This window comes from Pezoporus flaviventris, unplaced genomic scaffold (assembly GCF_033815535.1).
Source record: "Pezoporus flaviventris isolate CSIRO_AGI_PZ_B2104156 unplaced genomic scaffold, CSIRO_AGI_Pfla_v1 ptg000015l, whole genome shotgun sequence".
Taxonomy (NCBI): domain Eukaryota; kingdom Metazoa; phylum Chordata; class Aves; order Psittaciformes; family Psittacidae; genus Pezoporus; species Pezoporus flaviventris.
The window spans coordinates 25979356-26049817 of NW_026892563.1; the positions used below are offsets into that span (position 1 = coordinate 25979356).

At 41.9% G+C, this 70462-nt stretch overlaps 3 protein-coding genes across 5 annotated transcripts in view; all 3 read left to right on the forward strand.

Annotated features, from left to right (window-relative positions):
• Positions 1 to 1988: 1988 nt before the first annotated feature.
• F5 (coagulation factor V) lies at positions 1989 to 34690 on the forward strand. Of its 2 annotated transcripts, none has more exons than XM_061453842.1 (25): positions 1989 to 2689; positions 5677 to 5768; positions 7117 to 7239; positions 8221 to 8433; positions 9522 to 9665; positions 11254 to 11475; positions 12216 to 12381; positions 14112 to 14289; positions 15292 to 15394; positions 16483 to 16694; positions 17313 to 17463; positions 17872 to 18084; positions 19829 to 21743; positions 22660 to 22837; positions 24098 to 24334; positions 24809 to 25019; positions 25766 to 25945; positions 26838 to 26954; positions 27409 to 27480; positions 28509 to 28603; positions 29926 to 30081; positions 30941 to 31085; positions 31227 to 31375; positions 32138 to 32320; positions 33145 to 34690. In XM_061453842.1, exons 1-25 carry the CDS (start codon positions 2529 to 2531, stop codon positions 33331 to 33333), a joined length of 5805 nt encoding a protein of 1934 aa, XP_061309826.1. In that variant the 5' UTR covers positions 1989 to 2528; the 3' UTR covers positions 33334 to 34690. The 2 variants fall into 2 exon arrangements, with proteins under 2 accessions (XP_061309826.1, XP_061309827.1); XM_061453843.1 differs by having other exon boundaries at positions 1991 to 2689; positions 22672 to 22837.
• A 10567-nt stretch (positions 34691 to 45257) lies between these two features.
• SLC19A2 (solute carrier family 19 member 2) lies at positions 45258 to 59224 on the forward strand. The gene is made up of 6 exons (XM_061453857.1): positions 45258 to 45480; positions 45581 to 46186; positions 49317 to 49548; positions 55365 to 55557; positions 56454 to 56595; positions 56791 to 59224. The coding sequence occupies exons 1-6, from the start codon at positions 45283 to 45285 to the stop codon at positions 56926 to 56928; spliced, it is 1509 nt and encodes a 502-aa protein (XP_061309841.1). The 5' UTR covers positions 45258 to 45282; the 3' UTR covers positions 56929 to 59224.
• Positions 59225 to 66077: 6853 nt separating this feature from the next.
• Positions 66078 to 70462, forward strand: part of CCDC181 (coiled-coil domain containing 181) — a 5764-nt gene continuing 1379 nt past the window's right edge. Inside the window, exons 1-3 of one of the 2 annotated variants that reach the window (XM_061453853.1) lie at positions 66078 to 66239; positions 66754 to 67710; positions 70140 to 70286. In XM_061453853.1, the coding sequence (XP_061309837.1) occupies positions 66093 to 66239; positions 66754 to 67710; positions 70140 to 70286 (1251 nt within the window). In that variant the 5' untranslated portion in view covers positions 66078 to 66092. Of the gene's footprint in view, positions 66240 to 66732; positions 67711 to 70139; positions 70287 to 70462 lie in introns of both variants that reach the window. The other variant, XM_061453852.1, reaches the window with a different exon arrangement.

Sequence of the window (70462 nt, forward strand, 5' to 3'; positions counted from 1 at the left end):
TAGACTTTCACCATGTCAGAGGATATGATTGCAGATATTGGAAATTAATGGTCAGATGGAAGGGAGCAAGGTCTTTGGATTATTAATAATATTTTTCAAAACACAATGAAACTTCCCATAGTTTAGAGGATTCAGTGTTGTGCAATAGCTTAAAGAAAAGAAGACAAAAAAGAAAAATAACAATACACATGCAAAAAAAACCCCCACAAACCCACAAAACACCACCAACAAAAAAAAACCCAACCACAAACAAAAAACACACCACTGCCCGCAGGCTGACCCAGATAAATTCAGGCAGCTCCATCTCATATTGTTCCTTCATTTCAGGAAGAGGACAAAATAAGGGAGTAGCCAATATTGGACTTCTTGTTCTTAATGCATTAAGGAAGGGTGATACATGCTAATCAGTATAGCTTTATGCAAAGTATGTCTAGTTTAATTTTATGCTCTTCTTTAAAACAGTCAGTATTATCAGCCGCACTTATGAAAGTAATTTCACTGATGTAATGTGTTTTGATTCATTTTACCATTTGAATGGTACTGTGTGATTCACCTACTAAGAAATCTCAAAAATTCAACCTTCAAATTCATCGATATGGATAAAAGAGAAGTAACTGATGTCAGCTTTGATGCTCACAGTCACAAAGCAGGGGGTTTCAGCAGGTATTCTGGGTATTAACTTTTATCCTGCAATATTTTAGCCTTTTATTACAGGGAAGAAGTAAGCATTAAAAACCTACCTATAATGGAAAATTCAAACACTTAGTTAATTCAACAGAATCACAGAAAAACTTTTCTCAAGTGTATTTTAATTTCATCTCCGCAGCCAGTCACATAGGAATACAAAAAGGTCTTCAGATCTATGGGAAGGAGCTTTAGGAACAGCATTGTAAATCCCACTGGGTAGAGGTTGGACACAAACACAAATCAATTTCTGTTCTGATAGAGATGTATGATATTTTCTGTATGCTTCTGTATGAATTTGAAGACCTGGAGATGAGACAAGCTAAATTAAAATTGAAGATGGTTTATGCTTAACAGAGTGGGCCAGGAACTTCAGCACCAGCTGCTTAATGTCAGTTGTGGATCAAAGGAAGGAATTGTCCATCTGCCCAGAGATTTCTTTCATGAAATCTAGACTATAGGCATTTTCACAGCATCTGTCAAATTCTGAAGCACCAGCATTGAAATAGATCCTGAGCCAGATTGGGACCACAGTAAAAAATAAGGCAAACATAAATTTTACTTTAAAATTATTGAGGTAGTTTATTAAGGATTATGGTGAGTTCTTTAAAACAATAATTAATTAGTAATGAAATACTGTTGGACTTTATTTACCTAAGATTTTCTCTTCAGTATCAGTGCATGCATTCTGGTCCAACTTAATTGTTGCTGGATTCTTGGGTTTACATCCATTTCATATATAATGTGTCAAAGTGGCTCATGGAAACAAGTGATTAACTCCATATACATACAAAAGGTGATAATTAAAGTTCAGTATGCTGCCTTGAATCTCCTCCATGATGTCTGTAGTCTTATGCTGTCCAAGTGATCACAATTGTTTATTGAAAAAGTTGTGAACTTTTATCCAGGAAGAAATACGTAGGGATATTTGCTTTTCCAGTAATCCCCGTGTACAGGAAACGCTCTCAACAATTTTCTTGTTGTTTTGACAAACTTCTCAGCACTGGCAAAACCAGGGAAACATTTTTGGTGATACAGCTGACACTGGTAATTAGCTCATCAAAAGGTATTTTCCTAATAATTTCTTTTTGGATAAATGTCAACAGATTCTAATCAAGACTACATTAGATGGATTCTCACTATGGGCAGGTCTTCAGGCTGACCTATTAGCTTCCACTGAGAAGCCTGTTCATTATCCATTACCTGAGGTACTTAAGAGTGTAGTGGGAACCAAACAAGCTGATGCCGTGTTTGAAAGAGTTACTTACTATTACAAGTATGCAGTATAAGGTGAGCTGAACTAGATTTAGTTCTACATCCATTTCTAGTCCTCACACCTAATCCCTCAATGTTTTGCTTTCTAAGTGGGAATCACTTATTAGGAGATGCAGCATCTAACTGGGAAATTTCCATCACTGCCAGCCATGCCAGGTTTCTGTTTTCTTGGAAGATAGAAAATATGCCCCTCTTCTTCCAAACTGTGCAAGTCAAACATCCTCTAATTGTAAGTGATTGCTTCTGCCTCTGATATCCTGCTGCTTCAGTAGACAATGACTCAACCACAGCCTGTAGTGGGGCTGAAGCTGCTTCTTCTTGGTGCTTGTCTCTCACTGAAGATTGTGTGGAGGAGGGGAAGGAAGGTAGTTTAAACAGTTTATCTCTACTGGATCCTGGTCAGTAAGGGAGAGGCAGAGGTGAAGAGCAATGACCTGAACATAGCAAATGCTGTTACCCTCTTGCATCACAAATATTTCATTTCTAAGGGGAAGTTAGAAGCAGCAACAGCAATAAAAGCAGTGGTTTCTGCCTTGTCTTCCAGACCAGCATCAACAGGCATCTGTACCATGACACTCCACTGCATGTGCCTTTTTCTCTTCCTTCTGCTTGGTTCATGGTGGCCAGACTCAGAGAAGCATGTGGTGGGAGCAGTGAAGGTCAGGGAGCACTATATAGCTGCTCAGATCACTAGCTGGAGCTACAAACCGGAACCTGAGGAAAAGTCCAGGTAACAAAATATAGGACAATGACAACGAAACTAGCCCTCTCTTGTGACTGAAAGTATTTTCTGCCATCTCCTGTGGGATTCTAGAGCCCAGGAGGACTTTAGAGCCTGATCTGTTGACTTCAGAGAAACTTGTGTGACTTTAAACAGCATTATTTGGGCTGGAGCCAGTGAAGTATTAAAAGCTCCTTTTTATTTTTCATTAGTGGATAGAATTGCTTTTATGTATTCAGAGCACTTTTGTAAAGTATCTTCCAGGGCTTGCTGTGTCATCTTTTTTGTGGGTTGATGTTTGTTTTGGGTTGTTCTGTTTTTTATTTTTTATGTAATTGTTTAGGCATATAGATTTTGACCAATGTTAAGTTGAGCCATGGTTTGATGAGATTTCGAGAGCTTTCAGACTTTAGAGTTTGCTGAAGGAATAAATACGTTCCACTGTGGATACTATCACTTTCACTTAAACCAGAGCCCAATGAACTTTGGAACTAGCTATGTTGTTTCTGAGTTGCTCAGTAGTTTTTGTGGAATGGCTATCCTGAGTTCTGCTGGTAAAGTGTGTAGGATCAGGCATTGCTGAACTTAAGTATTTTTTTCCAGACACCATTGCAGAATGTCCATATGCCAATCAAGCATATAAATATCTTACTTGTATTGCCACTATTATCATTAAGATTATAAACACTGCAAGTGCAATGCTACAGATGATGGAACGTGATGTAATTTAGAAATCTGTTTAAATTAGGCTTCATTTTTATGCTGTGGTCACTGTAGTCACCATACATAGCTTTTATTTGTCCATGAAGTGGCATGAAATGATACAAATTACTTGTTCTACTACACTGAAGAGTGTACTTGGGAACTATGGGATTTTTGTATATTAGTGGATGGCTTGTTCATTATGGTTCAGTTTGTGTTTTTTATTTTTATTTTTAATATGTATTGCATTTCTGGATGTTACAGAAAGAACATTTCCAATTCAGATTTAGACTTTCTATCTATTCTTTTTTCAACACTTAATTAAAATGAAGTTTCTGTGATTTCTAAAACTCCACTTGGAAGTTTAATACAAATTATAAAAGCATAATGTCAAACAGGCAAGACAGAAGAAAATATGATTTAATATGAAGCCAAATGCCATTTAAGTGTTGACCTGGGCACGTGAATTTAGGAGTTGGAACTTCATTCTCATCTGTACTGGATGCATCGATACAAGCATCAGCTGCTGTTTCATTAAACATCACATTGTGTATAGACTGTTGAAACTCTTGATTAGGGTTTTTCATACACAGTGCCTATTGAGATAGCTCTCTTAAGTATTGAGAGTAAGTCACATCCTAAATGGGTCTGATGAACTTTGTAGAACATACAGAAATTCAACTCAAAACCAACCACACAAAGGGAAAAAAAGCCAAAAACAAGCAACAAAAAAAAACAAACAACAACCCACCCTCAAACAAAGAACCCCAAGCCACAAAGCTGCTCGCTGCGGCAGTTGGCTATGTAACTTGCTCTGATTTCAGTAGTAGCTGAACATCTAAATACAGTGTAGAAATCTGGTACTTTGCTGCATTGGTTCTAAATAACTGAAGCTGAAAAGAAAATGGGTTCTTCCTGAACTATTTCCTTAATTTTCCAGTCATACAGGCTAGAAGAAGACACTTCTAGAGTCAGTTGTCTTACCTGTGTAAAGATTTGCTACCACATGCAAGTGGTATTTATAAGACGCTTAAGAGCAAAATGAAAATGTATTATCTGTGCTTGCAGCGTTGCTGCTGCTGTTCCCAAAAGTTATGTAATTAGACCTGCTTGTGTAGCCTGAGATTTCCAAAGTGTTAGTGTTAGCAAGCTACGCACTTTGTTCCTTCTAGCTATACAATTTGCGCTGATGATCAATTTCCTCTTCCACCCCATAGTCTTATGGCATGTTCTGTTGAACATTGCCACATTAGGGCAACAGTTGTCAATGAAGTTTGTGAATTGGGGCCTTCTTAAAGAGTGGAACTAAATTTCATCAGTGTCTTTAAAGAGAGGGGAATGAATTGGTACACGAGGTGATTCTGCCCGACTTCTGGTGTCAGTGTTGCAGAGGGATTTACAAAAAACCTCTATAAAAAGAGGTCTCCCCCTTATGGGCCCTGGATGTCACTGAAGCAAGTTCACTGTGTTATTTCTGCCCATCCTCTCTGTGCTTGAGCAGCCCATCAGCTCCCTACTATCAAATGTGCCTGAGGGGGCATTGCAAAAAAGCAAGTGGGATTACTGTTGGATTCAGTCATCATACATACTGTAAGAAATCAGCCAATAAATGAGAAAGGCTATTATCCCTCCAGCACTCTTCTCATCATAATTTCCATTCTAGTAGTACTGTGTGCTGTTTTCCTTCTGCTTGCCTAAATATTTTCTAGGGAAGTGGTGTATGGTCTGCTTGCAGTGTTTCTCAAGAAGCAATTTTCTGACTTGCTGTGAGATTTGTAGTTGTCAGGGAAGTTTTGTGCTTGCCTTCAAGGGCATTGCTGCAACAGGAACTTGCTGTTAATGCTGTTGTAGAATCTTTGTGGTGATTTTTAAAGTTCAGGCATGAGGATGAGTAAATAGAAATCCAATTTCTTTCACTGTGTTTTGGCAGATGCTTTTTAGGTAAAGATGTCATGGTCAAGACATCTTTGTGTCTTAAATGGACGAAACAAAGACATCTTCAGAATCAAAAGGACCTACAGAAACCATCAGCAAAATCAGGGGTAAAGTGTGCTAGGTACTGTAATCAAATGTCCATTGTGAAGTGGCTTACCTCGTTAACATCATAGATTGAGTAGAGTAAGAAAGAAAGGGGAAGACACTACAAAGAGTCGGACTGTGTACCTTGCCTTCAGCAAAACATGCAAGTGATTAAATTTGATTCCAGGATTTGTTTTCTGAGATAATCTATTAAACGGCAATGGGAGTCTTTGTCCTTTTAATTCCTTTTTTTTTTTTTAACTCTTTGGTTTCAGATTAGAACATTCAGATCCAGTGTTTAAGAAAATTTCTTACAGAGAATATGAAGTGGATTTTAAAAAAGAAAAGCCAGCAAAGAAATTTGCAGGTAAACAGGAAGGAAATGTCTGAGTATGTTTGTTGCTTGTTATAAAGCCGGTTACGAGCTTGTATTTTTGTGTTCACTGTTTTTCACATAAACCAAGTAGGCACAGGGGATGAGGTCACTGCAGTGCACCAGGCTTTCAAAGGACATAGAGAGGTTGGATTTTCAGAGGCTCAGTGCTATCTGCAAATTAATTGCATGATACAAAGTTGCTCCCTTTGTTTTCAGCACACATTTAGGCAGGTATGGCACAGTCACAGTGGTGACACTAGAAATTCCTACGGAGTGAGTGTAAGGCCTAAGGCTAAACATTTTCTGATGAGTTGTTGGAAAGGAAAACTGTAAGGTTGGGTGTGAAAGATGTCCCCTTGACTTTGCATCTGTTACTGCTTGAAGATACTTTAAGTGGTTGGAGGCAAGTTCTTCTACTTATGCCCTACATAAATATAGTACTTGTGTTCTGGTACTTATGCAGAGTACTTATATAGTGTTTCTGTGTTTGCTATTAATAGATAATATAACTTCAGATACTAGATGTTCAGATTTAGGTTTCAAAGTAAATGTGTGTGTATGTGTATGTGTGTGAGGCTGGTTACAAGTTACCCTGAAAGGCCTAATCTGTGATCTGATTCCGTCCAGTTTTGTTCTCGGGTGTTACCTGAAACTGCTTTTTTCTTTTCAGAGAAAGAAAGTTACTAAATGGTTTACAAGAAAAGAGGCAAATAAGATGAAGGTTGTTTTAGCGTATCTCTTCCATTGCTTATTTTTGCAACATGGGGATAAAAGACCCTCTCGAAGCCTTTAGCAGGCAATGCCTCAATAAATTTGCAGCATGGAATTTTTATTACTTTAGGTAACACGGGTTTTGAAAGATCTTTTTGTTCTGTGACCTCTGGCATTGAGACTGCTACTCAAATGTTCTTGAATGCCTTTCCCTGAATTCTTAAACTATAAAATGTCTGCCTTCTGAAACTGTTAGTTGTGTGTGAATGATTCCTAGAAATTCCCAGTGAAGCTCAACATGAGCCTTTTGATAAATTTGCTGTATCTGGAAATAATTTTTTTTCTTTTCTTTTTTTTTTTTTTTACATCTACCATTTTCCTGTGATTTCTAAGTGCTCTTTGCCAGATACACAATTTATAACATTCCTGACTGTAAGTCTGCAGGTTTTAAATCCCCACATGCCTTTTTAAGCGTAAATCTTCATTGCAGTGATGATACATTCTCTGCCAGTATTAATTTAGCAACTTGTACTTTGAGAGTTCATGTTCCCTCAGTGGGAGGAGAAAACTTTGAATTTCACTAAACACACTGTTTTGCTTACATTTTCTTTATCGTGAATAACTACAGGACTTCTGGGACCAACTCTGCATGCTGAAGTGGGAGATACTTTAGTAGTTCATCTTAAGAATATGGCTGACAAGCCGGTCAGTATTCATCCCCAAGGCATAGTGTACAGCAAAAATGCAGAAGGTAAATACTAGAAAAAAAATCTGTGTTTTGTTCATTTACATGCAGACTACTACATGAAATATTGAGAAGGGCCCAGACCAGTGTTTGAGGATATGTGTAACACAAGTGTCTGTTGATCCTGGATTAAAACTTCACACCTGTTGTTAGCTCCTTTCTTGTTCATCAGTGTAACACCAGAAATACGAGTTTCATCTGACATGCACAGTCTCCTGACCAACTGCCTGTGTTCACAGAATCGCAGAGTGGTTAAGGTTGGAAGGCACCTCTGGAGGTCATGTGGTCCAACCCCCATGTAACTGCAAAATACTCTTTTTCCGGACATGAAAACTCTTAAATACAGGTCTAAAAGAAAAAAACAAACCCACAACTTTTCCAAATCCCTTGCAATAGCTTACATCAGGGCATTATTGATAAAGGCAGGTAACAGTGCTGATCATGTTGTTCTGATACTCAGCATTTCATTCTCAGCTTTGTGGTGTTTTGCTCCTGAAACCCTCATGAAACTAGCAGAAAGAGATCATAAACTGTGACCAAATTGACTAGCACAGTGAGCTTTCACATACTTCTTAGATTGCCCTGCCCTGGGTGCTGAGCTGGAGCGCTGACCTACAGTTCACAAATTTATTAAAGGCTTTGTTGTGTTGGTACAAAAAAAAGTTTTGTAACATGGAGTTGAACAGAACATCTTATTGCAAGGGATCAGCAGTTCAGTTTGACTATCTTTATAATAAAAGGCACACTATAATGTGCCTTCTGCACCTAGGATTCTGTCTCACCTTTGTCATATTGCTGATTCGTTGGATATGGTAGGTATACATATGAGCCATTACTGCCACCTGGATGCTCAATGCACAAAAGGTCTGAGGCAGCAAGGCAATGCTAGTCTGCCCAATGGTTTTATGAACTGGTTGTCAGAGAATATTCCAGGTGCTTTAATTGCTCTTTGTCTTCATGCCACTCTACTGACTGTTTTCTTGGCAGGCTCCCTGTATGATGACCGAACATCATCTGTAGAAAAACGAGATGATGCTGTGCTTCCAGGCCAGGTCTACACATATGTGTGGGATATAACAGAAGAAGTTGGTCCAAGAGAATCTGACCTTCCTTGTCTTACTTATGCATATTATTCTCATGAGAACATGGCAATGGATTTTAACTCTGGTCTGATTGGGGCACTGCTTATCTGTAAGAAAGGTAATGAAATGCTTTAAGCCTACTATAAAGTAGCATAGTTTCATTTCTTAATAAGGTTGTATGATAATGGGGAAGATATATTATTTTCCTTTCCACATCTTTACATGCACTGTACAGTAAATGTTTTTTAACATCTTTCTTTTTGATGTTAAAGTTTTTAAATGCCAGCTTTCATGCAGATCCATCCTAGATTTATAGAATGGACAGAGAGTGCTACTGTTAGATACGTTTGCCTGACCTGGTCGCATTTTCACTTGCTTTACTGCTAAATACATGGCCTTAAATTTCTTGCCTTAGAGCCTCTCATAAATAAGAATGATTACATTAACGATAACTGCTTCCACTGCCAGTGTCTCTTCGCAAGCTCCCAAATTTTTAGTTCATGCAGTTCAGGACAACATCTATTTTAGTCCTGGACTGTGTATTGAAAGTAGCAAATGGAAGTTTTTGATGTGAGCAGTCTACAGAAAGAACCAGTAAAATGGCACTTGTTCTGTGTGGCATGTCCAGAATTAATTATAATTGTTGATAGAAATCACACCTGTATCACAAACTCAACTAGATGTTTCTTATAACTGATCTAGTTCAGCAGTATTTGTCAAAGTTTATGTAAACGTTGTTTGCTGAGTGGTTGGCTTTATTCATTTTAAAGGAGCTGATGACCTCAGTATAGCTTGAAAAGGTAGTGTTTGCTCTGTAGGTGACTGTGCCATCATCCTTCTCCTTGCCTCGCAGTCTCAAAAGACTGACCAGTATCTGATCGTGGACAGACAGCTGTTTTAACACTCCCATTCATTAAGGCAATCCCTACAACATATTGCCAGAATAGTCTTGAGACAATTCGCTGCATGGTGTTTAATCTCCTCTGAAATATTACAGACTTTTGATTTCATGATTACCCAATCCAAAAGTACGTTCAGAAATAAAATTACTTTATAAGCATCCTTAATGTCTTGTTTTGGTCAGGTACAGCCAGTGCATACTAACAGGTGAAGCAGGCTCATTAGATACGTATTGATGCAACTACATTGATATGTAAACTACTTTATTTAAGCTTCAAACCAAGACCTGTTGTTTCTTCATCATAGGAAGCCTAAATGAGGATGGGTCACAGAAACTTTTCGATAAGGAGTATGTACTCATGTTTGGTGTGTTTGATGAAAACAAGAGTTGGCAAAAATCAGCATCACTCAAGTACACAATTAATGGCTATACTGATGGAACATTACCAGGTACTATTCAGGCTAATGTGAAAGGAAACTAACATTGATGAAGACTAAGTATTACCTTTTGCTTTTTGTGCAAGGGAACAGGAATGTGGAGGCATGGATTACAGCCTTTTTTAGAACATGTCTGTAAGCATCGAAACCCTAGAAGAGAAACTGTGCTGCTGGAAGGAAGTCATTGCTGATAAGAACAACAAGATTACATCTAAGAAGAGTTCTGCACAAAGAACAGGGTTACTAACTATAAAAACATAAATACCTCCCTTTTTTACTCAGCTGATGGGGAAAGAGTGATGTGTTTAAGCGAACTGCTGGTTTTACAGCATTTAAAACATACTAGGTGAAGAACTTCCTGGAAGTGGAAAGTCAGTTACCTTGTGGGAAGACTAGGAAGGTTGTAATGGGCTACACCTGGGTCAGAGCAATCCCAGGAACAGCTACAGGTTGGGCAGAGAAGAGATTCAGAGCAGCCCTGCAGAGAAGGACTTGGGGGTGTTGGTTGATGAGAAAATGAACATGAGCCAGCTTCAGTGTGCACTCGCAGCCCAGAAAGCCAACCGTATCCTGGGATGCATCAAAAGAAGCGTGACCAGCAGGTCGAAGGAGGTGATCCTGCACCTCTCTTGTGAGACCTCACTTGGAGCATTGTGTGCAGTTTTGGTGTCCTCAACATAAAAAGGACATGGAACTGTTGGAACAAGTCCAGAGGAGGGCCATGAGGATGATCAGGGGACTGGAGCACCTCCCGTATGAAGACAGGCTGAGAAAGTTGTGTCTGTTCAGCCTGGAGAAGAGAAGGCTGCGTGGAGACCTCATAGCAGCCTTCCAGTATCTGAAGGGGGCCTATAGGGATGCTGGGGAGGGACTCTTCATTAGGGACTGTAGTGACAGGACAAGGGGTAATGGGTTAAAACTTAAATGGGAAGTTTAGACTGGATATAAGGAAGAAGTCCTTTCCTGTTAGGGTGGTGAAGCACTGGAATAGGTTGCCCAAGGAAGTTGTGAATGCTCCATCCCTGGCAGTGTTCAAGGCCAGGTTGGACAGAGCCTTGGGTAAGATGTTTTAGTGTGAGGTGTCCCTGCCCACGGCAGGGGAGTTGGAACTAGATGATCTTAAGGTCCTTTCCAACCCCAACTATTCTACTGATTCTATTCTTTCACTAGTGTCTTCCCCTAGTTCTCCCAAGCAGCTACTTTCACATCTCTATCCAGTCCATTGAGCAAATACAAAAGACTGTTTTAAGTCCCTTTCCTTCCTCTCCCCTTTCTCCTCCTCTTTTCTGTAAATAAGGACAGCTTTCCAAATAAATCAGCTTTCCAAAATAAACTTCTGGTGTTTTTCCTTCTTTCCCACCTCACTATAACTCAGGTTGTCATTTGCATATAGGATTTAAACACCTATCTTCCACTGACGTAGAGGATTTTGGTATCTGTTCCATTGGCAAGCTTCTGAAACTTCCTCTTGTTACAAACACTCAGGAGTCAGATATTTATTTTTTAATATTTTGAGCAAAGCCTCAGTATAGACCTAGTATGCATAGGAAACTTGCATGATTTGTCTGTGTTCTGAATCGTACTCTGGTGTCTCTTTCAGATTTGGAAGCTTGTGCATATGACAACGTTAGCTTGCATTTGATAGGAATGAGTTCCAAGCCAGAAATTTTCTCCGTTCATATCAATGGCCAGTCCATGGAGCAAAGACAACGACGAGTTTCTAATGTTAACCTACTGGGAGGAGCATCAACCACAGTAAACATGACAGTGACTGAGGAAGGAAGGTGGCTCATATCTTCTCTTGTCCAGAAGCACCTGCAAGGCAAGGGAACATCTATTTATGAGGCAACTGTGGAGTTGTCCTTCTCTTCTTTATGTCCCAAATGGCTTCTGCTGTTTTGCAATGGTACCATTACTGCGTTTCAGATGGTGATTATTTCGCTCAGAAACCACTGGAGACCAGGGCATTCTGTTGGAATGAAAAGTGCATAATGAACTAAAAGGCACTTTTATCTGCTGCTTTATTGCTGTGTGCAGATCACAGAGCAACAGTGAATCAGTACTCCTGTGTCTTAAGTCTCTCTGAGCTGTTATAAAATGATTAAGGAACCACCTGTTCCTGGGGAACAGCTGAGGGCCACTCAATGGGTTGAAAACGTTTTGCTGTTCATCATTTGAAAGTGGGTATCCCTCAGCAGTGACCAGAATTCTGTTTTAAAGCATGAGGGAAATGTCTCTTACAAGAGCTGGAAGGCATGTCTTGGGGGGGGGGAAACCCAAACAGGGTAGGAGGGAATAGCTTTCTCTCTGTTGAGCTGGTATTTTTAAAGAGGGCTAGTTGAGATAGTTTCTCTATTCCATTTGATTCCTATGGGATCCTTGGAAGGCTTACATCTTATATATAGTCTAAATGGATTCAGCCCTTTCAAGCCTGAAAAGATGGTAATCAGGTGAACAAACACATGCTGACAGCCTTACTTAGCTAAAGAAAAGAGAAATGAGTTGAAGTGGTAAGGGTTCATAAAATGGAAAATCACTGTGATACTGTTTCTTCCCAATCAGCTGGAATGCATGGTTACCTCACTGTAAGAGATTGTGGGGACAAAGAGGTGAAGAAGAGTCGTCTCTCCTATAAAGAACGTCTTATGGTCAACAGCTGGGAATATTTCATTGCTGCAGAAGAAGTTACTTGGGATTATGCCCCAAATATTCCAGACAGCCTTGACAGGTAAAATAGTACTTTTCTAACATATTACAGAATGTTAACATGAAATCACAGTATAATTCAGGTTGGACAGGGCCTCTGGGGACCCAACAGCAAAGTGGCACAGGGCCCATATTCAGTCAAGTTTTCATTGTCTCCAGTGGTGGGGACTCCTCAATTTCTCTGGGCACCTTTGTAACCTCAGAGTGAAAAAGTTTTTGATTTTACCTGATCAGACTTACAATGTTGTACATTGTGTCCATTGTGTCTTATCTCTTCACTATGCAACTCGGAGAAGAATCTGGTTCTGTTTTCTCTATAATCCCCTATTTGATAGTTGAAGATAAAAAGAAGATGCTCCATTAGCTGTGTCTTTGTACGACTGAATAAGCTGAGATTTTGCTCCTATGTCATCTGTTGTTGCTTCTCGATCACTTTGGTGGCCCTCCACCAGGCTCTCACCACACTGTCAATGGCTTTCTCTCCTGAAGAGCCCAAAAGTGGGCACCTTTTTTTGCCTCTAATGGGGAGCCCAAAAGAAGAAAATGACTTATGGAATGCCTTAAGTAGCATACAAGCCTGGTTCCTAAATTACTTTTAAATGTGAATTCTGCTGAAAGAAACAATCCTTAAGAGAAAGGCAAAGAGAGGGAGGGAATATTCCTGGAGAATTAAAGTTTTTTAAAGTTCAGTACAATAAATTGTTTAGGGAACAGAAGAAAGAGAGGTGTCTATAAATAATCTCTGCATGACACCTGTGTCAATGTAGTAAAAGTCATAATAAATAAGCATATTGGGCTATTTTGTTTGATGTGAGGAATTCTGTAACATACATGAGGTCATAGAATCATAGAATGGTTAGGGTTGGAAACATAATGCTGCCAGTGCACTGTAAGGTTAAATTTGCAATTTCACTTCCCCACTGCAAGAGCACTAGTAACTTTACAATCTGATGTTCATAAGAACTTTTAAGGATTTAAGCAGAACAAGACAAATTTCTTACCCTGTATGGAGTTACAGTTTCATATATCTCCATAGAATATAGCATTCACATAATACTTTAAGTATTCCTTCTTCTTTGGCATGATCTTTGCTCTTGGACTGCATAGAGCAAGCTTTTATATCTTTCCCTGCTAATTTCATGGCATTACTTAACCACCTCAGTGCTTCTTTGTTCAAAGTTAGTTTATCCCTGTTCAGTAGCTTTTTTTGAAATGCAAGTGACCAGAACAACTGTGTTACTCTGTGTTACTTCCTGGTAAATATCCTGGTTTTGCTATCAGCATTAACAATTCTTATGTTTTTAAACCTAAGTGTAGCACTGCTTATTGTATGGTGCTTGACTGGGATTAACATTAGCTGTTCCTGTCTCTCCTAGAGTCTTTACTCCTGTAAGCAAATTGTTTATTTTTTCTGTGCTCAACTATGCCATTTTTAAAGGAGAGCAGTGATTTCTGCTATCTAATCTTGAAAATGTAGCTGCTGCTTCAGTTTGTTTCTTTCTTGCATGTATGCCCAATTAAATGAAATGTAAACTCTGATACTAATTGACCCTGATACTAGAACAGAAATAATGTTCCAAGCTCCTTCTTACCTAGTTTAGGTTAGAATTTGGGGTAAAGAGCATTAGGTTAGTTTAGGGTTTGAGTTTTTTTTCACACAATGAGGTTTCTGCCAGTTGCTTGAGTACTAATTCTGTATTCCAGTAGATGTCACTACTCAAGTTTTGTTGATCATTTGTCTTTTTCTTTAAGACACTATAAAGCACAGCACTTGGACAACTTCTCAAATCTCATAGGTAAAAAGTACAAAAAGGCTATTTTTAGGCAATATACTGATGCCAGCTTCACTAAACGTCTGGAAAATCCTCGCCCCAAGGAAACTGGAATCTTGGGCCCTATTATCAGAGCTCAGCTCCATGACAACGTCAAAGTAAGTAAAAAATTCAGAGTTTATTTATACTACAGCATAATTTTCTGTTGGGCACAGATAGAAAAGACCTACTTTGATTTGTTTGGGGTTTTTTTTGTCAAAAAATATAGCTGATGTTACAAATATTGGCCCTGTTAAAAGGTATGATCACAAGTGGTGGTGTTTAGCTTAAATTTTTCAGCATTCCCTCTATAGGTTCCTAATGGTACTTCATTTTACAAAATAAACATACTTCATTAACACTCTTTGTAAAACATATTTATATGTTGGCATTGATCTAAATGGAAAAAATTTGAACATGAGCCCAAGCTTCATGGGCCTCTCATTCCTTATGTTGTTATTTTTTTCTGCCTGTTTTAGACAGTGGTACTCAGTTTTCATCCTTAAATGTTCTTTCGTGGAGTTATGAAATGAAACACCCTCTGTCACATCCACTTGTCTTTCTGTTGTCACTTAATGATGCATCGCAAAGTTTCATGACCTTTTATTGTTACCATGAATCTGTGACTGAATTTGAGTTTAGCATGTTTGGGGTTTTTTTTGTTTTTTTTTCCTGGTTTCATCAGGAATAGGCAGGACATTTTGCCTTTTCCACTCATATCCCTGTAGGTCTTGGAATCTGAGAAAAGATTAGCTTTTAAATCTGTTTCAATATGGGAGACAACAAATTTAAAGTTCGTAAGAACTTTAATCAGTGACTTCATATTCCCTGAGGTAATGTGTGTCTCGTAGCTGGAGAAATGAGTGTTCTTTTTAGATTTTCCAGAGACCAGGTTTAAGAAGCTGAACTTTACTCAATGGGCTCTACAAAACCCAGCATCAGGGTATCAACAGCATTTAGACTGTGGGTTTTATGTAATCAGACAATATTGAAGACATCCCTTTGCTTTTCCAGCACTTTCTGAGCTGAAATCAGGAAAATTCTGCTGTAGTTGAAGCTTTTGTCATGTATTCTGGCAAGGATTTGCTGAATACTAAATTCATTTTTGCCTGTCAATATAGGTTGTGTTCAAAAATAAGGCCAGTCGACCCTACAGCATTTACTTCCATGGTGTGACACTTTCAAAGAATGCAGAGGGAGCTAATTATCCTCTGGATCCTACAAGTAAGGAATTTGTGAATTACATTTCGCATACCATTAACTGTTGTGGAGGGTTTCATTGATTTGAAGAGAAGAGATTCAAAGGAGCCCTGCAGAGAAGGACTTGGGGTGCTGGTTGATGAGAAAATGAGCATGAGCAGGCAGTGTGCGCTTGCAGCCCAGAAAGCCAACTGTATCCTGGGCTGCATCAAAAGGAGCGTGAGCAGCAGGTCGAAGGAGGTGATCCTGCCCCTCTACTCTGCTCTTGTGAGACCTCACTTGGAGTATTGTGTGCAGTTCTGGTGTCCCCAACATAAAAAGGCCATGGAACTGTTGGAACAAGTCCAGAGGAGGGCCATGAGGATGATCAGGGGACTGGAGCACCTCCCATATGAAGACAGGCTGAGAAAGTTGTGTCTGTTCAGCCTGGAGAAGAGAAGGCTGCGTGGAGACCTCATAGCAGCCTTCCAGTATCTGAAGAAGGCCTATAGGGATGCTGGGGAGGGACTCTTCATTAGAGACTGTAGTGATAGGACAAGGGATAACGAGTTAAAACTTAAACAGGGGAAGTTTAGATTGGATATAAGAAGGAAATTCTTTCCTGTTAGGGTGGTGAGGCACTGGTATGGGTTGCCCAGGGAGGTTGTGAATGCTCCATCCCTGGCAGTGTTCAAGACCAGGTTGGACGAGGCCTTGGGTGATATGATTTAGCGTGAGGTGTCCCTGCCCATGGCAGGGGGGTTGGAACTTGATGATCTTAAGGTCCTTTCCAACCCTAATGATTCTATGATTCTATGCTGTGGCTAAGCATGCGTGTGACTAGGAGACCTCAGTTCTGTGCTCTGCCTCTGCTGACCTGTTGTTTTGTCTTATAGAGAAAACAAGTATTGTCTGCAAACTATAGACAAATACCCTTTTTTTGTGTCTTAGTTTTCTGTTCTTGTTTGTGATTTTTGGAGAGAGAGACAAAAGTTCATGCTGAACAGGAGTTACCTCAGAGGTAGCTTAAAAAGGTGTGACATCACCAATTTCATTAAAAGGTGCAGCCTGATGTTATATAAAGATCTGGCTCTAATTTTGTATCATTACTGTTCTTCCTTATTTTTCCTTAGGCAATGACACCCAGAGAAGAGGAGTTGAACCAGGGAATACATACATTTACGAATGGAAAATTGCTAAAACAGACCAACCCACTGCACAGGATGCACAATGTATTACAAGGCTGTATCATAGTGCTGTAGATATTGAGAGAGATATAGCCTCTGGACTGATTGGCCCACTTCTGATTTGTAAAAGTGAAGCACTGAATCAGAAGGGTGTGCAGGTAACATGTTTGGCAACCTCTTATAGATAGATTTTACTCTAGTAATAATGTTGGCCCTTCAGTGAGTTTGGGTTTGCTCCCCTTAGAGAACTGTCATGTAGAGAGCAATTACACCAACAGGATCCTAAAGAAATTACTTGAAGAAACAGTCCTCTAACTGTCCACAGCAGTAGAGGAATTATTTTCTGATTTTCTTAGCAAGAGCAGCATTTCAACAAAAGGTCAACCTGACTTGAAAGTCTGTTTCTAGACTTGATTATAAACTTTGCTGCTGCTATTATATCTTTGCACTGTAAAGATATTCAGATATGAGCGGTGTCTATCTGTAACAGATATAACTCAGACTGACAATCCCAGTGATCACTGAACCCAGAGCAACCCAAATAGCATGGGAAAGTTCTTGGAGAGTGGTTTTCTTTCCCATCCGTTGAAATCTTGTATGGCAAAGCATTGTGACCTTGAAGTCTTGACTCTATGCTTAGCCTTTGGATCACACTTACCACAATTGTAGTGAAGCTTATATTGCTTATATAGTAAGCAAGAAAGATGGTAGGATTGAGTCCGTACATGCCTCTGCTCATAAAATGCATTAACTGATGTGTCAATTTTCTTTTTCAGAAAAAGGCAGATGGGGAGCAGCAGGCAATATTTGCTGTGTTTAATGAAAATAAGAGCTGGTACATAGAGGATAACATCAAGGACTACTGCAGCAACCCCGCCAGCGTTAAAAGGGATGATCCCAAGTTCTATAACTCAAACATAATGCACAGTGAGTGGCATGTCAAGCTGAATATTGCGAAAGCTCATGTGAACATGAGCATTCAGTGATTGCTTGTTCTCAGGTGTAGTACAATCAGGGAATTCTCCAAAGTCATTGAACTTCTAACTATCCCAGGTGGCACTGTACAGAAATATGCAATATTTTAGGGACCAGGCTGGCTCTGGACCCTGAAACAAAGGCAAAGGTTATTTAACTTTCACATAGTACCCTGCTGCCTTAGAGATACTATTTCCAGAGCTAGAATAAACCATCAAGGCTGTTGTGGTTTCAGCCCTGTGTCAGTCTCTTTCCAGATGCAAATGTGAGTCCAGTTCAGTGGACTGACATGAAAGAACAGCAGGTTAGAAGTCTTATTCTGAAAATATTGAGACCATTTTTATTTCACTTTTCTTTTAGCAATAAATGGCTATGTGTCTGACAGCAGTGAAATCCTTGGATTTTGCCAAGATAGTGTGGTTCAGTGGCACTTCTCCAGTGTTGGCACTCATGATGAGCTTGTCTCTGTTCGCCTTTCTGGGCACTCTTTTTTGTATCAAGGGAAATATGAAGATGTGTTGAACCTTTTCCCAATGAGTGGAGAATCAGTCACAGTGGAAATGGACAATGTTGGTAAGTGGTAAACTACAGTGTTTGATGCCTTTTCTAAGACATTTTTTTAATCCCCTGTCTATAGGGACTTACCTAAATAGGAATGAAAACCTTTCAGGTAAACACAGTGCTGGAAAATGTTGAATCATTCCCAAAAGCAGTTGATGTGTATGGAGTTTTGTTGGCTACACAGATTTAGCACATAGCATAATTGTATTCTATACTGAGGTGTTTTTTGTAGAGGCTTTTTTCACTTCACAGCTAGTACTGGGGCTAACAGTGATCTTTTTAAGGCAATTCTAAGATTGTTCATGGAAACAATCAGTACCAACTCCACTGTGTGATGCCCATACTTGCCACATACTTGTCCATCCTGAATTAGGTAAAATAGGCCAAGACTGCCAAATTATGCTAATCATGATTGGACAAATAGAGTACCCCTCACCTTGTGGTCATTTAGCAGTAGCAAAGTCTGCCTGACTGAATCACATCACTGGCCTATTGGTATACATCGTCTCAGTGTCTAACTGGGATTAATACTGTATCTTGAAAAGGTGACACTAGAGCCCATGTAGTCTACACTTAAGGAGTTACCTGCAAAAGGACAGAGATTCATCCTCATTGAAGGCTATGAGTTAAATTCCACAGGGTTGAGGTATCTTTATCCTATTTAAAATATCCTTTTTTTCTTTTTTTTCTTTTGTATATTTAAATAATGAATTCTTTATATCCTCAAAGCATGTTTTTGGTGATCATACTGCATCAAGACCTTGTAAGTTATAAATGTATGTTAAGTGTTTTATGTTATTTAAGACTAAGGAATCATAAACGTTCCATCTGACTTACAGAAAATTATGAGGTCTACCTTTGCTTGATTTTTGGTATGCAATCTTTTCTTTCATCTAGGGCATGTTTCGTTTTATAAATTTGCTGTTGGAAGCTATGCGAGTCACTTCAAACCCTGATAAATACTGAAAAATCATATGGGACCTTTTTAATGAAAAAGGCTGTTTTTCTCAAGCTCTGTTAATTCTGTCTATTCAGTCATTTCTGCTAGTGCCAAAAGCAAGCTGTAATGAGCAAAGAATTTAATTTGATGCTGTTTAGGGAAACGGATTGTACTTTGTTCTCTGCAGACCCTAGTTTCAAATAGAGAACTTATCTTTTGACTAGGTTTTGAAGGAATTATTAAAACCTTTAAGTTAATCTAAGATGCCTGGGATTGGCATTTTAATGTTTTGTGTCCAGATTGAAAATTCAAATTACTTTATTCTTTTAAAGATCATTCTTTGTGCATTTAAAAGCTTTTAAAATACTGTGTTTGTCAACAGTGCCTCAGAACATATTTGTTCTGTTCAGAATGCTCTGTGTGGCAATGTATTCAACACTAAGGGCAGGGCAAAATGAACATTTTCACTCAGAAGATCCCACTCTTAGATCTAGATATAAACATAGGATCCTTTACGTTGTTTCTCTCTTTTTCACATGCATCTCTTTAATGGGTTATGTTTGAACTCAGATCCTAGGTACAGCTTAATCTGTGAAGCTCTCCAGCTCTTAGATGTATGTATTTATATGTGCTATTATTTATTTACATTTATTCCTTTTCATAGCAGTTAGAGCTAATGGAAATCTCAGTTGAGGATTAGGACTCTGCTATAGCAGGTGCTGTAGAAACAAACCCAGCAACTTGCTACTTACATGGTAGGCAATATCCTCTCATAACTACTTGTGTATTAGAAAACCACTTTTATTTCAATTGCAGGTACTTGGCTTTTAGCATCCTGGGGTAGCCCAGAGATGAGTAAAGGCATGAGGCTGAGATTCAGAGATGCCAGATGTGACAATGAGGAAGATGACATGTTTGATGTTATGGATTTCACTTACACCAAGACTGATAAAAAGGCTGTTTCCACCTCAGTTGAGGATGATGTGCAAGAAGAAGAAACTGATAAGGAAGATTTGGATTATCAGGATTACCTGGCTTCCTTTTACTCCATCCGAAGCTTAAGGAAAGCAACAGCCAATGAAGAAACCCAAAACCTTACAGCACTGGCCTGGGAGCAGTATGAAGGCACTGATGCCATGAGTTCTGAGGTGGCAGCTGGCTCAGGTCTGACAGCTCTATATAGTAGTGAATCCACAAGCACCTCTGAGTTCTCAGAAACTCTTATCACTCCTCTTCCCCTAATCGAGGCTGAAACATTCCAGTCAAATCACACATCAGTCAAAGCAGAAGAGGATTTATTTTTGGCTGGCACAAGTGATGGGAAGGCTGACTTGGTATTTGAGAATAGAAGCCAAAGCAATTATGAAATAGATCACAGTAATAACATGGCTGCAGATGAGCTCTCACTGAGCAATGGGGAAGGCCAAATGAATGTTGCAGAAGAGTTTCCAAGTGATGGGAATCACAGCAAATTTTTTTCAGAAAAGAATCAAGAAGACCGCACAGGAACAGAAAATTATAACATTAACAGTAAAAGGAAAAGGCGAAACTTGCTGGCCATCAAGTTTTACTCTGTCCAGAAGATGACTGCCCTTCTGAATCATGTACGAAATAAAAATGTCTCATTTTTTGACAAGACAAGTACACCTCATTCTGCGCATAATGCAGAGAACACATCTGAGATAGTGGGAGCTGGCCAACTTCCAAGTGATTATGATGATGAACTGGAAGAAGAAACCAAGGTGGAAAATGCCATGCAAGATGTTAACTTGACACTTGCTTTGGACCTCATTGTAGATGGGTCTAATGCATCCAACCTCTCTGAACCCAAGCTATCCAAAGATAAACAAGCAGACACTTCTTTAGGCAATATAAGGCCTAATTCCAGCCCTGCTTTAGTGAAGAACTTACTAGAAGCATCATTGCCCAGGTCTGGGAAATATTCATCTAAAACAACAAATGAGGAATGGAATTTGGTGTCTGCAAAGGGGAGTCTGGGATTTGAGGCAAATTTAGATAAATCTGTGGGTGGTAAGTTAAATCGTCATGGCAGGAATGTTACAGCATTCATAAGTAAGAAGCATATGAAGAAGTTTCAGGGGTTCTTGCATCTAACAGGAGAAAACCAGAAAGGGAGCCACATGCACCCAGCTCTGAAAGGAAGGGAGGAGAACAAGAATGATACTTTGAGTACCTCTGGAACCTTTATCAAGATCCGAAGGAAAAAAAAGGAATATCCAAAAGTGAACCACTTGATGAGCCCAAGGAGTAAAAAGCCCCCCCAGACCATCAATTCTATGGCAGAGTATGGCCGTACATTGTTTCTGGGCGAGACCAACCACACGACACTGCCATGTTGCACTAACACTACAGAGGCACCCAGTGAGGCCAACCATACACATCTGAGCAAAGCCAAGCACGAAGAGTCACAAAATTACACACTCACCCCACGGCAGTTTAAGCCATCGATCACGATTGGGCTTCCCCAAGAAAATGGAGAATACGAATATGTTATGGAAGGATATTACAGCGAGGAAACATCAGGTAGTGAATATGAGTATCATTATGTGACCTTTGATGACCCATACATGACAGACCCAAAAGTGAATATCAATGAACAACGTAACCCAGACAACATTGCTGAACATTACCTGCGTAGCAAAGGGAACGAGAGGAGATACTATATTGCAGCTGAAGAGGTCTGCTGGAACTATGCAGGATACAAGAAGAGGTTTGGCTAAATTATTTGCTTTTATTTTGCATGTCACCCTGATACATGCTAGCAGATTGTTGATTCGCATGCTGATATACTTAAGGGTAACATGATTCCCAGTTGCAGAAACATAAGACTTTTCCATGAGAGGCTGGGGCTCCCCTAGAATGTCATAGAGAGAGGTTACTATAATCAAGAGAAACACAATTAAGAACCCTTTTCTATGCTCAGAGCTCTAGATAGATCTCTCCAGTGAGGTTCATCCTCAGCCAATGTGAGTTGGATAGTTCCATCAAAATTAACAGAGCCCATGGCATATACTTTCTCAGTGTGCTGAAGAGCAGAAAAACAGCCTTTTTTTCCTACTAGATTACTTTGGTTAAGTTTTTGTTTTTTTTCAGAATTGATAATAGGGTGAGGTTTATAGGGAATGATAATACGTTTTATCAGAATAATAGCATTTTGGTGCTTCTGTTTAAGATCTGCAGTATGGTTAGAATGCCTAAAAGCTTACTTTTTCTTACCAGCTTTGTGTGGCAAAATGCAGATATAATCAAAGGTAAAATGTGTTCCTGTTAGCTTTCCAGAGAAGGTATGTCTGTGTGACAGTAGGGCATAGGTGGTAGGCTCTCTACACTCCAACCTAAGCCCTGATTCAGGTTGTTAAGGCTAGTTGTAAAAAAGGAAAACAGAGCTCAGGTGGGGTTTGAAAGATTAGAGGTTTTGGTCAGTGATAGCTGACCAAAGCTTCAAAGGATCTCCTGTACAACTGTAGAACTAGAATTGCTTAAACATTGCAAGTCACGATTTTCAGAATCATCTGGCATTTATTTGTGTGTTTATTCTTTATATTCTAAAATGTTCCTGCTGTATGAGTTCTCAGGTTTCATCAAAGCTAGTATTACTGATTCACTGTGTGGGTTTTTAATTGGAGATTTCCTTTCAGTACAATGATGAATGACAAACCCTGTAAAGATGGCACCACATATAAGGTGATTTTCCAAAGCTATACAGACAGTACCTTTACGACACTTCAGGATGAAGACGAGTATAATGAACACCTTGGCATCCTGGGGCCAGTTATCCGGACTGAAGTGGACGATGTTATCCTAGTAGGTCAATGTTTTGAACATGTGTGCAGCATAAGATTCTTGTGGTGATTATACGGTGTGACATAGAATGGGTCTAAAAATCCCACACATTTTTAAAAGATGATGGTTGGGGAAACAGTTTTCAAAGCTAGAAACACTAATGTGAACACAAAAACACAGTAGTGTGTTGCTTTGAAACACATCCTTGTTCTCTCCTCTCCATAGTAAATTCTGTTTTTTTTCTGTTTCCTAACAGTAGATACTGACTTATGAGTCTAATGTAAAATGAGATTTAAGTTCAATGTTAAAAAATTATTATTTTTTAAACCCAGATTGCACTGAACATATGAAAAGGGAGCTTCTTAATTTTTTAAAGAAATTAATAAATCTGTATTAAGGATTAATATATTTATCCAAAAGGTATGCTTTTCTCTGAAAAACTTTTGCTGTAGATGGGTTGGTTAGTTCTAATACAAACAACAAGGATAGAGAGGAACTGTATTGCTGGTGATAGAGTGGTATATTTGCATTAGGCAGCACCTTGCTGTAGAGCTTCCCTTCTCTTACCCCTTCTTCATTCAGTCTTCCAAAACAGATAGATGGGCTTAGATGGGGAGAGTAGATCTCTCTACTTTCTGCTTATTTCAGTAGGAGTAGTGCACAACAGGAACACATTGAGCTACATTTAAAAACATTTCTCTTAGAAGAAGGAGGCTATTTTAGCTTGGGAGCATCATTCTGTAAGGAGAGGTAAATATGTAATCTCCTTATCATCGTGCTTCTCTGGGACAAGTGAAATGCACTGATTTCAGTGGGAGTGATACATACAGAAGTCTGGTGTTACTATTTTGTACTGTCCTTTAGTGCAGCTGCAACAAAGCCCACAAGGTAGAAACTCTCCATCTCCCTGCTTGCTGTAATTAAGCATATCCACCTGTAAAGGGCAACAATGAAAGTCCTAAGAACCTAGACTCTGGAAGACAGGGAGTTAGATTTATGCTTTCTACTTTTTAATTGACTACCTCCATTGAAGAGGGTGGCTCTGCATGGAGACGTCAGATGCTATCCCTGCCAGCTTTGCTATGCACAATGTAACCTGTAATCACTTTACAAACCTTGACCATGGTTTAAGGTCATGGGAATCTATTGTGTGGGGACTTTGTTTTACACCTGCATTTGCTGAAGAGAATCTATTTCTTCCTTTCTTTGGTTTGTTGTTTTTTTTTGTTTGGTTTTTCTTTTTTTTGGTGTGTGGGGGGGTGTTTTTGGTTTTGTTTTTAGGTTCATTTTAAGAATCTGGCATCCAGACCATATTCTCTCCATGCTCATGGACTCTTCTATGAAAAGTCATCTGAGGGAAGCATTTATGACGATGAATCTCCTGCCTGGTTTAAGGAGGATGACCAAGTCCAGCCAAATAACAGCTATATATACGTATGGTATGCAAACAGGCGATCGGGACCTGTGCAGTCAGGAGCAGCTTGTCGGTCCTGGATCTACTACTCTGATTTAAATATGGTAAGGAAATCAAAATCGAAGTGGTAGTGTTGCTGGGGATGATCACAGAATCACAGAAACATTTGTGTTGGAAAGGATCACTGGAGAACATCTAGTCCCCCCACCCCCAACTCAAGCAGAGTCAGATAGAGTAGGTTTCCAAGACCACATCCAGTCAAGTTTTAAGTATCTCCAAGTGATACTGCTGTATAGCTGTAGAACACATTTTGGTTATCTGGCATTTTGGGCTTTATGTTCCCATCTGACATTTAATCTCTTATACTCAGTTAAAAGAGGATATAAGCTGTTGAAAAAATCAAATTGTGGAGCTTATTTGTAGATTGAGCCACAGGAAAGTAAAGATACAACACAACAACAATTCTGACCTCTGCTTTAAATTTTTAGGGTCTGATGCATTTCTACGGAATTCTGTGTTTTCTTGACATCTTTTGGGAAATCCACTCTTAGATCTTATATGAGTTCATTACCTTCTAGGAGAAAGATATTCACTCTGGTTTGATTGGGCCAATACTGGTTTGTCAAAAAGGAACCTTCAGTATGTCAAACAACAGCAAAACATCGACCCGAGACTTTTTCTTGCTTTTTATGGTCTTTGATGAAGAGAAAAGCTGGTACTTTGACAAACATTCTAGAAGTCCGTGTACTGAGAAGACCCAGGAAGGGCAGCAGTGCCACAAATTCTATGGTACTTATTTAATTTTGCCAAGTATTCAGTTTGTCGTGGTAGAAGGAAAGGTGTTGGGGGAGGTATCTCAGCTCACTGTGTCTTTGAACATGCATAAATCTTACATGTTAATTATGTGAATGGGGTCATTTTTGTTGTTGTTCTTCATTATACCCATAATAGTCATAGTCTCATATGTAAAGATTAGCATTGACTGGAAATTTGTTATTACAATGAAGAAAGGTCATACTAGACTGAAACTTCCAACAGAAAACTACTCTCTGGTACACACCTACATCTATCCCCCATATTTAAAAAGAAAAAAAGAAAACCAAAAGACCCTCTTTTTAGGAAGAAGTTAATGCCCTGAAACCTTTTTGCAATAAATTTAAAAATACTACCCTAATTTGACAAATCACATAGTTCTACTGAGGAATTTAAAGCAGCCATAAGACAGCTCTTCATATACCTCTCTGTGGATGCAGAGATTTCAGACATGTAGACTTGAATAAGTGGCTGACTGTTCAAGGCAACCATTTTTTTCTTTTGAAGGTCGGTAACAAAACTATGTTTCTGTCTTTGAAAATCTGATGTTTGTGTGCTGTAAGTGATCATGTTTGAAAAAGGCATGTTGAGAAGAGGAATCTGCCTTTTCCCAAATGCTTTACGTCATTAAATATTTTACTCATTTTGATAACTACATTCTAGCACTTTGAGACCTGTTTTGTGAGCAGTTTTCCTTATCAACAATGTTATTTGATTTTCAGCCATTAATGGGATTACCTACAATTTGCAAGGTTTGAGGATGTATGAAGGTGAACTGGTCCGATGGCATTTGCTGAATATGGGTGGGCCAAAAGACATTCATGTTGTTAATTTTCATGGACAGACCTTCATAGAACAAGGAAAGCCACAGCATCAGCTTGGTACATACATGCTCCTTCCAGGTAAGTATCAGAGCAGAATAAGTTCTAAGGGGTGATCATTGCAGCCTGTTGTCTTCATACCAGTATAAAGGTGGACAGAAGTTGCTGTTGAGCGCAGTAAGAAAGAGTTTGAGAGTGCTACTGGTTCATTTGCCTACAATGGTGAGAAGGAAAATCATCGCTTTGCACCTTGCTTAACAAGGAAATAAAGGTAACGTTGTACTTTAAAACTGGAAAGATGAATGAAGTTACAGGCAAAACTTAAGTGCTTGGACAAATGTTGTCTTTTCAGATGAGAAGGGATATATATGGAAAATGAATATACAAAAAGCAATGAGGGCACATACTGTGCTTTCTAAAAACTGCAGTAAATAGTCTAAACCATATCTGCTTTCTGCTCAATCCTTGGCACTCCTGGGATATGCAAAAAGTGAGGCGAGGGCCCATACATCTGATTCTCCCACATCTACTTTTGGCTTCTTTCATCCATCCTTTACATTGCTTGAAGAACTCAACACACTGGGGCAGCAGGAGTAAGAACTATAATCAGCACCAAATTAACATCCCTCCATTATGTAATAAACTTAATAGCACTGTCCATTACCTGGCTCAGCACTGAACTTAATGTGCAGGTACCTGCTGTTACGTACAGGCATCCAAGATTTTCTATTTTGCACCAGCAGCAAAGATTAGGTTTTGATCTGGTCACTTAATTCTAAACTCTGTCTCAGCTGTGACTTGCTTGCTAAGAAAGGAATTACTGAGATGCTGGTAGCTATTGCTCTCTGTAATGTGTAGCAGGTTATTTAATTTTTTTAAGTCACAGGATGATATTTGCTTTACAATCCAGCCTTGCTAACATCAACCTTATGATGCTAATGTTTCTGACATGTTTCTCTTCCATTTTTTCTAGGCTCATTTAGAACAATCGAAATGAAACCGCAGAGACCTGGCTGGTGGCTTTTAGACACTGAAGTGGGGGAATATCAGCAAGCAGGAATGCAGGCATCCTATTTGGTTATAGAAAAAGGTACTGAACTAAGGAGGTTTTTTGACTGGGGAGAGTCAAGCTATAAAGTCATCTCTACCCTTTCAGTATTACTAAAAATAAATCTGGGAGGTTGTTCTGCAAAAAAATAAAGCAGATTGTCTGTGCATTCAGGAGGGTGTGAATTGGTTACTGTAGATTTGTGGTAGAAGAAAAAATGTGTTTAACCTCTACCATAGTAGCTCTGAAGTATTTAGCATACAATGTTTATTCCTTTAGCATACTGGCTTTGAATTTGAGATCTCCCCTCAGTGACCAGTGGATTAATCTGTTGAGAGAAATTGCAGAGATGAATTTGGCCTTCTCTGGGAAGAGAGTGGTGATGTTACATTGTTACTAAGAATTGTTCTGAGTGATGTTGTTTGAGAAGATTCCACTAGACTGTATGTTGGAATTGCCCTCCTATTTAACAACAAACCTACTGTGCTCTCTTTAGAGTGCAAGATTCCAATGGGTCTAGCAAGTGGTGTCATACTCGATTCACAAATTGATGCTTCACATCATATAGGTGAGTTAATGCTTGAAAAGGTCTGGGCATGCTCCTGAATGTGCATAGCAAAGTATTGCAGTTCCAAATCCTTTTGGCATCTCATGATAAGTGTTACAAGATCAGTTCAGCAGTTAATCCACTGTCAGGTTTAAAAGCTCTCCAGTGCTATAAGCAGAGACTGAGAGCTGTCTGAAGTAGCCCCCATCGTTGTAATTTAACGGTGTCGCAGGTCTACTGTCAGTATCGCAAGCTTGAGAGCTGGGGAGTCCTCTGTCTATGGCCTGCTGGATGACCTGGAACAACCCCAGCTCTGTCTTTTTGTCCTTTGGCTTCCCTGTTTGAAAATGAACACCAAGTATTCAAAAAGCTTTTGGTATGAGGTGTGAAAGGACAAAGTATACTTGTTATGAAAGATTTGGGAACCTGGCATCCCTCCAGAGCAATGACAGCGTCTTTAATTTACCAAGTATTTTCCTGGTTGAGAAGTGGGATCATTTGGTAGAGAAACTGACAGAATTTTACATGGACAGGGGCAAATCAAGGTGTACAGGTTACACATACATGCAGGAACACACATCCTTTCCCTTGAAATAACAGATTATTTATTTTGGAAAATGTGGGGGTTTTTTGTGGTTTTTTTTTGTGTTTAATTTCTTCATTTCCTACCACAGTGTTATAAAGGCTTGAAAACTCTGTTGTCATATATATTCCATATCAGTTGTTAACATGGAAACCTCATTATGCAGGGAGGAGCTGTCCTGCATGAATGTAGAGTACATTGTGTCTGATACTACTGGTGGCCAGCACTTGATTAGCAGACTCTAGACCCCAGTTCCAAAGCAGCAGACAGTGCGCTACAAAAAACGCTGTTATTTTTCAAGTCATTCTGCCAATTATAAAACTTCACAGCTGACTTGGTTGGTTAGTTGGTTGATGGGTTGTTTTGCTTTCTCCCCCAAGACAGACTGGAAAAGAAGTGAAGCACGCGATAGCAGGTTGCAACCTTAATTTATTTACTCATCCTTTATTCCTGTTTTCTGTCTTAGACTATTGGGCACCAAAGTTAGCCCGATTAAACAATTCTGGAACATACAATGCTTGGAGCACTGTAGTGAAAAAAGAAGAACTTGCTTGGATCCAGGTATGGTTGGTTCAGCAAGTGCTTGACCGTAATCGAGTTGTGATTTTCCTACAACTTATTATAGAAGGTCAAGATGTTCTTGCTCTCTCTGAGAAGACTGCTGGGGAAAACTGAAAAGATCTAGCAAGTTTGAATGGTGATGCCATGAACTGTCTACCTCCCCTGGAGTAACACAGTCTCTACTGCTGTTGAAGTCATTGACTGGACTATCATAATTTAGACTGTAACCATTTTGTAGGCAAATTGAGTCATTCTTTCTACTACTTTTCCCGCCCTCTCTCTACCTGATAGTACATATTTATATGTATGTGTGTGTTGGGTGATCATTTAAAGTGCAATACACTCAAGCATTGCTTCAGATAACTTGGGGGGGGGAGTAGGGTTTCTTGGGGTTTTTTTTTGGTTGATCGGTTGAGATGCTTCTGTGTCCAACTTGACACAGCACAGTGTGGCTTCATAGGGAAATTAAGCTTATAATTATGGCTTCAAGCACCATATCATTGTCACGTCATTCCATAATTTTTTTTCCATCACAATCACTTTTGCAGCAGATAGCAAATTTGCACCCAAATTTAGGTGATTTCTTAGAAATCTCATTAGAATTGGGAGTTTGGAGAGGAGAAAGACTCAAACTAGTGTTGCAGTGTAAGGTAAACAGGTGGCTGTTGTGTTTGCCTTGCTAACATTTGATGTGCTAGCAAGTTAGTAGAGGTGAACTCGGGAGACCTGAGGTCTAACTGGAAATAATGCTGGGAGGAGAGAGAATTTGATTGGGGGCATGGTAGTGAGAAGCTGAGTTACTGCAGTAAAGTATGCAGAGATACGGAAGACATACCCCAGAGAATGAGTTTCACTGCTGACAGGCACACCCTGCTGATTTGTTGTTAAGTGCTTGGATGTGGTATCAGCAGCAATGGTAGCTTTTCTGCACTTCAGAATGTCTTTTATCAGCCTGGGTGTCCAAAACTAGAGGCAGCTCATGAGAATGCAAGTCTTTAATTTCTTTATACTCCTTTTGTCTATCTGTAAAATGAGGCTAAAAGAGTTCTGCCTGTCACAGGTATTTTTGAGGTGCCTTCGTGGTGCTGTGCTGAACAGTATAAACTGGCCTCCAAAATGAAATGCACACACAGATAAATACTCAAATTATATGAGAGTGAGACAGCATTGATTTGGAATTTGGCATCTGGTTGTTATTCCTCCTGAGAGTGTTAGTGTTGTGGATGTTAAAATGCAGGGCACAAAGCCAACGTGTATATGACAAAGAATGAAATGGATATTGCTTGCATTATTGGTTTTGAAACACTGTTTGCTGTTCCTAGGTGGACTTTCAAAGACAAGTTCTGTTAACTGGGATACAGACACAAGGAGCCAAGCAGTTTTTAAAGTCCTTGTATGTCCAGAAGTTCTTCATTGTTTACAGCAAAGACAAACGGAAGTGGAGCACTTTCAAAGGAGACAGCTCACCAGCACAAAAGGTCTGTATGTGCCACAGGGGTTGTGATAACCTAGATAGCATCACTGGGTGATACAGTGAGGTAACAGTTTAATTTTATGTTAAGAGATAGGAGAAAAAAAATTATGGCTTTCAGAGATGTAATAACACAGCTTGAAGCTGCAAAGGGCAATCTAATAAAATTCAGGCCAGAAGGCCTGTAAGGTGAGGAATCTCATAGACTAGTGTTTATTGTGGCCCTATGACCTTGACTGTGTAGAGTCTGGCTTTTTTACAAGTATCTCTCCGTACTTTTATTTCCTAAGTCCATGTCAGCTTTTTTGATGCAAGCAGGAAGCTGAACTAAAAATCAGGTCGTATGTCATTTGGGATTAGATCTTCCCTGTTGTCCCTCCCTTTCTGCTGTCACAACAGTGGAATGTTAAGCTGTCTGAATTGTCTGCAGAAGGCCTCTGTCATAAGTGTCATACCTTGAAAGAGGTTCATTTTATGCCCAGCTGCTCCAACCATGCTTATTAGAGCTCCCTTCGGTTTCTTCTCCCTGAAGTTTCTATGGTACAACTCTCAAACTGAAAACCTGTTCTCTCTTATCTCTCCCCTCATTACTTACATCTTACTACTGACTTATGTAGTACATAGAAATGGGTTGCTTATTTGAACTGAGGCTTTCAGGCACTTTCAAATATGCTAAGATAGAATCATGAAGTATTCCAAGTTGCCCTTCAACACAGGGCGCTCCATCACTGTGGATGGGGCTAACAGTGTAAAAGACTACTTTTGTATCAGGGCAGGCTTGCAGCATCCAAGGTTGTGATTGCACTAAATTAACTATGTATGGACTTTCTTCTTTTTTTATTTTTTTTTTAATTTTTCTTTAACAGATTTTTGAAGGTAATTCTGATGCCTATGGCGTGAAAGAGAACATCTTTGATCCCCCTATTATTGCTAGGTACATCAGAGTTTACCCAACTGAGGCCTACAACAGGCCTACTCTCCGCATGGAGCTTCTGGGCTGTGAAGTAGATGGTAAGAATGGGTCACATGCTTCCTTTCTGGCAATTTTTTTACCTAATATCTTAAATGAAGCTAAAATTGTGGGTGTTCTCAGTTCCAACGTTGTTGGTTAGGCAGTGGCTACTGAAGATAACATGGTGTTTCTCTTAACAGGTTGCTCTTTGCCACTTGGAATGGAAAACAGAGAGATCAAGAATACCCAGATAACAGCCTCGTCTGTTAAGACATCCTGGTTTAACACATGGGGGCCTTCACTTGCTCGGCTCAATCAGGAAGGAATGATGAATGCCTGGCGAGCAAAGGTAATGGTGAAAAACAGGGATGACAGCAAGACGGCTGCAGTTACTAAATTTGTACTGCCTGTGTGCTCATGTGCTTCCTGCACGTTGTGTCCAGTGCCAGGCATGTTAGGATTATTTCACAACCATCCCTTGGGAAGAAGCCCCTTCAACAATTCCAGTGGCAAATTTCCAGCAAGAGCAATGAAGTCATCTTTTCAGATGGATATTGTTCTCTGGGCCTCAGCCTGCAGCACTTCCCTGCAGAAACAGTCCTTTTAATGTCAGGATATGAATGCAACTTGAATATTTGGCTTGAAGGGATTAAAGAAACCTTTCTGGGTTCCATATAGGTAGTGCAGCTTAATGGATCCAGGGGCAGATGACCTTCAGTAAGGCATGTGAGCATCTGAGTCTTCAAAATGGAGCTGCATTTCCTTAGGAAGCACCTTGAATGCTTCACAAAGATTTGTTGTAAGATACCAGTTTTATAAGCATTTGGTATCATGTATTACATTTTAATACTGGAGATAAATCTGTGTTATTGTTTGTTATGTATTGGAAATTAATGTGGAAATCTTAAGACACCAAGACATTACCTGCAGTGAAGAATTTAATTGTATGGGCCACAAAGAATGGTTGTGACTTTTGCCTCAACTTTACTCTTGTGCACTTCTTTGATACAGTTTTTAAGCAGTTTTAACAATCTTTAAGCAGGATTTTTCATTTAGGCAAATACGGACATAGACATGTTTGCTAATAGACAACTCTTTTTATGAATTATAGTTGAACAACAACCAACAGTGGCTGCAAATTGATCTCCTCACAGTTAAGAAGATAACTGCAATCGCTACCCAGGGGGTCAAGTACATGGCTGCTGAAAACTTTGTGAAAACCTATATTATCCTATACAGCGACCAAGGCTCAGAGTGGAAATCCTATACGGATGGTTCAAGCTCAGTGGCAAAGGTATTTCTCAGCTCTGGCATCTGTATTATTGCTTGCATTTAGATGCTGAGCACAGTCAAGGCTCAAAGGCAGAGTACGCTAAAGAGCTGAAGAGAAATTCTCAGAAGCTTTTATAATGCTAGGGATCTGGGGTTACTGCAAATAATGTCATAATATCCATCTGATTTTAGTCATGGTAATTAATACTAGTAACAGGGAAGAATGCCAAATCTGTAGAGTATGAAGTCAACATTGTGATAAAAGGAACTAATATTATTTGTAAAGGAGGACATTTAATTTGAATGAACAGCAGATTTCCTGGGGCCTCTTTTCAGCTGTTTTATTTCTGCCTTGATTTTATAAATTAAATTCATGTTAGTGCGCAGTTTTGCTGTACAGAGCTGGACAGCTCCAGCTGTTGACAGAGCGGACACAGTACTACGTCGTTGCTCATATCACTGTACTCACTAACCTAACCCACAAGGGCTATTGACGGAGTAAAATAAGGGAAGATTGGTTTGTTTTAGTTCAGGCAAGTTAGAATGGAAAATGTGGTGTGGATGGAAACAGAGGCTGTTTAATTGATTCAGACTCAGATATTGCTGGTCTGAACTAAATTTCAACTAGCATTTTAGGAAGAGGCTGGATGTGGTTTCATGTAAAATCAGAAACGAGTTGGTCCATGTTCCCTGGATGGTTAATGCAACAGCTTGGAACCATTTTAAAATGAAAAAGCAGGTTTGGGTTTTGCTTTGATGTTTGTTTGGTTTTTTTTGGTTTGGTTTTGTTTTTTTTTCTTTTTTAAGTGCTGCCTTTTAACTAATTTTGTGTTTGTTAATCTTCAGGTTTTCTTGGGTAATGAAAACAGCAACGGGCATGTCAAGCATTTCTTTAACCCACCCATCCTATCCAGGTTTATCCGCATTGTTCCAAGAACGTGGTATAGTGGTATTGCCCTTCGTGTAGAACTCTATGGCTGCGATTTTGGTGGGGGTCTGACTGTGAAAAGGACTGACGGTTCTGGGAGCTCTTAACCCTTCAGGAATCATCATGCAGAATGAGGCTTTTTAAAACCCTTAAAGCAATCATACTGGATGTGTGCTTCTTCAAAGGACATTAATGTTTTGCCAGCAAGAATTATGAGAGATTTCTCTGGCAGAATTTTTGTTCCTACAAATACACACTTTGGAAAACCATTTCTTTTCTCTGGGAAGAAACAACAGTCCCTTCTCATTTGTATTATCATTTCTTCATTATAACGCGCTCTGTTTTACCTTTTGCTTAAAAGTTCTAAATCCCTAGGGATGGAGACTCTGGCCTTAATCCTGAGCCCTGATTAACTTCATTTTGTAATGCTTCTGCAGCAGAGAGGAGGAATAGAAAGCTTACAGCAGTTGGATGTTCTCTGTACATAGGGCTGAGAGAGAAAACTAGTGCAGATATGGAGCTGTGGTGCTGCATTCCAGCAATGTGTTGGTAAGAAATGATTGTAGAGGTGGCCTCACCTCCACATCTCTTTCATCTACACTGCCCCAACAGTAGAATGCATCCCAGCATTGAGGTGTGTGCAGGCCCTTGGAGAATATGGTTCACATTACTGATTTGTTTCTTGCATACCCAGGCACGCCTGAAATGCTGTGGATTTCATGTAATTCGTCTTTAGTGCCCTTGCAAGGGGAAGGGGAGACGGCGGTATCTTTCTTTCCTGGAAACAGGAAGGGAAGTGATTTAACCTGGCAGGTCATGGAATGACAACAGTAGAACCAGTGAGGATCCAGAGCTCCTGACACTGTCCCATGCAAACTTTTAGACCATGGGGTGGGGGAGCTCCCTCCAATAGGATACATTGAGAACTGTAGCTGCTCAGTGAGAATACCACCTGGTGGTGGCAGAGGAGGGTTGGATGAAGCTGGGTAATGGCAACACCTGCACCTTCTTTACCATTTAGCTGTAACAGTGTTTTCAGTAATAGAACTACTCTTGTGCGTGGAGCACACATGGATTTTTTTCCAGGATGGCTACATCTAGTTAAAATATATACACACAGTCTATGAACTCATTATTCCAGCAAGTTTTGGCTAAGCTTTCAGTAGTGTTTATGGCTTTCATCCTGTAAATTTTTTAGTTGCAGAACTTCCACTTACCACACTGGGTACCATTCAGCAGGGTGGATTTTTCAGAGACGTTTGTCTTTGAACCTCATATGGTTTTATCCAGGTTAGTTCAGTAGTTTTTCAATTCTTGTATCTTACAGACCATGCATTTCAAAATGAAGGCACAGAACCAGAGTGAAAAAAGTATAAAAGCTAAACAAATATTTTCTTTTTTTTTTTAATTATGTTGCAAACTCTTTCAGTGGTAAATAAAGATAATATTGTAGCATGGAAAACATGGACATTGGATATTTGCCTTGACAGTGCTCTTTGGCAGTAATTAGTGAAATTCTGCATTATGAGAGTAAAATTTTCAGCTCCATGGGAATTTTCAGAGCTAATCAGGATTTCTTTCAATGGTAGAACTTTATGAATAATTGCTTCATCTTAAAATATCAGTTTGTTAATATTCTGTAATGGTCCTTACTTTATTTTTATTTGATGCAGCCATGAAATAGCACTACAAGTCATGTTCACTGTAAAAATAAAACATGTAAACTTTGGAGTCAGGTTTTACCCCAGAATGCAGATAAGAAAAGCTTGCTAACTTTTCAGCAGGACAGTGCAATAAACCATCTATGTTTAAGAAGGCCGTGATCTTAAAGGCTCTAAGTAATGAGTTCTTTATTTATGTAGGATTCTATGTGAAATTAGACAAATGCAAAATTGATTGCAGGAGCATGACTCAATACATCTGCATTGATTTTACAAATTGGAGATTCTCCTACTTCTTGCTATGATGGATAGGGCTGTGGTTAGCTGTCCCAGTTGTCTCCCTTCGTCATCCTCTTGTCCAGCCCCAGCCTAATCACTGGCAGGGCACAGAGGGAAAATGGCCTTGACCCTGTGCAAACCCTGTTCAGTAACAGCTAAAACACTCATGTATTGTCAACACTGGTTTAGTCATAAATCCAAAACACAGCACTCTGTGGGTTGCTAGAATGAAAATTAAGCCTGTAACACTGGTGTTCCAGTATAGCAGCACAGGAGCAGCAGCAGTGCCTGGGCCCTGTGCCAGCCCAGGCATGTGGCCATTGCTATTAACAAAATGTTCCCTGGCACAGTGGAGTAAGATAGTATGTGCTACAACAAACAGCAAAAGTCCAAAGCAGCCACTAACGAGCACCAAACTCCAATAGCCAGAAAGGCAAGCAAGCATAGGACCCTGCCTCTTAACAACAGCTATAAATTCTACATAGCGCATTGTCATCACATGTTAGTATCTCGACATCCTCTTGCCCCATGTTGAATACCATAAAGGACTGTGGTGGTTTGACACAGCTGGCAACAAAGGCTCCACTCAGGCACTTGCTTGCTCCTGAGGGACCAAGTGCCTGAGTGCTGGCAGCTCAGGGGAGAGAACTGGAAGGGCAAAAGCAAAGAAAACTTGGGGTTGATAGAAAGGCAGTTCAGTACGTGCAGCTGTCATGGTTTAAACTCAGTCAGCCACGCAGCTGCTCTCTCACTCCCCCCCTTCTTCCCCCTCACTCCCAGAGGGATGGGGAGGAGAATCGAAAGAATGTAACTCCCATGGGTTGAGATAAGACCAGTCCAGTAACTAAGGTATAACACAAATCACTACTGCTGCCACCAATAATAATAATGATAAGGGAAATAACATAACAAGGGGAGAGAATACAACCACTCACCACCCGCCGACCGATACCCAGCCTGACCGAGCAGTGATCTAACCCTTCTGGATGACTGCCCCCAGTTTATACAGTGGGCATGACATGCTGTGGTATGGAATACCCCTTTGGCTAGTTTGGGTCAGGTGTCCTGTCTCTGCTTCCTCCCAGCTTCCCCTCCTCCCTGGCAGAGCAAAAGACTCAGAAAGTCCTTGGTCAGAGTAAACATTACTGAGCAGCAACTAAAATCATCGGTGTTATCAGTGCTGTTCCCAGGCTGGAAGTCAAAACTGCAGCGCTGCACAAGCTACTAAGAAGAAGGAGAAAAATGACTGCTACTGCTGAACCCAGGACAGGAGCAAAGCAGAATAAGGAGTTTATTCACCACTTTCCACCAGCAGGCAGATGTTCAGCCGCTTCCTGGTAAGCAGGTCCTAGGCACACCTGATTTTGGAAGACAAACAACGTAACTTTGAACATCTGTCCTTCTTCCTCCTTTCCCTCAGCCTTTTTCACTGAGCATGATCTCATGTGGTCTGGGATATTCCTGGGGTCAGCTGTCCTGGCTGTGTCCTCTCCCAGCCTCTTGTGCACCCCCAGCCTGCTCACTGGCAGGGCAGGATGAGAAAAAGACCAGACCTTGATGCTGTGCAAACACTTCTCAGCAATAGCTAAAACACTGGTGTGTTATCAACAGTTTTAGTCACAAATCCAAAGCACGGCACTATACAGGCTCCTGTGAAGAAATTAACTCTATCCCAACCAGAACAGGCACACAACACACAACATATTTCCAAATGCAACTGGGGAAGGAGGAGGAGGAATTCTTGGTCCATGTTTACAGCAAGGAAGATGTGAAAACATATCTCTGCTGGATCTGCCACACATGTTTAATGAGCCTGCAGGTGACTAGAAAACAAAGAACTTCTATCAACTTGTGAAGCAGCCAGCTTAGATTGAATCTACCAAGGCTTGTGGAAATTTGTAGTTAAAACAGTCAGTCCTGCACATCCTTTTACACACTGTGGGATGAAATCCTGTGTATGAGAGCGCAACAAGAATTCCGGCAGTTTTTTTCAAAGTGAAGAGCATGTAACAGCATGAAGGTTAGCAAACACAAGCTCTTTTGGACTGAGGAAGAGACGTGGTGCCAAAGTTCAGAGTGTTCCTGTCTGGCCAGTAGTTTCTTCACTCACAAATCTGGGTGGATGCCTTCACACTGCCTTTTTGATCCGGAGGTCCAAAGTTAACTGGTTTTAGCTTCGAACAGTGTTGTAAAGGAGTTGCTGCCCCCTAATGCTCATTCCAGCTTCTGGAGGCTTCAGGGTGCCCAAAGCTGACCAGCTGCAGATGACAATTAGCATATGGCTGCCTGCACATGAAGTCTTCATGCTTTACTCAAGAGGTGCCACTGTTTCCTTTGCTTTCCAGAGGTGGTGGCTGTACTCCTTCATGCAGAAGCTGTGAAACTGGTTGTGTCTGCACTTGGATTGGAAAGGATGTGGAAGTACACGTAAAGACAGTTGAGCAGCTCTAGTTACTGACAGCAGCACCACAGTAGTGTCTTCAGACCCTGAAATGTTAGTCCAGTATTCAGACAGGTTTGTACACGCTGCCCTGTAAAGTCTAAAGGTGATTCAGGCAGGCCTATATGAATCAGTAAGCATCACTCTTACTTAAAGTGTAAAACTAACCTCTGTTTTTGCCAGGTTTTCTGCTGGTAGTTCCAACCATAATGCCTGTAGCTGGAAGCTGAGCCAACTCACCTTCACTAAGGTTTTCAGAAATTGCAAACTGGGTGATACTCTCCACACCACAGGCACAGCAAAGGATAATGGAGACATAAAGCAGCGTATTACCCATGGCTTAAAGTGAATGGAGATCATGTTTCTGTGTTCACTCTATCAGAAGCCTAAGCTGTGCATCAACATAAATGCAAAGGTGAACCTGGAGTACTTTGCGTATTAGGCACATCAGCGAGCATGCATGGCAAAAGTATACCCATGTGAAGTGCCAGGAGAACTCTAAAGCATTAAGTGGAAATCTGACAAATGCCCAACCTTTTGAGCCACCCACCCAGCACCCCTGAAATGGCCGTCAACACTTGCAGATTGATCAGAATTTTAGGACTGCTAAGGGGCAAAAAGAGAGCTTGCAACTTCATAAATACTCAATTAAGTGCTCAAGAGGTGCCTTTTATGATGAGAAAAGTTTTTTTGGGGCATATACTTGAGGGAGGAAGGTGAAAGCTGTGCCCATACCCCTACATGTGCTAGGGAAAACCGGTTATTAACAGGTTACTATTTAGAGCCATAGAAATGAGATGCAATGTTGTCCTGGGGTGACCAATTGATGTTTTATATAAGTAAATCGTTCCACTTAATCAGTGTTAAATATTCCTCCTCTTACTCTCACTCCTGTGTTTTGCTTTGTTATGTTTATTCGTGCTAGCTGTACATCATAACCAGTTTATCCACCTGCACTTTCCTATCATTACTGTGCCCCGTTCTCCATTTGTTTGTTACACCCAGTATGTGCATCATGCATAAGTACAATAATCTCCTCCAGGTAGCGACTTCACCTTCTTGAATGTTTGTACAGCGCTCTCCTTAACAGGCCATGGGAACATTCTCAGGGATCATGGGAACATTCTCAGGGATCATGGGAACATTCTCAGGGATCATGGGCACATCTGTTACACAATCCCAAGCCATTCAGAACAACCTATGTGCTTCTCATTTAATAAAAATAAGGGATATGTTTCTTCTAAGTCTACTTGATCCACTGCTTGCTTTTCTTTGTAACGCCACTATTGTACTGTTATGCACTTCCCATGAAAATTCGTCCAACAGAGTCCCTATCTGTCGCAGACTTAAGCGACTTTTCCATTTCTTCCCATGTAGCTGACTGCAAAATCTTTTGAAAATGTTATGTTCCTAATGGAAATGCATAGTGCTGTACAACGTGATCCATCTTAGACCAAGAGTTAGTCTGATACCCTGTGGCAAGTGATTCCACAAATACCTTATTTCCAGCAGCTGTGTGCTTCCGCCTGCATTGTGCCAGATGCAGAGCCTGCCATGGTGTGCAGGGCATAAGGGAAGTTCTCTGCCAGAGGCCTTCAACAGCAACCTGTCTCCTACAGATTCCCATACTTTGGAGAGATGGCTGCTCTTTGTCCTAAGGTCTATGCAGGTCTTAGCCTGGATTTTACTCTGGCTCCTCTGTTAGCTGTGTTCCAGTAAACTGCAATGGTGCTTTCTTCCCCCCATGCACAGCTTTCAGGACATACTTGGTTTACCAGTCTTGTTGAACGCAAGATCTAGCACGTATGGAAGTAGAGGTGATGAAGGCAGTGCCACGTAGCAGTTCAAGGCACGAACTACAGATAAAAATAATGAAGTTTGAGCAAAATTAAAAAGATGAACTTGTGTTGAACTAGAGTACCAAAGTATCTTGGACTTCCAGATTGTGCATAGTAAGACAGAAGCAGAAAATATGTTCTGTCCGTGCTACAGAGAACAGCTGTTGCATTCTTTTATCAAGGGACCTTTTCTTACGGACAAGGACACTTGATCAGATTATAGCAATGTATTTATGACAAGGACTGCTGACCCTCCCTTCACCTCTCTAAAATATAAAATTACAACTTACCCCTGAGAGTTTTCTTGCTCTCAAAAAGCTAGAATGGCTCCAAAAGCCAAGTTGTGGCATTCAAAGAATATCCTAGCAGAACTTGTACATCTTTATTTTTTGAAGAAGGAAAGGAATTTTAAAGGAATTAAGAAGAAGGAATCAAGAAGCTGAGTCAATTCTGTTGTCCTTAAGGCTTTTTTTAAAACAGTGATTACTGTTTGAGGTCCTGATATGGGAAAACACTCCTTGATCCACTGGTTTTGATGCCAGGAAATTGCATGCTCAGTGCTTGCAGGACAGGGCTATCCACTTGAATTCAGGCTCGTATTTACTCAACATGTAACATCTGTCTGGACAAAGTCTGGAACTAACAAACACTTGGAGAACAGGAAGAAATGGAAATAAAGGCATACTATCTGAACAAAGGAATCAATGCTGGAGCTTTTAAATCAACCCTTCATGGCTATATAAGATTTGTAAGTCTTCTGTTCAGAGTCTCTAAATTACTAAAGGATCAGCCACAGGGGAACAAGAAGACACAGACCTTAAAGGCTGTATCCAATCTTCTGTTCTTACAGATGGCTACAATCTGTAGGCTTTGTTGTAATCTAGTCATGCTTAATTTCAGAAATATTTTGGCTCTTCTTGTTCTTGCTACTCCTGTTTCATTCCAACATCTATACTAGTTAATAGTCTACTTCCCAAAATGAATTAGAATGGCCAAAATCATAAAAACAAATTAATCAGTTGCTGCCTTTTCTCACATTTATGTGTCTTTGTTCCTCCTGTGCTTAGCAAAAGAGAAATCTGGTCTAATCCTTTCTTCTGGAGAGTTTCTGAAGTACTGGTACCATCACAGTGCTCTCACATACTGAGAGAGCTCCCTGAAGAACAGCTTCCTGAGTGTGTAGAAAGTTTTTAATCTACAGAAGCTTTCTCCAAACAACTTGGCATGATTTAAGAGAACTTTTCTTGCACATATATGTGAGGATGGAGGCACGGACCCAGAGGTAGAGTGCAAGCTGGATCCTTTATTGCAAAGATTACACGATATCTATATGCTTCCAAGCAATTAGCCAAGCACATCTGTGTTTGCCTTGCGGTTACATCAGGTGAAAGGTCTATCTGATTTTCCTATCGACATCCTCTTTCCAGTTCCGACGTCCTTGCTCCTTGCCAGTTCCAACATCTTCCAAGTACTAGTCAGGGACAGGTCACTCTTAATTGCCAGCTGCAGTTGCTCCTTCCCATGATCTCTGACAGTTTCGATACATTCCACCCCCCACACATATACTTTATAAATTCCTCCACAATAAACTGCAGGCCAGAACTGGTTAACAATACTCCCCTCTGGTGCACTGTTGGGCAAAACCTATTAGAACTTATGGTATGGATAAGATGTGATCTTAAAATGTTGACTCCAAGACTGATGTGTTCATTTAGATGAGTTGCTTGGATCTCATAATGAATCAAGCGTCTTCTATAGGGGTGATTCCACCCTAGATTTGGACAAAAGGGATTCTTAGTCATTAGTACTAAGGAAGGCAGCAACAGTGCCCTGCTGAAGGGCTTGGCATGATCCTTTTTTTGCAAAGTGCCAGCACCAGTTTCTGAGATTGAGCTGAAAATCTGAAGAGTTCTGGGCAAATACAAGCAGATTTCAGAAGTCCTTTGTGCAACAGAGGAGCAGGAAAACACAGCCGGCATGTCCCCTCTGCAGTTAGAAAGCCTTATAGTGTACAACAGCCCTGAGTGGTACAAAGGTGAGGCTTCTGATAGAGGTTGTTTGAGGAAACTCATAAGCTCTGAAGGCGGTCCTGAGTGGTGGAGTAACCCAGCAGAGAAGGGTTTTGCCCAATACTTCTGCATAAGCTATGCTGTTGTGTAAAATGTTATTCATTGGAAATGTTCAGAAGATGTAGAAGCCTGAGTTGTGTCTGTAAAGAGCAGCCACCACACAGTGCATCCATGCTGCAGCATCAATCAGTTCAGATCACGTGTACAGCAAGGGGTACCTCTGTGGTGGGCTTGCACTGACTGTTACGGTCTTGAAAGATTTGATAATTATTTCCATGTAATATTATTTATGTAGAAGTGTTCAGAGTACCAGCAACCACTCACACTGCTCAAATCTTTCTGGTAAGAGAATTATTTTCTCTGTAAAGTAGCTCCATCCTGTGTGGAAGGTTGTGATTTTCAAAACACTCTTCACATCGCCTGTCTGGGGTGCTAGATATGAACAAACACATAGTTTGGGAATGAAAGCAGTCATTTTTTAATGCTAACATAAATTGTAATAGCTGGTTATTTTGGGTTTGGAATTAAAAAAAAAAAAATGCAGTTGAAGGGTAGGAATTTTTACCTATTCCTCTATCTTTGTTTCAAACTTTCTATTACTCCTTTTTTCCACTGAACAAGATGTATGCTTGTTCAGAGAGAAAAGGAGCAGGTAAGGTTAGGGTACGCATCAGATCCTGAAAGTTGTGGGAACTGCTGCTCCTAGGCAGGGCACGCCATGGGGACTCCCTCCTCCCAGCTCTGCTGGGTGTGAACTGATGACCCAGATTGGTAAAACAATGCACTGTACCTCATGCTAGTAGGCCACGGACTTTTACTGCCTGCTTCTGAGCCACATGCCAGCAGAACAGAGGGACTGCTAAGAGCTAAGTGAAAGGGCACGGTGTGATTCTGTTCACTTCACAGAGACGGAGGCGAGGGGAGCCGCGGGGGAGCGGCCCCGGAGCCGGCGGCTGCTGAAGCGGCCCGGGAGAGCGGCCCCGGGGACCAAGCGGCGGCGGGAGCAGGACCGGAGGCCGCGAGGGGACGGCTGCCGGTGGAGGAGGTCGGGGAGGTCGAGGAGCGGAAGGAGGCGGCTGCTGAGCAGCAGGAGAAGGCGGCGGCAAATACGGGATGGAAGTAAGATATGATATAATGAAACTGTGGGATCTGAGCCACTTCAATCTTAGCCGCTTTATCCACTTGTTGGTTGTTCTGGTGTTCCTCAGTGGCCCGACTCTTGGGTACATGGGCATCTACATGACGTGCCTTCACCAAGGACATAGTACCACTAAGTGGATGAAATGGTTCATAAACTCCGAGGCCTTTTAATGCTGTTGAGACTTGTTTGCTGATCGTGATGGGAATCACCATGCTACAGTAGCCCTTGGACCTGTCTGGACCGGGCCAGATGTAAAAAATGTACTGTACACTGCAGCTGGGGAGAACGGTCCTACCTGGAGCCTCTGGCAGAAAGCTCCAGGGGAGACTTGAGGTCGACCCCTCGGCTTTTGGAGTCGGGGATACAAGGACGATGTTATGAGTTGTTCGGCCAAGTGAACTACTATAGACAAAGGCATCCAGTCTCTGAGGGAATCAGCCATCGTAGAGATGATCTAACCATTTACAATGAGTGTGAAACGTGCTGCAATTAAACAAGCCAAGCGGTTAAAGCCTCTTTGGTATGGAGGATGATGGTTGAAGTATAAATAGGCGGAGGGCAAGAAGGGGGGGAAGTGAGTGAACAAGCTGTCTGACTGGGTTTGCATATGATGACGGTGCATTCCGAAATCTTTGCCCTCTGGCCAGTCCATGATGACTTCTAGAATGCCTGGACGACAAGTTGCAGAACCTTGTCAGGCTCCTTCTCTTGTAACAGTCCTCCAGCAGCAGGGCGGGACGGATGTGGCCGTGGACTTGTACCTGGCCGTCCGGCTGCTCTTCACCGTCCTGGCTGTCTGGGGTCAAACGAGGGGGAGGGCAAGAAGGGACAGAGAATACGATACCACTGGCCAAGAAACAAGTCCCACCCGGAAGGACATGGGCTAAACCAAACCAGACAACTCGTTCACTCACTTCCCCTCCCTTCTTGCCCTCCCCCTCGTCCCCTCCAGGAGTAGGGGGAGGGCAAGAAGGGAGGGGAAGTGAGTGACCGAGTTGTCTGGTTTGGTTTAAACCACGACACCATGGCAACTTGTTTATCATCATCATTTTGGCTCATTTCACTCTAACCATGCTATTTTAAGAGATCATCAATTCCTTGTAAATGGCTGCGGTGGATGGCAAAGTGTTAACAGGAGCTGACTCTTCTATTAGAGTTTTGCTCAAAGCTAAAGTGTGGTGAAAAGGCAATTGTTGGGGTTTATTATTATTTCTAATAAAACTGCAAACAAAAAAGAACATGGAGATGCTGAGGAGCAATGTCCTGAGAAAAACTGAAAGACAATTTTGCTAGACGCAGAACATAGCCAGAAAGCAGCAGACCACTGATGTCAGATGATACAGGACCAAAATGTTTAGCTGTGTTCTACAGACAGCTGAGTAATTCTATGGCCCTAATCCCCTTTGTAGCTTTGTTTATTAAGCTGTGATGACAGAGACTGTAATACAATTCTGCAGTTGAAGGAATCTGTTCTGGGGCTGAGAGGAGCCTGCTCTTACTCTCCCAAGTGTGTATTAGCCAGATGCCTTCTGGACACTCTTGTTTCCTTGAGCATTGACCCCAGCTTGGCAGCAGGATCTGCCACTGTTCATGCAAGTGGAAGGCCTGACCCCTGGTGTGAACCTTCTGTGGCATCAGCCCGTTTGGAGAACAAGCTGTAGGAAAAGAGAAGAAAGCCCAGAAGGAAGCTCTTGCAGTGGCTGGAACGTGGTGGAGCAGGTGGAAAGAAAGTGTGGGATAGATCGAGTAGCAGAACAGCAAATAGTTTAGAGAAGGGTTGGCAAAGCGTTAGATTACTTTTAATGTAATAATAATGTGTTAGATTACTTTTAATGTAATACTTTTAATGTAAAATAAAATTTTCCCTTCTTATCTAAGATTTCTTCTGGCTGGGCAACAAGGGACAGATTGTATTAAACCAGCTCTTATCTCGCCGAAGGGAAGCAAGCAGCAGAGGTCAGCAGCACAAGGAATTTGGATCTGGAACGGACGAACAGGCACAGCTCAGCAGGCAAAGGAGCTCTTTGTGAGCTGGCTTTCTGGAAAGGACTGTACCTGTCCCGGGGGAAGGGCGACGTGAGGAACTGGAAGGTGGAGGTGTGCGCTGCCGTGGGGACCTCGGCCGCGACTGCAGCTGTGACACGCTGCGCGTGTTCCTTCCCCGCGCGCACAGCAGGGTGCCACCCTAGCTCTCCGGCGCCAGTTCTGAACATGCCAGGTGACTCACACGCCACCCGGACCCCATCGTGGAGAGCCCCTGCCCGCTTACACAGCCCCTGCCCCGGCTGGGACCCCGCTCCCGGCTGCCCTCCTCACGCCGCTGCACCACCACCCGCCCTGGCACGCCCCGCCCCCAGCGCGCCCCTGCTCCAATCCCGCCACAGCCTGACCCACCACCCCGGCATCCCATTGGTAGGCCTTCCGATGGCAGGAACTGTAGCCCAATCAGAGGGCAGAACGGAGTGCCTCCGGCGGATGGTGCGGAGCTGTTGGAGGTGGTTTGTGGCGGCGGGAGGTGATCCAGGACGGGTCCGCTCCCGACACCCCCTACCGGCCCTCCTGGCCCCGGGACCGCGTCCGGCCCAGCCCCCGCCCAGCCCCCTGCCCCTGCCCCTGCCCCTGTCCGGCATGGCGGGGCCGCGTGGGGGCCGGCCGGCTCGGCGCTCTGCTCGGGCCGGCAGCACCAGCAGCGGCGGCGGTGGGTGCTGCTGGGCGCTGCCCACGGGGCTGCTGTGCGCCTACGGCTTCTTCTGCAGCGTGCGGCCCTCCGAGCCTTTCCTCACCCCGTACCTGCTGGGGCCGCGCAAAAACCTCTCCGAGACCCAGGTACTGCGGCTTCGGGTACCCCTGCCCGGGTGTCCGTGTTTGCGTCTTCCCGCGCAGGATGTGGGTGCAGGGGGTGACCGCCGTCTTTTCCCCCCACCAGGTGTTCAACAAGATTTACCCTGTGTGGACTTACTCCTACCTGGCGCTGCTGTTCCCGGTGTTCCTGGCCACGGACTACTTGCGGTACAAGCCTGTGGTCCTGCTGCAGGGCCTGAGCCTCATCGTCACCTGGTTCATGCTGCTGTACGCGCAGGGGCTGAGGGCCATCCAGTTACTTGAGTTCTTCTACGGGATGGGGACTGCCACCGACATCGCCTATTACTCCTACATCTACAGCATCGTCGATATCGACCTGTACCAGAAGGTCACCAGCTACTGCCGGAGTGCCACCCTAGTAGGCTACACGGTGGGCTCTGTGTCCGGGCAAGTCCTTGTGTCAGTGGCAGGATGGCCCCTCTTCAGCTTGAACGTTATCTCCTTAACCAGCATATCCATTGCCTTTGGCACAGCGTGGTTTCTGCCAATGCCGCAGAAAAGCCTTTTCTTTCACCATGTCTCAAGTCAGCAGCTCAGTTGGGAAATGAAGGTCATGGACTGTAAAAATGGATCGGCTGTCCAAGATCATCCCCGTGTGCAGAGGGCACCCGGCTGGGAGGATGAGACTAAAGTTCCCTTAAACGGGGAAGGTCATTCGGCCGAGAAACAGGCAAGTTGTGCCCTGCGTTTACATAAGCAGAAGATACAGTACCGTTGCGGTAGTCATGCATGCGGACATCCATGTGTATATATATGCATGCGGACATCCATGTGTATATATATGCATGCATATGTGCATATATGTACCCAGCAGTAGAGATGTAATATCCAACAGCAGAAAGTATCCCTTTGCTTATCCCATGTCATTATTTATAGCACAGGAAGATTTATTCCTGGTTTCCTTTTGCTGATTGAGCATGGTAGGCTGCTCCTTAGTTTTTCTAAAGTTTGTTCTATTTTAAAGCTGTGATTGAAATTCTCTGGGCACCAAATTGCTACTCAACAGTACAAAGCAAGGGACGTATCTGGGGCACTAAAAACAGTGTCAATGTCCAAATTCTCTGTGTGCTTCTGTGACTTGCAGAAAAGAGGCAATTCTTCCTGCACTCCCCTTCGGAAAACACTTGTTACTTTAACTGTTGTGCAATAACCTGTGTAGTAATTAGGTTTTGTCTTAGGATCCTGGAAGTAAACTTGGTTGGGAAGGAAACTGCAGTAGTCCTTGAGAACACATAGAGGCTGCCACTGATTAGCTACATACAGAATATGGATAAAGTTTAGGAGACAGCTCTGCATGATAACAGCTTAATGCAGCCTGCTAGAGCGCGGAGGTAGTGCCCCAACTTGTGGCTTTTGTGGGCTGTGTAACCTCTAACAAAGTCACTTGTATGGAAACAAGCATGCAGGCGTCCTTGTTTGGTAGCAGGACGTGTTGGATCCCATAGCATGACAGGAGAGCAGCCTCCAGTTTTGAGGCCCAGTGCATGTGGTAATTGCTTGCTGGGCAGGTCTCTGCCTCCCTGCCATGCTGTTCCAGCTAATGGGTATGTATGGAAATCCTGTCACTGCAGGGGGGATTCAGGGCCCTGGGGAGAGGTCAGCCTTGCTCCCCAGTCAGGAGGAGGTTGTGCTTGTTCTGAGAACAAGCCAGGAGCTAAGTGTGGCTGTTGGTTTAATCAGCTAATGGGTACTGCACTTGGTAACCCCAGTTAGCTAGGTCAGGGGAAGCAGCATCTGGGGGGCTGCTTTCAGCTTCTTCCAGCTACAGCTCGGAATTAAAGGTATTAACATTCCAGGGACTTAATCCTGCCCCATCAGCACAATCTTGTGTGAGCAAAAATATTTTTAACCATGTTTATACTTGTATTATGAAGGGTATTTGTTAAGAAAACTCTGTGCTGATAATGAGTAAGGTATATTAATGTAACTTATCCATCCCTTTTGTTTATCTTATTCTTATCCTGTGAGAGCACACTAATGGGGAAAACTTTAAAACAGGAGCAAGTACACTTGCATAACTCTCAAGTTGAGTTATACCAGGTGCTAAAAGCTGAGAAACACCGGTGTGTGATGATAGTCCTTCTTACTGAGGTAACAGTAACCATAATTCACCACCATAAATGAATGGCTGCATGAATAATTGAACCACCACTGCAACCACTCCAACCACTGCTGGGGGAGCGATGGGCCTTCCTGGCTTACCAGGCACATGGCTTGGGCTGACTGTGCCAAATCAGGTTTTGCAGTGTATGTGACAGTTGCCTTCCCTGGTTTTCCTGTGCCTAAACTTGAGCTCCATGTGAAATTTTCCATTTGGGAGTTCCATTGCTAAAGTCACATTGCCACAAGCTGACCTCTTCCCACATTGTTCTATTGGGCTTTGGAGGAATGGCATCCACATGCAGAGCAAGCATTTTGCCATTGGCAAAGCACCAGTGGGACTGTGTGGTCTTTATTAAAGATGCTTGAAAGTCAGTGATGCTTTGATGGGTGGAAAAAAGGGAGTTCAGGACAGAGTAAGGCTATGGTCTTTGGGAGTTTTAGTAGAAAACTTAAAATCAGTTTTATTGCTCAAGGAGAATAGTCTTTTCTAGGCACACACATGATTCCCCAGAGAGGGGCTGTAGTGCCGAGAGCCCGGTGTTGCTGCTGCTGTCCAGAAACTGGATGTGCAACAGCACAGTGTGCAATAGCTCGGTCCTGTGACAGGGCTGTATGTTTCCCTGCATGGAATTCAAGTGACAGATGCTGGGCGGGCCCTGGAGACTCTGCACAGTCTCACATGAATTAACCACTGCTCTTACACAAGAAGGGTTTTGCCTGCCTGCAAAGACTTGGTTAGCATGTGTATGCAGCAAATGTAATCAGCAGCTCTGTCTATAAAGTGAATACATGCTCGTTTGTTTCTTCTGCTGCTGTCTGCACAAAGCAGTTAGGAACACGACTGTAACAGCCTGTATGTAAAAAGCAGTTTTCATCTGTTGTCATCCCCTGTTGCTAGAACTCATCTATTTTCAAACTTTTTTCAAACCGGTTTGTGGGCCTGTTCCCTTCTATGCTCTTTCTAGAAAGACTGGGAGGGGAAAGCTTTTTTTTTCTCTCATGCCATTCGTCAGAGCACTTGTGTATGCAGGAGCTCCATTTGCAATAGCGATGTCTCATGGAAGTGGCTTCTGTTTCTCTTCAAACCCCCAGGAACATCTCTCACCTTCTCAAAGTCTTGGTGAACATCAACGGAGGTAGAGTGTGACAAAATGAGATTGCTTCTTTGAATATTTATAATGCCTGAATGCTAGTACTAAAGAAAATATACTTATTTCTGGGGAAATACACTCATCTAGTAGCTTTCATGTTCTCAGTGTTACCAAATTTGGTTGAATTTGGATCAGGACTTAAAAGTGTGAGTGTTGTTATTTTGCCTTTATGATTTGAATGACTGGCTTCTGATCCTGTCTTGTTGAACTGGATATCATGTCCTGTTCTGTATCTCTTCCATCTGGTACCCTTCAGCTGCTCATGTGGTACTAGATACATGTGTATCTAGTAGTTACTGCTCTGTGCTTGAGAAGGCTGGAGATAGAGTGGTGCTTGGGACTGAACCCTTCCTCCCGATGTAAAAGGGGATGGCTGCTGAGACCATGGGATGGAAAAGCATTTTATTCATTACTCTGTAGAGGTTTGTGTCCAAGAGCAGTACTGTCAGTCACTAGTGATCAGACCACTTGAATGGGGCAATTTTGTGGAGCAGTGTCAAGTATTTATAAATAAAGACTAACATTTCTTTCCTTTTCCTTCTCCAGTCTGTGCAGGAGCAGAAAGTAGACATTATAAAGGTGCTCAAAGATCTTTGGGAGGACTTTCTGCAGTGCTACTCCTCTCAGACCATGCTTTGCTGGTCCGTGTGGTGGGCACTATCCACCTGTGGCTACTTCCAGGTCATCAACTATGCTCAGGGCCTGTGGGAGATGGTGCTGCCTTCTCATAGCACAGAGATCTACAACGGTGCCGTGGAGGCAGCCTCAACGCTGCTAGGTAAGCTTCTGATGTAACTCCTCCTCTGCTGTGAGAAATGCCTTGTGTCAATCAAGGTCAGGAGAGCATGGTTTGGAAGTGTCTTGTGTTTCCCCAAGTATGTAGGAGAGGCAACCCTGGCATTTGGGGTGAGTCTTCACTGACTTGCACGGGTATGGTGCTCAGTGTTGAGTTAGTTGCTGTATGCAGCTGTAATTCTTGTAATCCAGTACATAGATGTTTAAAGGAGCCTCCCAAGTCAGCCTTCATTCTGAAATATTTGGCAAAAGGCTCCAGGCACTTGGCTCACTGTATATCCTTGGCTATTACAGTGGCAGTGGGGTTGTGCTTGTTTTAACCACTCAGTCAAAGCAAGGGTCTGATGGGCTTATTCCTTTTTTTCCTCTGCCAGCATAGGAAAGATGTGAAGGTTTCCTGTACACACAGCATGCAGTGAGCCACATTTAGTCATTTCAGCACTGTTAAGCAGAAAAGGTATTAAGATGAAAGAAGTTGCTTGACTTGAAAGGGACAAGGTAGGTCAGTCAACACAAACATTTGTTTATTAAGTTGTTTAATACAATTCCATTACCAGAATTAGGACAATACCTTTATAGAGGCTTTCTAAGTGTTGCTGCAGTATGTTCCTTTTCTTTGATGGAGTCATCATTCCACCACCTGCTGTGGATGTCACCTACTTGGGAGCAAAGAGAACAAAGCATACAAAGAAGGAAGGCATTCTTGGGCATGCTAAGCCCCCTCTTGGGGGCTGGCTGTTCTACAGTTCTAAGAGCTGCTCTGCCACCCATTGTTAGTGGATTTGAAACTCTTGGCAACTTGATTCTGAAGGCTTTGGCTATTAAATTGGTTTTCGTGTGCTAAACCTGCAGTTTAGTAGCATGCAGCCGTACACTGATCCTCCACTGTAGCATGATGCTGTCACTCTTATTTCTTGTTTGATTTGCCTTCCTCTACCATCCTGCCGTGGCCCCAGGAAAGACAAGAATCAGTGTCAAGAGAAAGATGCCCCATAGTGTAGCCAAATGTCAGACTGGGAGATAAATAAATAAATGTAGTATTCTTCAAATCTTATTACAAACATCTTTGATATTATGTTTTTGGTTTTTTTTTAAAAGCCTGTGAAAAATGGACCTATTGTTCAAAAAGCTGCTAAACTCATGTAAACTAAACTCATGTAAAACTGAAGATTTTGCTTTCCCATTTTGATTTTTGTCCTCTAGTATCATTATTATAAATATGTAAAAATAATTTATATAAATATAAATTATTATAATATATTATTATTATAAATAATACTATAAATTATAATATAGAATCCTATTTTTGAAAGCAGGTTAGCCTCTGTCCCTGAACTGCTCAAAAGACAGAACCAAAAAAATCCTTCTGGTTGACACATTGCTTCAAAAAAGTGAAGTTTAATGAAGTAATAATCACAACTAAAAGCCTGAAATGTGTAACGGGAGGGACCTGTTAAAGACAAGCATTCAGTGACCAGACTTCAGAGGCACGAGTTCAAATGCTCTAACTTTTGATTTCCAGTTAGAATTTATTAATGAGCAGTTTATTTTTCTCTCATGTCATGCCAAGATTGTATTTTAGCGCAAAAATCTTTGCTCTGGTCCAAAGCAGCCAAGTTTTCTAGTTGTTCTTTGGTAAAGTTAAGCTCTTCTTACACTTTGTCATCTTACTAGCCCCTCTTTGCACCAAACCAGGTTTGAGTTGAGTTCTTGTTTTTTAAGGTGGATGACCAGAGCCACGCTCAGATTTATTCAGTGAGGCCTCAGACTCATAGAAGGACATACTGTTCACTCTTCTCCCTTTACTAGAAATGCTTTTCCTGGTGTATTTCAGATCTGATTTGCCATTTTCATGGTGTAGGTGTCTAATTGCAGGACATAGTTGGTCCATCTTGTCATAATTAGGTGTTAGGTAATATAACCTTGAAACGCAAGGGGAGTGCAACTTCATGAGTTGCCATGAGATCCCCAGATGGGAATATACCTGTTCCCAAATTTCAGAATTGCTGAGATAGTAGAAAGAAGGCTCTAGACTCAGCTTCTTTTTGCATCTTAGGGTTTTGCTGCTAGGGGAGCCAGACTTTTAAAGTGCAGAATGTTAATTGGGTAGTGTTACAGCAGATACTGGAATGAAGAGTTTAGTGGTGGGAAATAAATTACTTTCCCTTGGCATAGCTACCTTCTTCACCAGTCTGCAAGATGGATGTGACAGGGTTGCAGGCTTGTACATGCTGATGGTCTGTAAGGAGTCTTTGTGTGCTTGGAGGATTTCTAAGATAGCAGGCTAGCTATGGGCTACAAAGAGCTTAGATGCTGCACTGTAGCACTTCTGTACAGTGGTCAAATGCTGAATACAGTCCTGTTTTTCAGATATCTTCTGTAAATCTTCCTTTGTCAGTGTGATGTTTGTCTAGTTTGCTGTGTACAGCAACGTTGTTACACTCTTGATTGCTCTTTGGCTTGTTTGCAGAACAAGGCCTACTTCAAATGGGAATTTTCTTGTAGTGTGTATTTGGGCTTCTCAGTAGGTACAGCTGTAATAGTGCATGAATCACACCTTGTCTGCTCATTCGTTCGCACACTGACTGAAACATCACACACTTTCCATCTTGTGATCCATCTTCTCTCCCTGTTGTAGTTTAGACCCAGCCGATAACTCAGCACCATGCAGTCATTCACTCAGCCCCCTTCCCTCCCCAGCGTGGCATGGGGAGGAAAATCAAAAGAATGTAAAACCTGCAGGTTGAGATAAGAATAGTTTCCCAATTGACAGTGCAGCTACATTCAGGCACAAAGGACTGAGTGGCAGTGGTCTGAGTCCTGGGGCTGTTGTGCTTTGGAAGCCAGAGAGGAGACTTCAGAGGCTGTCGGCATTGACCTCTGTTTTTTGTTTTGTTTTGTTTTTTTCCTTTCCTGTGCCTGTAAAACTGAATGGGAGTTTACAGCAGGATTCCAGGTAAGGGAGAGGTTAGGAAGGAGAGCCGCTAAGGTGTTTAGCTATTAGGGCTGCACAGCTCCTAATATTACTGTAAAAGTCAGATAACTTTCTCAGACTCAATTTGGAGTGGTGGCCATTGTGTAAACTGGATTTTGGGGAAAAGTGGCCTGTGAACAGCACAATTAATTCTAATACTTTGTTACAACTGATGTTACTTTTGAGACAAGAAGGAAAGTGCAATGAAGTAGCTTGTGTGGAAATGCTATTCACTTTGAGAAATCATCTGGAATGGCAAAAGGATTATAGTTTTAATCTTGCACTCCAGGACCTGTTAGTATTGTCCTTGAAGAAAGACAGCAAAATTCACTTAAACGCTGTTGCTCTTTGCGTAGCATGAGACAGTTATGCACTAAACTTTTGAGGAATGCAGAGGAGGATTTGGATTTGATGGTAGCCCCCTCAGAGAAGGGGTGTTGTGAATAATGGGGCTGAAGGTGCTGACGTTGAGAATGAAGCACAAGCACAGGCACAAGAGATGTTAGAGGGGCCTGAAGGATTTAGTCCTATAGCATGGCAAACTAGGGGAAAACAAGGGGAAACTCTGATTGCACCTTTAAGACAAGCTGTGGGCAGTGATGGTCTGATCACAATAAAGACTCCCTTTACCATTGAGATTTGAATATTTGGAAAGAAGTCATGGGTAATTATGCATCATGTTTTTGAGGGTGTTGACAGGAATATGATTATTCACATGGCTTGGACTGCATTAGAGCAACCAATAACGGCAGGCACACTGGCAGGTATAGTAAATCTTCATATACCCACTGCTGATCCTGACTGGGACCCTAATAGGGACCAGGATAGGCAAGCTTTGAAACAATATCAGAGTTAGATTTTATTCAATATTCAGAATACGGTCACCAAGGCAGTGAACTGGTCTAAGCTATATGAAGTAAAGCAAGATACAAATTAATCACCCTCTGGATTCGTGGAAAGATTAAAAGAGGCAATGCGTTAATATACTACTATTGATCTGGGCTCGAAACCCTCCCCAACAGAGCCCCTGGCTACAGTTAGGTTAGGGAATAAGATAAAATTTCTTGTAGAAACAGAAGCTACTTATTCTGTTATAAATACTTATAAAGGGTAATGAAGCAAACAAACAGCTTCAGTCATTGGTGCCACAGGGTGGACAGGAACCTGGCCTTTCTTTCAACCTTTAAATTTTAAAACTGGCAATCAGATGTTGACCCATTAATTTCTTTACATGCTTGAGTGCCCCGTGCTGTTATTGGATAGAGATATACTGAGTAAATTAGGTTTAAAGAAAGAAAATTCAGATACATATTCCTGATGAAAAGGCCATGGAGGCCCAAGTTTTTAAATGTTATAAAGAAGTGTGAACCTTGCTTACCATGCTAAGAGACCCCCACCTGAAACAACAAAGGCAGTCGTCCAGGACACTATTGGTAAGTTGTCTTTACAGAATTGCCACAGCATAACAGGCTCAGGTGTGTGTGTATATATACATATATATATGTACCTACACCCCAGGTATACACACATATATATATGTGTACACCTATATATATATTGGTGCTAATAGATATGTTTTCTGGTTGGCTGCAGGCTTTCCCTTGTTGCACCAATATGGCTTGTGATTGAATCAAATACCCTGATGTCATGTACCAGCAGGCTTGTCCTCAGACAGAGGTCTGCAGTTTGTTGCAGTAGTTAGGAAGGTGAGAGAGTGTTTGGGAATCAAGTGGAATCTGCATACCCTATATAGACCTCAGGCTAATGGGAAAGTGGAACGTATGAATCAGACACTCAAGTTACAATTATGTAAAATATGTCAAGAAACTTCTTTAACTTGGTTACAAGCCCTACCAATTGCTTTGTTAAGGATATGAATACAGCCAGGAAGGAATCATGTGAGTCCATATGAACTGATGTATGGGTGGCCTTACCAACTGCCTTTTGTTCCTAATGATATGTCTTTGCAGGGAAAAAACTTGTTTGTGATCGTTATAGTAATAGTTTATGTCTGTACCCTTGCATGTATCATGATTCAGTTTTGTAGTTGCTGGTCACAATGGTGTATTAGAATCAAATATGGGTAATGGGTGTAGAATGAGACTTACAGGATATATGTATATCCCTAAGTCTCAAAGGGGGGCAATGTAGGCCTAAATTGTAGGTTTAAACTAACAATAGTGTGTGTGTCTTTAAACTAACATAGTAGAATACAGCAAACTGTTCTAACTTGCTAACATGTAGCAAGAAAGGAATGTTCAGCTGACAGAGGAAGGAACATCTCAGGACCGATAACAACTAAGGAGACAGTAAATAAGACCAAGGATGTCAGCCTTCAAGACAGCAGAGTAGTGCCTAATTTGGAGTGAGACTGGGAACAGAACAGAAGCAAGGACATACGAACTGCTAACTCAGCACTAGGAGCTTGCAAGCAATCACAGGCACTGAGGTCGTTCGGTAAATGCAGCGAGGAAGACTGCGACCACCAGAGACCTCAACTCAGCAAGAAAGCGCATGCTTAATTAGGATGCAAATATTATAGTTAGTTCCTGGCGATCTCATTAATATGTAAATCATTTCCTGGAAAAGCTATAAATGCACATGAGTATGCTAAATACAGAGCTGCTGCTAGCAAGTAACAGGTGTCCTCCCCTTTGCGAAACTATTTGCATATGCGCCCTGCGCTGCAATAAAGAATGCTGGCTTCCTAAAACTCCAAATTGAGTCTTAGGTTCTTGGACAGACTTTCAGGGTAGCACTAATACATTGTCTCCAAACTGCTCTAGTTGCAGTTACTAACAGCTGTGTTTTCCTTCCCCTCACAGGAGCTGTTGCAGTTTTTGTTGTGGGTCACATAAAAATGTCTTGGGCAATGTGGGGTGAAGTGGCACTTGCCCTGTTCTCCTTTCTTATTGCTGCTGCTGTGTATATCATGGACACTGTTCGTAACATCTGGGTGTGCTATGCATCCTATGTTGTCTTCAGAATTATCTACATGCTGCTAATCACGACAGCAACGTGAGTATCTTTTTAATGCAGATTGCTCTCAAGGTTACAGTTGGCTTGAAAGCTGGCATATTTTCTGTGTAATTAAGAGTCTCACCTACCAGGAATTTGGAAAGGGAAATCTGTTGTGATTCAGGTCGGAAACTGAGGCGTGGAGATACATTTGGCTGGCAGTCTGCTCAAGCTTTAAAGTCTTATCATACTAAAGTTGCTACTGCTAAATGTGAGATGGTGCTGCTTGACAGGGGAATGTTTTTCATAAACATGGCTGGAGTGAAATCTTAACAATGAGAAGAGAACAGTGCTTTGCCTGTGCTGAAGTGTCAACTTTCTCTAACTGGTGAGGAGGAAAACTTCAATGTCACTCTGGGGAGGAAAACACAGTTGTTGAACTACACATGTATAATTGCCAGAAGACAGCCCAAGCACAATACGAAGATTGATGCTGAAACTGGTTACTGCAAAACGAGTGCTGGTTATAAGGAAGTAGGGGGCTATGGACTATACTGCAGTAGGCTAGTGCTTTGAGACTGCCACCAGCTCTCTGGGATCAGAGCACGTTTTTCTTCTCTGCTAGCCAGACCCTTTAGCTACAATGGACAAGACGGCTGTCCATTGTAGTATGGAAACCCGCAGACTCCCAAAGGGATTAGTTTTTGGGGTTTTTGGGGTGTTTTTTTAAGCTTTTTCCTGTGTCTGTGGGTCTCTTTTAGCTTCTGTGCTAGTGTTATGATCCTACTTAGAAAAGTACACTGTCAATGCAAGGTAATTTAGCTGTGGAAAATACTGGACCAGTTTGTGTAACGTTTCAGGTTGCATAGTCCTCTTGTACAGAGATGATCCTCCCATTCTTGTATTTCCCTGCTTTTTCCCTGTCCTTACGTTTCCAGTCATCCCTTTCTTTTCAGGTTCCAGATTGCTACGAATCTCAGCGTGGAGCGGTATGCCCTGGTATTTGGAGTCAACACTTTCATTGCCTTAGCACTTCAGACTCTGCTCACTTTGATTGTTGTAGATGCCCGTGGGCTTGGGCTGGACATCTTCACCCAGGTATGATGGACTCTTTTAGCTTTACTGGTGGGAGGGAGGGAGGTAAACTAAACTGCAAAACTTCTTGACTACCTTTTTTGGGGTCAGAAATATTTACAGATTCCTGGTATTTTAGAAGAGGAAGGGAGCTCATGTAACAAACCTGATAACTGCTTGGTTTAACTGCTTTTTTATTTTCTTTCCCCTTCTCTGCAGTTCATGATTTATGCCTCTTACTTTGCGGCCATCTCCCTGGTGTTCTTGGGCAGTGGCATATACAGTATTATAAGAGCTTACAGAAGACAAGAGCAGATGCATAGCAGATCTGCTGAAAGCCAGCAGAGCACCAGGTGAAGACTCTTGGTGGCTACATATGAAGATATAGGTCTGGTTTTTAATCTTTGCCTTTTCTTCCAAGGCAGTCATCTGAATGGTATTTCATCTATATTTATACTATATTAGTACCACATTTTAGAAGGTAAATGTATTAGCTCTTACGTAAGTAAGAACAAATATCTTCTTTCTAAAATGCCTTTTGTTCTTCTGTTGCATCTATGGGATGTGCAGCAAAGAACAGTAAGTTCTCTCAAAGAGTGAAAGCCTTGGGAGGTTTTAATCTAAGGCTGTGCATCTGGAAGCTGCCATTGAAAAAGCAGCTTCATGATTGTCTAGTCAGCTGCTGCTCTCTGTCACTGAGGTGCTGCTGTGGGGTAGAAGTGGGGGCACACTAACAGACCTCTCTGTGGAGAGCCCCAGCCCTGGAGCATGAGCTGGCATTGGGCCTGTACTCTGCAGCGTAGCTCTTGCTGTGGCTGTCCCATGATGCTGGGTGCTCTGTTTTGAGGACTAGTACACTTATGTTTTTGCATATGCATATTCTTCCTTGAGTTAGTTATACTGTTCCTGTCTGTCACCCTAGCTGCCAGAGCTGATCATGGTGCTTCCTCAAAAACTTAACAGTCCCAGGGTAATATGTGACATTGGTGAATTGGCTATCAGGAACGCTGCTTGTGCCTCTGCCCCAGGGACTGTAAAGCTGGAGGGGAAGCTTAAGGGGAGTTTAAGTAGGCAAAAAACTAATCCAAGGCTCCCTTGACATTTTTGCCTCTGGCCTTTAGAACCACAGATTCTTGTGATTACAGGAGTCACTGCCTCACTACCCTGGAGGCTGAGCTGTTCAAATGGGATGTGGCACTGAGAGGGAAGGTGACTTGCTGGGTTTTAAGCTCTTCTTTATGACACTGGAAAATTGTAACTCTGGTGACTAAATACACACCTTCAGTTATGATAGTTACCTGGATGACTGCCTGGGGCTTTGAAAAATGCTAATTTCTGGGGTTTATGCCTTATTTTAAAATGCCTTTGTGCTTCTTGTGCGTCACTGTCCACTAGTTCTACCTCTTTTTTTCCACCTAAGCAGGACTATGCATGTTTGGAGTGGGCAGTTCCTTTATTTTGTCTAAGCAATTTGGAAATTGCCTCATACCTGGTTTTTAAAACTAATTTATTTTTTCCAAATTCCTTTATCACTGGGAACGAGTTGTCCTGGGCTTGGGCACCTGGATACTCAGGCGCCATGACCAGCACAGCAACAGATACCTCTAGTATAGTGTAGAAATGGCCTGTGGAATGTTCCTGTTGCTGTTCAGGACATGGCAAGTTTACGTGTAAAGGATAACTGGCAAAGGAGAAGATGCAGTGCAGTGTGCTTCTCTCCATACCTTCTCTCTGTGTGCTGCTTAGACCTTTTTTCAGTCAGAGCCCAAAGAAGCAGCTTTGGTTCATCGATTGCTTTAAATGCCATGGAGACTTCACAGCATTGGGGTTGGGAAAGTGTTTCACCCCTGGCTGGGACAGGTACAGCCTTTCTTAACACTTCTGTGAGCCTCAGCCTTTACCATGCAAGGTGCATGATTAATATGGTTAGAATGTACTGCTTGGGGTCTGGGGGAGCCCTTTCAGGCCTGCTGCTTAGGGGAACCCACTCCCCAGAGCTTCCCCCTGTTTGCAGCCTGCCTCCTAAAGCAACCCTCTAAAGAAGGGTTTGGCTGTACTGGCATTTACACCTGTAAGCATAACTGCCTTATCCTGAAATTGAAACTTGAAGCCACCCATGTATATATTCCTTTCTTTACCATTTTTTGTTTTTAAAATAAAATTTGAAATTCTAGCTGATGAGCTGTGCTGGGAAGGGACAGTATGTGCATATCCTGTCCTGTGAGTTCCGTGGCCTGATGGCAGTTGCAGCAAGGCATGAGGAATGGGTATGCAGCTCTCGTGTCAAGTGACCAAAAGAAGCAGCTCAATTTTAATCAAGTTTTTCATACAGAGAACAAAACTCTTTAAAGGCAACTCAAAAATTAACTAATGAACTACAGCAATAACAGTGATTTTTCTACCAAAGTAATGAAACTGGCAACTTCAATAGAGAGGCATGTTGTGCTGTGTATGTCTTCAGGCCTATTAATGTATGGAAGCCACACCTGCACATTGTTCAGGTTCCTGTGCTGTTGCTGTGGTGATGAGGTGACTACAGAGCCTGACTGGAGCTTTACACAGTTACTGATGCCTGCAAAATACTGTAAACACGTTGGCATTGTTGGTTTCTAATTGTTTAACTATTTTTATTAAATAAAATTATCCTGACGTACCCTGTGTAGCCAGTGTTTGTTTTGTGTTTTGATACCTTGCTAATCCACAGTGCTGCTGCTGCAGGTTGGTCTGAGCACTGTTGTTACAAAGAGTTAAAAATAATACAGGCGAAAACATGCAAAAAGAAGCAAGTTTTCAAGAAGCTGATAGTTGCAGGCTGGCTTGTGTAGGTTTGCAGAACTCTGTGCAAGTGTCCTTCATTAAGGATCCTTAGTTGCTGAGCAGTTCAGAAATACTCCATAGTTCTAGTGCAGACTGGTCCAGTGAGGGTGAAGATCGCTCACTGATGCAGACTGACTGTAAGCGAAAGCAGGTGTAGGTTTGCTGTGCAGGAGGACCTTTCTATTTATGTTGACCCAATTACAAAATTGAGGCTTTAAGGAAGAAATATTGTAAACTCTTGATCCTGGCATGCCTGCACTGCCTTGGAAAGCACTCCCTGTCTTGTGCTTCTAGAAGAGATGGCATGTACAGGCTGGGTTGGATGGCAAAGCGGTCTCTGAATTTCTGCTGCCAGTTTGATGTAGTTTGGTGTGGGTGGTAGTACAACAAGCCCTCTGCACAACACCAAAACCAAGAGAAAATGGGTAGTCTGGGCAGGAAGGGGCACCTTTCTTACGTGTGTTTCCTTGAGTGCCTTACTACTGAGGCAGGAGGGATAGGACTGTCAGCATGTCAGGCTTACTTTGAATTTCATTCATCTGCCTTCCCTGGGCGAATGCAGGAGTTGACAACTGCACAGTTGACAACTGTGCAGAGATGAGCTTCTTTGAGAGCGTGGAGAATGAAACTCTCTGCTTGCGTACAACAGGAAGGTAACCAGTAGTTCATACAGGCATAGCATTACCCTTCAAGGCAGAGTCATGTCTGGTGCTGGTGAAAGGTGCTGTGACAAGAATCCTGAGGCTGCTCTTGCCTGCAAACACAGCAGGTCCACGTGAACAAGCAATCTTCCTTGCTCCTCCCATTGCATCCTCCCGCACCGTGTACAACTGAAGAGATCTGAAAAGGGACACCCAGCTGCTGTCAAGAGGCTTGATGGAGATGAGGTAAAGACTACCCACAGGTCTGGGGTGTCTGCCTGGGATGCTATGACTGTTTCTTTGTTGCAGTTGATGCTGCGGGCTGCTGGAGGTGAGTGTTACCACTGAATCTTGCGTGTCCTGCACCAGGCTTGCTATGAGGCTGTTAAGATGTGGTACAGTTCTTGGGCTTTAGAATCATTGTTGGGGGGCAGGCCAGGTGCTGGGTTTGTTCTGTCCAAAAGGTGAGGAATAGAGTTAACAGGGGCTGCTGTTTCAGGAGCAATACTCACTGCTGTCCTTCTGGAATAGCACTGGTTGTGACAGCCCACCAAAGCATGGCAGGGTTACACTGAACTGTGCTGTGGCTGCATGCGTGTGTGAAACAGCCAGCAGTGCTCTCAGGGTAAAGGAAGGGGTCTGCACAAGTGATTTCGTTATCTTCTTTATTGGTGTGATCGTAGCCAAGTAACTGGGAAGGAAAGAGGGACTTTGGTTACGGCAGGGGAAGGAGACTGGGAGCTCTGGACCTTATTCTCAGCGACTCTTCAGAGTCAACTGTTTCTTATACAACACACAAAAGGGTGCTTGTTTAACATTGCTCTCGTGTTATGCAGCCTTTCTCTGTCAAACGTACTCGCTGTGCATGAATCAGTGTTCCTTGAACACAGTGTCTAATGCATTAGTGACACTGAAAAGAGCAAGCAACATGCTGGGACCTGTCCTTGGAGCCCTGTGTTGCTTGGCCTGTCCTTGGAGACCTGCATTGCCTAGCTGTTGTTTCCACTGCGTTTTTTCGTTACCATGTTCTGTAGCTCACTCACAGATGGGAACATCTGAAAATCTAAATTTAATGACATATGGGTTAATGAATGCATGCATGAATTTAGGCTGACCTTAAAATATCACTGATCTTCCAACAGTGGGATCTAATCCTGATTCGTAATCAATTGAATAAAGCATCTCTTGTGAATGAAAGGGGTAGCACTGGCTAGTAAGATGAAGGACAGTCTTACAATAAAAGCAGAGCAAAAAGCTTTGGTATTGTGCCCAGTTCTCTTTTAGTCTGCTGTGAACTTACCAAAGCCACCCATCTGTGAAATGTAGAATATCAGAAGTCCGGCATATTGTCTTCAAAAGCGGGATAACTGCATGACCCTGGGTAAGGTCAGTGGTTGAAGTTTTTCCAGGTACAGCAGGAACCGTTGCCAAGCAGGTACCTGAGTGTTAGCTCAGGTAGGTATCAGAAGCCCTTCCTGGTATCTGTATCTATTCCTTTCAGCACACTGAAAACAATGTTAGAAACCGTTTCTCACTGTATGGTGTAGGATTAGCAGAAACTACAGGGTCATGGAGTCCAATCTCCTTCGTGTCATGTGGCTTATGATGACAGATGTCTTCAGAGACCTCCTGAACCCTGCCCTGAAGGGGTTTAGATTTTCTACCCTGCGTGACTTTGAATGAAAGGGTAACTTTACCTGCACTACTCTGACAACTACTCAGTTGTCAAAGCCCTGGCTAAATTTCTTCATGCCTGTTTTCTCCCCAGATTTTCTTTCATTAGCATTAACCCTTCAGTGCAGGGGCTGTGTTGCCCTCTGAGCTGCGTGGCCTTCTGGTGCACTTGCAGACCGTCATCCCTCACTTTGCTGGGGCGCGGTGTATTCAAACTGGGGGCTGCAGCTGTATGAGGGTCCGGGTGTGGGCTGCCATGTTAGTGTTGCCAGAGAGCCACCTCCCTCCACCCTGGGGGGTAACCCATGGTGGGCCTGAGGTGTGAGGAGGGTCATGGCCCAAAACACAGTGCTAGAGAGCACTGCACAACACCGCACGAGCCTTGGTCACCCCACATAGCTGCCGGCAGCGGGGCTGCTTCCCCTTGCAAGGAGCTGCCCTCACTAGGCTGAGGGGCCCCTTGTACACTGGGAGGTTTATACCTTGGTCTTGTGCTGGTGCTAAGGGTGGGGGTTTGGGTGAGCTGAGAGTTGGAAATGGCTTATTTTTTTCTAACAAGCAAGGGTACCTGCTTCCCCTTGAACTACACCTAGGGGGGTCGAGCCAGTGGCTCTCTGGTAACTGGTGACAACACCAACAACCATGTTTATCGGGAGCCTTCTCAGAAGAGATCAGCGTGTTTAACCAGCTGTTCAAATACCACTATCCCTTCTATGGGGCCGGGCAGCACAGTCCTGCCCCCTGCACAGCCCTGACCAGCTGCAGCAATGGCAGCTGGGGGCTGGTGCTACCACAGCCAGTGTTTTGCAGAAGGGCCTCTGCCACATGGCGAGCCCTGCGTGGGCTCCAGGGCGAGTAACACAGCTTGTTGTGGGGCCTGCTAACCACAGGCTCCTCCACAGTGGTGGCTGCGATATGCCACCTTCCCCTGCAGCTCTGCTGAGGAGCCTGAGGCCTCCGATGGGTTTTGGTGGCTTTTTTCCAGAAGGTAATTAATTCGGGGTGCTTTTCCTGGTGTGGGATTTTGGGGTTGGTTTTTTGTTGTTTGTTTTTCTTTCTTTCTTCTTTTCACATTTAGAGCTCCAGGAGCAATGCTCGATGAATGCAGAGTGGTGTCTCTTTGTACTTGCGGTACTGTATTAACAAAAGCTCAAAGTTTGACACTGATAAAAAAAAAAAAAAAACAAAAACCAGTTTTTGGTTTGATCAGATCGCTGCTCACCAGCCGGAGCATGAATAATACAACACAGAAACTGCCGGCACCCGGGCTGCTCCCAGGTGCTCGGACACGGAGATGGTGGGAGGGACGCACGCATACACATACACGTACACGTACACGTACACATACACACACACACGTGCATGCAGATACGCACATCTATGCATGCACATACACTTACACACACAAAGCGGGGCGCGGCGCGGCGCGGGGTCCCGTCTCCACGGTAACGGGGCGGCGGTGCCGCCTCGCGAGGGCGTTCTTGCTCGGCGCCGGGTCGGCTCTTCCTCCGGCGGCAGGGCAAAGGTGCGGGCGGGTTTGGTCCTCGGGGGCCACCATCGGCGGTGCCCGTTGCTGCGAGGAGGTGAGCTGGGCTGAGCTGCTGCCATAGCGACGCCGCCGGGCGCACCGACGGGGCGGGCCGGGCCTTCAGCGGGCGGTGGAGGTGGCTCGCCCCCGGGCCGGGGTGGGGACAGCGGCGGGACACGGACAGGCCGCAGTGTCGGGGGAGCAGGTAATGCCGGGGAGGCTAATGGCGGCCCCGCCGTGGGAGGTGCACACGGCCGGCCCTCATGCGTTACAACCCGGCGAAGGGCTGCTTCGCCTGCTTGCTTGTGTCGGTGGTCATCACGGTGAGTCGCTGCCGAAGGTTGTCAGTCGCAGTAGAAGGCGCTCCCAGTGATACGCGGAGCCGGGTGCTTTTGGGCCTTCCCCACCAAAACGGAGTTGGGTTCGCGTTTATGAGTCTGTATAAACGTGTATTTTGGTACAAAGGGGCAAAATAACAAAGCACCATCACTGTGTCCCCTTGTAACTGCGCCTAGCCTGTGGCTGAATATACCCACGTAGAGGTGTTACTGAGCTTTGCAGAACAGTCACACACCCAGTTAGAATTGAAACAGTGAAAACGAAGACTTGAGATTTTCTGCACGCTTTTGGTCCCTCTTAAAGCTGAAGCCCTTTAATCCTTACTTCATTGGAATCTAAATAGAATAGGATCTGATTCAGGATTTTCTGAAACAAGGTCATTAACTTGAAATTCTCTTCAGCTGTGACTACTTTATGTTACAATAAAAGAAGCTGATTTTTATGCTGTTCCCCTTTATTATACATATCCTAAATATATTGAACAATTTTCAGTATTTGCATTGTCACTGAATGAACATGTTTTGTTAATGGCACAATTCAGCTTTCTAGCTTTTGTGCCTGTTGACCATCATGATGAAGTTAAAGAGAAATGGTTCTTTTGTGCTGAATATGTACTAGAGCAGGGTAATCTCCATTAAGACCCCAGGTACATGTCCACCCAAGCCCAGGTGAAGGAAGGGGCATTTCCCGGCAAAAATCATGACCTGTTTGAACAAAATTTAAACTTGGAGAAATGTAGCGTGATTAATTGAATAACGGTCGTGGCAAGTGGTGACTAAAAAGAAGGGAATTAGGAGCAAAATTTTCCAGATTTTCTTGGACAAAATATGGATCAAAAAGAGAAGAGTTTTGTAAAGTTTCTAAATGAAGTTTGCAACAGAAGTGCCCAGCTTGATTGCCATTTTTTTTCTCTTTTAAGCAAATCTTGGCTAAAGTTTGAGGTCCAAAAGAGCAGCAGTCTTGACAAGCATGAAAGTTTTAAGAAGCAGAGCTGGTGTTCCTGAGAATAAATGAGAATTTAGGAGATGCTCATCAGAACTTAACAGCTTGAAGGAATTTAAGCAGCATCATCTGGATGGAAGGATTTTTACAAAATGTATTACAAAATCTGAGGCAGGTTGGGAAGTCCAGGTCTTGTCTGGAAGGGCAGGTTGTTAACACATGTAGCTGTCTTGCTGTTTCAATCCAGGGTCAGAGATAACTCAAACATCTTGTATTGTGTTGCAATATGTTAATGCATATAACATGATCTTCTAGTACGTGGTATGTGACACAGATTTGTCCTACTAGAGACACTTAGAAGTGACACCTTCCAGCCTACAGCAGAGAATACAAAGAGAATAGGAAATTTTGAATAATCAATGTTTCCTTGTTTTGTGTTGTTTTTGTAAACATTAATAAACAAATTAGGAAAGGAATGATGAGTGGCTAAAGCTGTAAAAAGGGCAGAATCATCTCAGCTGATGTGTGTCTCTACATCAGCTTTTAACCCTTTTGTGTATTAGATGGAGACATATGCTTTCTGTTGAGTGAATCCCTGAGCCCAGGGGTTTCAGGCAGTCAGCCTGGAGTCCTGAGTACCAGCACTGAAGCAGTCCTTCAGGAGCTGTTGACACCTATGTGCTATACAGTCCAAAGATTGTTTAAAAAATTCAATCCTTATAGTGGCTTGTCTCCAGTTTTGTCATGGTTGTGACTATATCCAGCCTGATTAACTGGTAAATGAGAATTTTCCATTGTTGTCTTCCTCATAAATTCAAACCAGAACTGAATCCTTTTCCCAGTATTCTCAATTGGTGTCTGTGTAACTTTTCTTTACCCCTAATACTAGTGGAGCTAATAGGTTTGAAAGATAGCTCCTTGTAAACATTCAGCCACTCTAGTAGAAGTTTCTGGCAAGAGTAAAATCAATGAATGTCTTCTCATTTTAATATGTCATTATGAGAAGCTTTTTGGTGATTTGATCTACAGTAAGGCATAGCATGGATCTTCTAGGACTTGTGCATTTCACATTTTTGCATTGTGACTTTAAACAAGTTGAGACTTCTTTAAAGGAAAATGGGCCAGGCAAATATAAAACAACAATGTAAAACGTACCTGGGAGCAATGAAAGCTCTTAGTAATCTTAACTACGTTTGTACTTTTTATGTTTTACCAAACATAAAATAGCAGTCTCTTTGTCCAAGCATAAGACCGACAGTCAAGAGATCATGAGTTCTCGTTTTACCTCTCAGAGACGTACTGCAAGACATCGAGTTAAGTCACCTTGGTTTGCTTTGACTCAAATCTTCACGTAGTAGTTGGACCTGGAAAGGCCAAAACCATTCATGTTTATAAACCATTAGTGATCTGTAGTCCTGGGGTTCTGTGGCATGGTCCAGCATGGTTGTATTGATACTGCTCACAAGTTTGATGTGAGTGCCATAAGAGATATTGATGTCCTATATTTGCGTGTCACCAGAGTTTTAAAACAACTCTTTCCTGCTCTCTTTTTTATAGTGTTACTCTAACACATCACCAAAATGAGTGAAAATGAAGACCAAGGAGATCCAACGAATATGGGTGATTTAACAGGAGGCGTAGAATATGAGGATGATTTTGAAAAAGACCTTGAATGGCTAATTAATGAAGAAGATGAAGAAGAAGAAGAAAACCTTGATGAAAGAGAGGTAGTTGTTAAATGCTAAATTATATGCTAGTTATTTAGGATACAAAGTTGAGTAATATTTGAAATCATAAGCATAAAATTGAATATGGCTTGAAATGTGTAGGTACATTCACTGGATTTTGACAGAGAAAGTTATTTGGGTTATAGTGAAAACCAGTTCAGTGAACTGGTTAGTTTGGTTATAATTGCTTTAAACCAGAAAATTCAGTATTCCTTGAAAAGAATATGCTTATTTCAGAAGTACTTTTGGATTCCTTTTCGTGTTTGTGCAACACACATTCTGTTTTTGTGGTGTCACTGATCACTGTGCAAGCCATGCTTAGTTAAATTTTGTGCATGGAGGGACTGCAAGAAGGTTGTTAATGTCAAAAAAGCTATTAGTTATGACATGCACTATTTGACAGCCTGTTTTAGAGTTAGGGTCATTAGTAGTGCTCTTCTCTCTCACTATTTCTTTTCTCTTTCTCTGGTACTGTTCTTTGTTGGGAGAATAGTTGTTTAATTTTTGTTTTTAGAATCCTGAAGCACGAATTGTTGAAGGTGAGGATAGCTTTGAGGAAGACAATGAGGAAATGGAAGAAAATCCAGATCAGCTTTCAGAAGCAGATGTAAATGTGAAAGTGAGACCCTCCAATGAAGAAAGTTTGGAATCCAGATCTGATGTTAAACAGGGGGATCATGTATCTGATACTGATAGTGAAAGCTCTATCCAGGAATCCAAGCTGGAAAACCAGCAGGAACTGGATGAGGAAGAGGATGAAGAACTAAAGCGTTACATCTTGGAAAAGATTGAACAAGCCAACAAATTGCTGGAGAATCAGGGTCCTGTGGATCAGAACAGAGAACGGAAATTAAAATTTAAGGATAAGTTGGTGGATCTTGAAGTTCCTGCTCTAGAAGATGTTGAAATTTGTAAAACTGACTTTGCAAAAGGAGATGATGTTTCAAATAGGCTGTCTCAGTTGTGTATATCTAATGAAATGGGACAGGAAAGCACATCACTTTCTCCACATGCTGACAAGAACAATGAAAAGAAGGATGGTGAAATCTTAGTGGAAAAAGATGGGAAGTTTGAACTCTTAAGTTTACATGATATTGAAAGCCAGGGCATTTTGCCCCCAATAAGTGTTTCTTTTACTGATATTGAAACTCAACACATGTCTCCAAAATCTTCACCCTGTAGTCCTCCTGGTGCTGCTTCTCAAATGAAGAAAGTACCTCCAGAAGGACCAGGAGCACATACTTTTTCTCCTGGTGGAGATGACTGTGTGTTTTTCCCAAAGCCTCCATCTAACCCGAAGCATCGTCCAAATTCTGCCATCAGTGCTTCAAGAGGTCTGGGAAAACAGAAGACTCCACAGAGGGTGCAGTCTGCCAGCATGCCTGTGAGAAGCTCCACTTACTGTCTTTCTCCCAGACAAAAAGAATTGCGGAAACAGTTAGAACAAAGGAAGGAAAAACTGAAGAAAGAGGTAAAGATACAGAGGCAATAAATAGATCACAGTGACTATCCTGTTCCCATGCTTCACAGAAACCACATATTCAGGGCATTTCCTCCATTTTTCCATTGTAAAAGAGGCAACAAGAGTAATACTAACAAGATTATTACTGTTATTATTGTTGCTGTTATTATTCTCTGGAGTTTGTAAGGAATCTATCAAAAGTCTTTTCCTTAGGTGAAAAGAAAAACCCCACAGAGTGGCATAGGATCATGTCTTGCTCACAAGAGAAATTAATTATTTATTTACTACATCCTCCATAAATAGGCCTTCTGCTGTATTGTACTTACTGCTTTTGCTTATTGACTCTCTTTCTACCTAGGTTCCATTTCATGCCCACTGTTTACTGTGACATATCCCATGGTATCACATCTCCACGGATTACACTGCAGTGCAGGAAGTTAACATTAACCAAAGTAATGCAGGTGCACATTTGGGTGCTCATGAAGTATGTAATAGGCAATTATCATATGGGAGAGTGTTCAGTCATAAAATGAGATCTTCACAAGAGAATGACCCTGAGAACTACAAACAAAGAGCAGTGTGTTTAACATGTATGGGAGATAGAGCTGACTTCAAAAGTGGTATGCCTTATGCCTGCAATAAGATGCATGCAGGTGAAGTCACATTGACTAATAATATAACTGGATACTTTCCTTCCTGTAAAGGTTTTGCATAGGTGAGCGTTGTAGTAAGTTTTCTCAATGAGTTTGTGGCAAAGTAGGTTTTTTTCCCCTTTCTCTGTTAATTAATACTACTTTTCCTTCTTATTTGCTTTTACCTGGGCACTACAGAGACGACAAAAAGAAGACAGTATTGCCAGTAGTGAGATTATTCTTCTTGTATCTATAAAGGGCAATAATTTTAAAAAAACAAGTTAGAAAATCAAGTCAGTATCTTATGTATTGCTGGGAAAAAACCTCCACCTTTTTAGATCTTTCTCAGTGCCTTATTCAGAAAAACATATGTAATAGAGCCAGCCTTTGACAGCTGTAACAGGAACCTCATAAATCTTTACCAAGTATTTTAAAATCTTAGATATTTTTCTTCACTTTGCATTATGATGATACAATTACTTAAGAGTAGCTTGCTATGTATGTTGCTCTGTAAAAAAGAGCATGAAGCAGCTTCCATTTTTCTGTGCCATGATGTTCTAAGTAATCTGGCTCAGTAGCTTCAAAGGTTGCTTTCTGTCATCTGTGGAAATGAGCCTAGCCTGGTTTATTTGAGGCTGAGGCTTAGCTCAGTAACAAGGGGTATGAAATGAGAAGAGTTACTGATGGGTTTGCTTTGTACCACAAGACTGGATCTCTTGACACCATACTCTGCATATTTAAAGTAAAAGGTAGTGTCATAGAGATAGGGAAGGTTATTTTCCTAACAGTATGTGCTAAATCTCTTCCTCTGCTGGCTGACTTATGAAAAGGTAAGAATGTATTACGTTATTTCTTCATTTTTGAATGGAGTTCTTCCATTCAGTGATGGATTTCACGGGCATGAAACATTTCTTGACATTAATGAAATCCATCTGCTTCATTTTGGTGGAGTTTCTTTCATTTCAGTAAATTTCAAATTACAAGTTTGAAGGCTAGTGTGAAAGTAGATGGGAGGAATATCATCTATTTGCAAGAAGAACAGGTTTCTATGAGTATTGAAATGAGTGGGGATTGTAGCTTTTTTATCAAAGAAAGAGAGTTACACTCTAGTAAAATGTCCTAACCAGCTTTCTGAAGTGCAGTCTGAAAACCTTTCTCCTCCTTGTAGATACTTGTAATTGGCTAAAATATGATAATAATTTAATTATTAATAATTTTATTATTATAATAATAATAAAAAAAACCTTTTCTCAGTTTTGTAAAAATCAGTTCATTTTGTAAACTTGAAAAAAGTGTTAAGCTATTAATACTCTGTAAGTAAATACATTACAATGTCATGTCCAGAAAAAGCCCCATATTTGTAAGGTAGTAGTCTGTAGTCCATAGGTAGTTAAATATCCTTTAGGGTTTAGTGTACCCACCTGTCAAGACTGGAAACTGCATTCATTTTCAAAATGCATCAGTTGAAACTGATTTTAAGCCAATCAGAGCTATTGGACAGGCTTAATTTTAAAAGTCTTTACCCAGTGCTATTAAGAGATGTCTGTGAGTTGAGATGTATCATGGAAATAGAGGTAATCACAGAAAGGGTTAGACAGTATCTGAATGTAACATGAACCACAGAAGTGGTCAAACTCTTTTCTTCCTAGAAGTAGTATCAATTATGATGTAATCTTTGCTTATTCCAGTTTCATCAGTACTTTTGTGTCTCTCATATAATTCAGATGGCTTATTTATTGTCTATGAAGGCCTTTGAAGATTGATTCTCTTAAAAACTAAGTTTATTAACTCTTCATTCCATTTAAGGAAGAAGAAAAGAAAAGGGAACAAGAAGAACAGAAGAGAAGAGATAATGAGATGGTTTTTAAAGCTTGGTTACAGAAGAAGAAAGAACAAGTGCAAGAAGAAAAGCGGATTCGTCGTGCAAAGGAGCTAGAAGACTTGAACAGCAGGGTAAGATCTCCCTAAAATAGAACTGGGAGCTGTAGTGCTCTTGTTAAATAGGAAAATTAGATTCTAAGCCTTAGAATCTGTTCTTCGCTAAGCATATGCAAATACACAGTGATAGGAAGCGTTTTTATTACATTGATTTCGGTGATGAGCTAGATTGACTTGCATGTTTAGGATTG

What these genes read in the sequence shown, in the direction of transcription:
- SLC19A2 (XM_061453857.1), top strand. Translation starts at nt 45,283, where the DNA reads ATGGCGGGGCCGCGTGGGGGCCGGCCGGCTCGGCGCTCTGCTCGGGCC. An exon ending in GTCATTCGGCCGAGAAACAG is followed by an intron (nt 46,187 to 49,316) that starts GCAAGTTGTGCC and finishes TTCCTTCTCCAG; the next exon opens with TCTGTGCAGGAGCAGAAAGT. An exon ending in GGCAGCCTCAACGCTGCTAG is followed by an intron (nt 49,549 to 55,364) that starts GTAAGCTTCTGA and finishes TTCCCCTCACAG; the next exon opens with GAGCTGTTGCAGTTTTTGTT.
- F5 (XM_061453842.1), top strand. Translation starts at nt 2,529, where the DNA reads ATGACACTCCACTGCATGTGCCTTTTTCTCTTCCTTCTGCTTGGTTCA. An exon ending in TCTGGGCTGTGAAGTAGATG is followed by an intron (nt 31,086 to 31,226) that starts GTAAGAATGGGT and finishes TTCTCTTAACAG; the next exon opens with GTTGCTCTTTGCCACTTGGA. An exon ending in TGAATGCCTGGCGAGCAAAG is followed by an intron (nt 31,376 to 32,137) that starts GTAATGGTGAAA and finishes TATGAATTATAG; the next exon opens with TTGAACAACAACCAACAGTG.